Genomic DNA, 72089 nt, shown 5'->3' with positions numbered 1-72089 from the left:
CCGACCAGCTGTTACTATTTCTAGAACAAAGAACAAATCTAACTCAATATGTTTAAATTTTGAATGAAGAACTGGATTGGAACACACATCAATGGTTCTTGTATTGTCACACCAAAGAGTCGGTTTGCCATGAAAGGAACACTGCAATTCCTTGAACAAAGACACAAGCCATATGATTTCTGCAGCAGCAGAGGCAACACTGCGATATTCTGCTTCAGTAGTGGACCGAGCAACCACCTGTTGTTTGCGAGAACTCCATGACACTAGATTGCCACCAAAATAGATGCAATATCCTGATATGGTTCGTCTGTCATCCACTTCAGCAGCCCCCCAATTTGCATCAGCAAAGACCACCAATGACAGTCGAGAAGAGAATAAAAACCTCAAGCCATAATCCGAAGTACCCTACAAATACCACAAAATTCTCTTGACTGCCTGGAAATGTAAGTCTCTAGGAGCTTGCATAAACTGGCAGACAAGATTAACAACATAGACAATGTCTGGCCTAGTGATCACCACATACTGGAGAACACCAATAATGCACTTCATCAATGAGTGTTCCACTAGCAGCAGAAAGCTTGCACTGTGTTACCATGGGAGTTTGAAGCTCCTTAGCTGTTGCAAATCCACTCTTTTGTAACAAATCAAGTACGTACTTTTGTTGGTTCAACACTAAACCATTTGATTCATAGTAGACTTCGATGCCCAGGAAAAACTTAAGAAGCCCAAGGTCTTTCAAAGTAAACTTTGCATGAAGCTTGTTTATAACACATTGGACTTCACTTGAACAACTTCTTGTGAGAATAATGTCATCTACATAGATCAATAGATAAGTCACACCAGTATACGTTCTACGAATAAACAAGGAGGCATTTGATCGTGACAAGCTAAAACCTTCTGAGATCAAATACCCTTTGAGACTTTCAAACCATGCACGGGGTGTCTGCTTCAGACCATAGATTACTTTGTTCAGTTTGCACACCATATTACCATCACCTTGTTCATAACCTGGAGGCTGCAACATGTATACTTCTTCAGACAAGTGTCTATTTAAAAATGCATTGTTGATGTTTACCTACCTGAGGGACCATCCTTTGGCTAATGCAAGGGAAAGTATGACTCGAACAGTAACCAGCTTTACCACAGTTATTAAAATCAATCTCGGGTTGTTGAAGAAATCCCTTGGCCACGAGACGAGCTTTGTAACGTGCAATGGAGCCATCTGCATTTCTTTTAACTTTAAAGAGTCGTTTCAACTCACAACTCTCCTATCATAAAGAAGAGGGACTGATGTCCATGTTTCATTACGAGTCAAGGCATCGAATTCTGCCTGTGCAGCAGCCTTCCAATGAGGGTGAAGGAAAGCCTAATTAATTGTTGTAGGTTCTTTGTCACTACAAGAGACATTCAACACCTTTGGTTTTCGTATCCCATTCTTACCACGTGTAACCATGGTGTGAATATTTTGACCAGGGGCAGTTTGATCAATGCAGGTGGTTGGCATAGTATTACTCGAAGAACACGCTTCAAAACCAAGACGATGTACATTACCAGCATCCGAAACCAACTCTTCAGCAATAACCCCAGGTGGTGTAGGATGCATAGGAGCATCTGCCGTGTCTGTAGCAACCTACTCCTCATGAGGCAACATTCTACCAGCGGATGGAGATGTTGTTCCATGCGTATCAACAGAGTCTGGAGCAACCTGTTCAACAGGTGATAACAAACCATCAGTAGATAGAGAATTTATAGTATGTGAGGTGGTACCCTCGTTCACTCCACTCGGTCCAGAAACTGATGTTGTAACAACTAGAAAAAGGCCTTCGGTGACCCCTGGAGAATACGAACTATTTATGGAGATGCTACACCTTTGTTGAAAGGGAAAAACATGTTCATCAAACACCATATGCCGAGAGATGATCACCCTCCCATCATCATCCAAACATCGATAGCCCTTATGAGACAGACTATAACCTAGAAAGATACATTGCCTTGACCTAAATCCAGTTTGTGGTGATTAGCATACCTCATGCATGGAAAGCATACACAACCAAAAACACGTAGGAAGTCATATTTTGGTACCTTGTTAAACAAGATCTTAAATGGGGATTTTTCATCCAAAACTTGAGTGGGCAATCTATTGATAAGATATACTACAGATACAAAGGTATAGCTCTAAAATTTTAGGGGTAGATATGCTTGAGCGAGCATGGTTAACCCTATTTCAAATATATGCTTATGTTTATGCTCAGCTCGACCATTTTGCTCAAAGGTGCCTGGGCATGAGATTCGATGTTCTACACTATTTTTCTACATCCATCCCTTAAGTGATTGATATTCACCAACACCGTCTGTTTGCAAAGCCTTAATTTTGTAGCCGAACTGTACCTCTATTAGCTTGTAAAAGTTAATAAAACATGATTGTACCTCAGATTTTCTTTTAAGAAAATAAACCCAGGTGTATATGCTTGCGATATCAACAAATAAAACATAAAATGAAAATCCATCTGAAGAATTACAAGGAGTAGGACCCCAAACGTCTGAAGCAACTAACTAAAATAGTTCATTATATTGCGAGGTAGAAGAACAAAAAGGAAGTTTGCGAGTCTTCCCTTGCATACAAGCAACACACACATGTGTCAACTTATTCTTATGAAAGGAAACATTACAATGTTTTATAACAGATTTTACTACATCGCTGGAGGCATGACCAAGGCATCAATGCCATATGTCCATAGGATCTGAGATCACAGAAACATGATTTAGCTGAGCATTCGAGCACACCTCAGCACAAGGGAGTAGCTGATAAAGTCATCCATCCATAAGCCTCCCTTGAAGAAGGACCTATCGTGTCTGAGCATCCTACACAATACACTCATATGGGTGAAACTCAAGAAAAACACTGTTATCTCGTGTAAACTGTGAAAAAGAAATCAACTTCTTCTTGATGTTAGGAACATGTAGCATGTTACGCAAAACTAAAGGTTTCATACTAGAATATAAAGAGCTTTGCCCTACATGTGCAATTTTAATTCCATCACCATTGCCCATGTGCAAGGCATTATCACCAGTATACACCATACCTGAGTGGAAAACAGACTGGTCATTAGTCACATGGTGAGTCGCACCAGTGTCATCATTTGTGGGCTTCAAAAAAGACTAGACACCCGAGGATAGAAGCATTGAAACAAAAGTTGTAGGTGTTGGGGGTAGTAATAATGGATTCTGACCTACTGCAGAAGAACTTGAAACATCATTAGAGGAACCAACTGAAGCTCCAGAAGATGGATAGTAGCCAAAGGCTATTGGGGAACAAAATGAAGCACCAAGAACTATGGAACTGACTGGATATAGATAAGGGGAAGATGCAGGAACAAAACCAGGATATGACACCGTATTCACTGCATGATTATATCCTCGTGTAGAGGGTTGATGCTGATCAACACCTGAACTATTCGACCGTTTTAAATAATTCCCAGCTAATGTACCAGATTCACAAATACCAGCGTAATTACAATCGAAACGATGATAACATTTCTGGACTACATGTCCAAACTTACCACAACAATTGACACTGTGGCCTGTTGGAGTTATAACTCCGTCCACGACCTCGTCCTCGATAACCACCTCCCTGCTGATCACGCACTTGAGAGGAATGATCATTAGTAGAATCTTTAATAGTTAATTCACCATCAAGCTTCAGCTGAACAACATTGGCCGAGAATCCTTCACCTAAGAACATCTTCTGCCAAGCCTCACAGTCAAACAACATTTCGGTGAGAGTTTCCAACGATACCTCTTCCCTGGAAGTAGGGGTAAGAATAGGCCAGGCTTTAAAAGGCCTGAGCCTGGCTTATGATGAATTTTTTAGGCCTAAGCCTGGCCTATAGCCTATCAATGGTTTTTATTTTGGCTCGGCCTGGCCTTTTTAAAAGCCTGGCCTGATAACCTTTTTAAAAGCCTGTGTATTGCCGACTAGGGTATATTTTATTCAGTTTGTGTATTGCTTTTAACCAGCTGAAGCCACATGTGAGAGGGGGAGACAGACAACTCTGTAATCTATATAAGTGTAATAAAGCTGGCAGATGGAGGAAGAAAGTGCACTCTTTTTTATAATCAACAAAATTTCTCAAACTTGCAATGTTCAGTTGACAAAAGCACTCAGCCTTACATGCACGGCAAGGCCCCACGCCATTTTTATAGGTTATTCAATTCCTTAATCAACTCTCTCGAGTATACTCAATTCTTTTTATTTTGCTATTAATTAATTATCAAGTTGCATGTTGATTCTATGATTATGGCCAGCATTTATCAAACTCATTTCTGGATTGCCGACTAGTTTCAAAAAAATATTAATTATAGAAATGGAAGTTATGGAGCAGTAGTGTGTAATCAAAGTCTGCTAGTTTCAAAAAAAAAATTAATTATACCGTGTGTTCTGTTCAATGCAATGACACATATATATTTGTACCCAAAAAAAAAATATAAGTATATATACTTATGTATAGGTCGGCCTATCAGGCTTATAAGGTTTTTTAATAAGCCTAAGGCTAGTCTATTTAATTTAATAGGCTTTTAAAAAAGCTCGAGCCTAGCCTTTTTATTAAATAGGTTAGACCAAGCCAGGCTTTATGTAGGCCAGGTCGTAGGCCCTTGTAGGCCGGCCTGACCTATTCCCACCCCTACTTGCAAGCTATAGCAATTACAAATTCAAATTCCTTAATTAGTCCTGCTAAAATGACACTAACATGTTCTTGCTCAGTTACAATACTTTCAGAATCATTTAACAAATCACAAACATCTTTGACTTTTGCTAAAAATTCATGAATAGACAAGCCAAACTTCTTTTGCGAGTGCAAAGTATGGCGAAGCGATGAGATTTTCGCACTAGATCGTCCACAAAATAAACGTGTCACATCATTCCAAATAGCAGCTGCAGATGTAAGACCAGTAAGGTGAGGCAGAATCTCCATGCTTACAGTAGTTAACAACCAGGAGGCAAGCAACTTATCTTGTTGCCTAAATACTAGGAATTCTGAATTCTCTTCAAGTTGCCCAGTATCATTGGTAACAAATTCATTTGGAACAACTATATTAAGAGAAATGAACTTCAAAAAACCATAACCATCAATGATTAACGATACTTGATGTTTCCACAATAAATACGTATTTCCAGTGAGTTTAACTGTATCGTGTTTAGGTATATGTTGAATGGAGCTTACACAAGTAGCAGTGCAGCTCATCGGGGAGTTAATCTGTGAACCATTCTCTTCACGGGTCAGATCAGCCATAAGGTCAACCATATTGAACAGGACTTAGATAGGAACACAGACCTGAACTTTAAGAAAATACGTACCAAACCAAGAAGCAAGGAACAATGAAGCAAGGAACAATGAAGCAAGGAAGGCAGAAGACGAACACATGAGCTTCATGAATGGCAGCAAGAAGTCACACCACAACAGCACCAGGAATTAGAGACTGATACCATGTTATGATATAAACCTAGCTACTATGTATAGAAGAAACAGAAGAGAGAATAGAAGAAGAAACTCTGCATTTCATTTAATGAATCTTGCTTACACAATTGGAGGCTTGGCAGCTCATTTATATCAGCTGATTAACTATAACAGCTGATTAACCACTTCCCTTAACTAACTAGTAACATCACTTAACCAATTCTTAACAACTTTAGTTACAACTAACTTTGCACTAACATTTATACACTAACAAATCATTTACTCCAAAATGAAGGATGCCAAACTTGATTCATCTAGCAGACAAGGACTTGGACTTGGAACCGGGAACTTTGAGTCGGAAAATGTGAAAAATCCTCCAATTCCTACGGGTGAACATGTTGAGGAAAAGATAATCAGTGACTTTAAAATGAAGGATGTCAGATCTGATTTATCAAGAGGAAAAAGACTTCGTTTTGGAACTAGGGAATTTGGAGAGCGGCATGTGAAAAATCCTCCGGTTCCTACGTATGAAGATGCTAAGGGAAAGACGATCAGTGCCTTTAAAATGAAGGATGCCAAACCTGTCATCAAGAAGACAAAGACTTGGACTAGTAACTGAGAAATTCAAAGAGTCAGAGCATGGGAAAAATTGTCTCGTTCCTATGGAAGATAATCGTCGCTTGAGTGGAGATGCTGAGGGAGATGCAGAAGACAATGATCAAGACTTGAGAACGATAACACGTGACTTCAAAATGAAGGATATCGAACCTGAGTGTGAGAAAAGTAGTCAAGTTTATAAGCAAGAAGGTTGTTGCTCTAGAGGAGAAGATGTCTCACCGCAAGAACATGCTGCTAAATTGAAAGTGAACTTGGCATCACTAGGAACAGATTCATTGATAAGATGTATAGAGCACTTCAAAATTGAGGAAACCAATCCTCGTTCATCAAGGGAAACAATACTCAATTCCGTCCAGTGGCACTTTGCCTCACAGCCACAACTGGATGAGCAACAAGTGATTCCTGAATTTGTCAATGCAATGAGGAAAATTAAGGGTAGACCTATAGATTGAGGGAGCTGTTGGTGATTTTACAGAAATAGAGACCTTTTATAGCTAATGCATAGAGTAGCTTTAGTACAGTGAGGTAATAACTCAAACTTATTTTACAATTTCTGTCTGATGCTGCCATATAAAACTATACATGGATTGCAAATTTGTTCTTAAAAACTATTGTTTGCAGCTTATGAAGTTGTATCATATGATTCCTATGTATCATTTGCCTACGTGACACTATATCCTTGCTGCAATTAGCTTGCAGAGACAATTGGGTAATCAAACTTGCTGAACTCCTTTCACATGAGATTTAGTCTTCAATTGTAACTTTTGCATTGTAAAACTCTGGGTTTTTTTTTTGCACAAAATAACCATGTTTTTCTTTCTTTCAAGCATTCAATCTGACAAGTTCATCGGCTACTTGGTGCAACATGAGATCCAAGTATTTGGTCCTCAAACTCCATACAAATATCTTCAAAGTCTTGAAACGTGAACACTTTCTTGGTTATCCAGTTTGAGAATTTTATATCTTCGTCTGTCAATTTGCAAGGCCTACCCACCAACTCCATGTGAAACACATTCCTCTCTAACTTCACTTCCAATGCCTTTGAATCTTCTGTAGCAACAAAAAATCAAGTTAGATGGCAATGACAATATGAAATTATCGTTCATTTACAATTTTGAAACTCTATGAATTCTGCAAGTGCTAGTTTCAAGAACCTGAAATGCAATTTTCTTGGTGTGCAGCAAAATCATTGACGTTGAGGATAGAAATTGGACTTGACCTTGAACCCTCTGAGCTATTCTCAGAGTACTCAACTTTCTTAACTTCACATTGATTCTTATTCTTATTCTTCGTCTCAACAGGTACTTCAATCAATGGAGTTTTTACCCTTGATTTCGCTCGACGATTGATCTGAACATTGTTGGTTACACCAATGTACTTACTGGACTTCAAAAATTTCTTACCATAAATTCTCATTGGCTCATTTTTAAGCTTAGATATCTTCCTGTTTTTCTCTTGATGGTCCTTCAAATTCTCCTTTTGCTTACTACTCGATCCATCTCCTCTCTGGGATTTCAATTTCCTTGGCTCAAACCCAATTTTCTTATCTTCATCCATCACGACTCTGATTGTGCTGCTGCATAGATGCGGACCTTGTGGAAGTACCACACGAAACGACGACGATTTTTCACCCGGCGATGTCCGGCTCGTGTTAAATCAAAATCCAACATATAATCTACGAAATTGACCAACCTGCTCCATGTAACTTGACCTGGAGTTTTACCATCCGAAACCCAGTTTTTCTCCGGCAATGAGTCCAGCCCCATTAGTCTCGTCACTATCCTGGGACCACTTTCGGATGTTTGGACTCGAACCTCAGCCCTGTTATTGACGGCGGTTGACTCCATAATCATGCCCGATGAATGTGTTTGAGGAGTCCCCGAACAGAGAAAACGGCGGAATACGACGGAGAAACGGCCGGAACTGGAACGCTTTGAGTTACTCATGGTTTCAATGGGAGAAAAAAAGAAGTAGCGAAAACAGCAATGAAGTTAGTGATGATGGAGACTGGTTCAAAATATAGTCAGCGAAAACAACTAGCCCTGGGAAAATAAAAAAACCGATGCGAGCTCCGCGTTTGAATCGTACAAATCAGAATAACTATTTGGTTAAATTTTGTTTTTGGTCCCTTAGTTATGTCCAAGTTGGGATTCCATTTTTAAAAAAAAAATTAATATGATTTGGTTCTTTGACGTTAGTTTGTTTATATAATTAATATCCTTTTAACACAATAGGAGTTTATTTTAAGAACTTATTGATTGACCTCGTTAGTTTAAGAGAAAATTGTTCTTTGAGATATTTTGTTATAATAATTGTATTTATAGGATGTGCGTTGTAAATAATTAAGAAAAATTATGAACATATACTACCTTAATACATTGTAATCGTCCTAACTAAAAAAAATCATTTCAACATGATGAAATAAAATTTTAGAAAATATTTAATCTAAAAATTAAATTATATCGTTTGAGGAAGTGAGATGTGAATTCGTTTTTTATTAGTTTATAAGAACATTTGAATATTTATACAAAAGAATGCTATTATAAAAGAATAAATAAAATTATGTCAATTTAAAATTATTAAACCAGAGGGACTAATATCAATATTGACCCTTTTTATTGATTCGTAGGGAGGGGGAGATATGTCGGTCGGTCTATAATCTATATAGGACAGATAGTAGGGGTGGTAATCGGTGGAGAAAAATCGAAAATTGTAGGGTTCAAATCGACGAGATGAGAAATAATCGAAATCTTCATCCACGGGGTGAGAATGGAGAAGTTTTATTCTCAAAGCTCAAATGAGGATGGGGATGAGGATGTGGATTATTATATCCGAAACCGTAGGGATAATCGAATCGTATTCGTATGAATAACTGTGGGGAGCCTCAAAAAATAATTGTAAGGATCCTCCATATTTTATAAAAATAACTGTTTGGATTTTCGAAAAATAGATGTGAGATTACATGTTTTCATTGTTATATTTCCAATGAACTAAAATTGAATTTTATATATTTTCTCATTTAATATACATTGATTTGTTGAGATTTAAAATGGCTAAGATTGTACATACACATTGAGTGTTAAATAAATATTAACGTTTGAAATTTTCATATTATAAATAGAGATCAATTTGAGACAATATAATATATCTTACCAGTGCATTGATTTCAAAAATATTTATTTATTTTTTGAAATGAAAATTAACTGAAACTCGCATAAAACCGTACGCGCTATGGGGAATAATATATTATTATTATTATTATTTTGAAAATGGGAATAATATATAGTATTAGACTGCTTAGAGGAGGGACCCACCGAAGGCGGCCTAATTGCTGACTTTTAATGCAAAATGTTGACGCAGTGTTGACTTCTGGTAGCGCGTGATTTGACAACAACCGACGGTCGTTGTTGCTGTGGGGACACCTTCCACCAAGTTTCTCTGTTCACAGTTCTTTTTTGTTTGGTTCTAATTTATTTAAATTGTTATCTATACAATGTGTTTCACATTACTAGTAGAGAAAACAAGGGTATATTATACTGGTAATTATTTGGTTATAAATTTTTTTGTTTGATGGTTACTTTTTTTAATTTATTGATTAAATTATTTAATTATTTAAATAATTTCAATTAAATTATATATAGTTAATATTTGACGAAAGAGTTAATACGATAATTAATAAATTAATATAATTGTCTATTATATGAAATTTGTCCTAGTTATAATATAATTCAATAAATTTAATATTATAAAAATTTAAGATTCAAATTATAAATTTATCTTATTTTTGAATTATGTTCTTAAATTTAAAATCTTTTATTTTAGACGTTCTATTAATTACAATTTAATATGTATATATATAATCTATTTATTTATAAACTAAAAAATATTATATATATGAGATTGATGTTCTATGTGATAATCGGTTTGGTTATGCGTAATTGGATATATATATATATATATATATATATATATATATATATATATATGATAATTATTTAGTACTGTAACACCCTAATTTAGGGGTTAAAATTAAGAGATTATAAAGTGGTGGATTTAATTGGTATTTTGAAAGAAACAGTGGGTTAAATTGTAAAATTTTAAAGTTGACAGATCGTTTTATGAAGTACAGGAAGTTCAGTGACTAAACTATTGGTTTAACCATTTTTATTTATGAGATGATATATACCCCATTTCGTATGTTTTCTGGAAAAAAAATTCCAGATTTTCCTCTTCATCAACCCCACTTTGAACTCTGATCTACTCGCCGTCCGACCTCCGATCGACGAGCCGAAATCACCATCGTGTTCGTTGTCAACCGAGAAACAAAACCCCTCAAACCTTTCGTCGTGAATCATCGCCGTTCGTCGTTAATTTCAGTCGGAAGTATCGTCGGTAATAACTCGATTTTAGTTGGTTTTTCATTGATTCACGACGATCGGGTCATCCGTTTACGACACCTCCCGCACCATCGTGTTCGTTGCATCGTTCCGAGTTCGCCGGTGTCATCCTTGGTCTCCGTCGACGGCGGCGCGTGAGGAGGTGAAGCGGTCAAAGTTTCTGATTCGTTGAAATCGAGCTCTCCGCCGTTCAAAATTTTGAACCGAGCTTTATAAGTATCTCGAAATCGCTTAAAATAATTTTTAGGAATTTTTCCGGGAATTTTCCGATATCAGGGTACTGTTCACGCGGCGCCACTGCACGTGGGGAAAACAAAAGTGACCGGTTTGACCGGTTTTGGCGCATAGTTGACCGGTTTGACCGGTCATAACCCGACCCGACCCGTTGACCCGACACTGACCACTGTTGACCAAAACTTTGACTGGCTTTGACCGGGAATTAAACGACCTTTGACTTTGACCGATTATATCTATCATGACATTTTTCGACGTTCCAAATCCGATTTCGCCGTCCGTTTTTCGAAATTCGAACCCGAAGGCCCCGTAATTGCCGGTCAAACCCGTTGACTTTGATTTTGACCGAAAATTCCAAATTTTCGAAAAGTCATATTTTATGCTTTCGACGTCCTGAATCCGAATCCGAAGTCCGTTTCGCCAAATTCGAAACCGGTAAGTTGGTTTTAACTAATTTATCATCCGATTCGATCTGTTTATCTCAATTAAGCTCCGTTTATGATATAATTTATGTTGATATGTATCTGAGGAATTATTGGAAGTTGAATTGAAGATCAAAGGCGTTCGAATGGAATTTTTATGGTCGATCAGTATTACACGGAAATCGAGGTAATACTTTAGTACCTCTTTATGCTTTATAGAATATGTTGGTATTGGTAAATGCATGAATGAAAATGTTTGGTCTCATATGTGTAATTAATGAAGATCTACACTAGATACGAATACGGTAGAAAATAGATAACTGAATATGGCTTAGATGACTATTATAAGAAATTGGAGGACAGTTGGAATTAAATTACAACTTCTGGAATTAAGTGATAAAAGAATCAACCATGGATTGTAGATTATAATTTATCTCATTAAAGGTACTTAGAGGATTAATTATGAGAATATTTCGATTAGGTAAAATTACGAAATTACCCTTATGTTGGAAAATGACAAGAATTATCTCTGGAAGTGGATTAATAAATCTGAAAAGAATTATTGATCTGCTAAAACTATTGATCTGCATAAGAAATGTTAGTTTTACTTGGAAATTATGGATAACCGGTTTTTAACCCAAGAAGGTTTATGCTAGATACTAGAAGTCTTTTAAGTAATCATTTCAAGATCAAAGAATGTTCGAGGAAGCAATTAATCATAGGATCTCTATATTATATTATTTTCGTTAAGAGCTAATATCGAAATTATCTGGTTAAGAAATTACGAAAATTCCCTTGATAGATAAAATAGTCTGAATTGACCCTGAATGAGAAAGTACTTTGAGGATTTGTACTTAACTCGATTAAGTACGAATTTAATTGTTAAGATCCTGTCTTTGTACAGAAAAATTCATGATATTTCGTTTGTAACATCTGAGAAGACACTTGACCCGAAAATATTCGAATAATGAGTAAATACTTGAAGAGTAATTTATCGGGGGTATTCTGCTATCAGAATTGTTCGAAAAGACTGAAGTAAATGATAAGATTGAATTAAATAATAAGATCAGATGGCAGGAAAAGATTGAAATACCGTAGATCTGTAAAATGACCAAAATACCCCTGTAATGGAAATGACCCAAGAATATCACCAAGCTCAGGAATGATTGGATATCCTCGAGCTCTGAAATGAATGGAATAAAACTGAACACCAAAATTTCCAAAATACCCTCATGACCTATACCAAGTAAATGCCTTGGATTAATTAAGGAATCCAAATAAGCATAGGTATTGGCCTACCTTTAAAAGTAATGGAACACAATTTAAGTGAGTAGATCAACCCTAAAGCTATGTCAATACCTGAATGGCATAGATATTACTGGAATGCGTGTTCGTCTTCTTAAGTTTGTCTCGATGATAAATTTTGGAAGTATTCAACTTAGTTCAACTATGGATCGCATTCAGTACTAAGAATTGGACGTTTGTTCGACAAATCAACCATGAAGACCAAATTGAATGGAACGGAAGTGCAGCATGTGTCTGAAAATCAGGAACGCTTGAATTACTCTGAAAAATCCCGAAGTATCTGGAATGGACTTGAATGCTAAATAAATTAAGTAACCAAAAGGACTGAGGATTGAATAAGTGAGTTGGATGAATCTGGAAATGTTAAGGAACATATATGATGTAATGTTCTTATAGATTATGAATTACAAAATCAAGTACGTCAGTATTTCATGATATGGTGAAAGCGTGAACATGAAATAAAGACATTGGAAGATTTATTCAACGTTAATTTCGAAAATGATATATGAACAAGAATTTGTGGTATTAAAGAGTAAATACCCTGGAAGGAAAATGAATTGACCAGTCGACATAGATTGTTAAGGTTCTGAATCTTAGTTCTCAAGTTGTTCGATTATCCGATCAATTGACATGGATGCAAAGGATTCTGAATACCCTTCTGATTACGTACAACTTCTGAAAACTGTCCGAATAAGATATGATCCTGATAATTCACATTCTGAATAACTGATGATTCTGTCAGTTAATGAACTCTTTCAATAGTGATTCTAAATTCCGATATCCTATCGGTATACTGAAGATTCATGTTTTCTCTACCTGTTAAGATTATCCAATACCTCTGAATAATATCTGTAAACTCTGGTGTGTTCCCTAATCATATAAATATTTTATCTGATTTCCGACTTGAATTCTGTTCTGACACATTACCTGAATTCTGTTCTGATTTCTGATCTGGATTCTGTTATGATATCTGATCTGAATTATGTTTTGATTTCTGATATCTCCGTTTATTGACGGAGAAATGTTTTATCTGGGGGGTTTATTGTTAGAGGAAGATTATCTGCAGGCTTCTCGGCTGTGTGCTCAGGGCCTTACTGGTTGTGCGGGGTGTATAGTTCCGGGGAACCTACACAAACAGATTGTGAAAGGATGGGTGTATATATATATGTTTAAAAAAAAACTATACTGGTTTTACGGGAACACACTAGAAAACCTATTCTGAACTCAGTCATTCGAAATATTTATCTGAACTGAAAGCTCATTGTCCGTTAGCACATGCAATATCAGTAGGATCTCTGCTCAGTATAAAAATCTGTAAATATTCGGAAACAATAAGGAAATATATATTTATCTGCATCTGCACGTTCATCAGCATCATCTGGTAGTTCTGTATTACTGAGCTTTTCGAAGCTCACTCTATTACTCACATTTTCAGGTTAAAAGAATTGTATCAGTGCATCTATCGACTTCAGTAAGAGAGTTCTTCCGGTGTGGTTGCAGAGTATGGTACTTGTGATTAGGGGGCATGTAACTGTATTTTGTTTTATATGTGAGTCTGAAAATCTGTTTTAATTTTTCATACCGATTAAGGATTTTATGAATTTATGTGCTTTGATAAAAAGTTTTTAATTTTTCGCTATTTTTACAGTGGGTCGCTCCGGTGGCCCTAATGTGACTTCCCGAATCGGATCGGATTACCCACATCGGTATGGGGTTACAAGTACACCTTTAATGAAAGAACAAATAGTTCCACAAATAATTTAAAATGATAAGAAATACTTTTAAAATTTAAAAAAGAATTATTCTTTACTACTATATATATATGTATATAAGTTACCATATATTATAAAAATATATTTTAAAAAATAAACCACATTAATTTAAAAATGATTTCAATATTTAAAATACGCATTTTAAATATAGAAAAATAAGCAAAATTATAGCAGAAAAGTAAACCCTTCAAACACACGAGGTGAAAAATGACCTTAGACAGAATTTGACCATTCCAAGAGAGCTTAGTTAATATGTGGGGATGTCTTAATATACGGTTAAAGAAAGATATTACTGAAAATATTAATATTTTTTAATATTTTTGCTAAAATACTACCTAAAATATTATTTTTCTTACCGGAAATGTTAATATCAGACGCTACCTAAAATGTTATTTTTTCATCCGATTTTTCTAACGGAAATTAGATAGCAAAATTATTATTTCCAATAGAAAAATAATGTTTTAAGTAACGCTTTATTGAAAATGTTAAAAAAATATTAACTTTTCTGATAACATCTTTCTTTAACCGTATATTAAGCTATCGTACGGTAGAACTACCCGTGATTAGTGGGTTCTTGTTTACCATAATTATGGGTTTGGGGGCAAAAAAGTCAATAAACGCATTTCTTCCATTTTAGGAAAAGAAAGCAATAAATTTTCATTTCCTTTCAAAAGAATAAAAATATACATTCTCCTTTACTAGTAGAATGCCGATAATACCCTAATCCCCTCCATAGAAAATAAGGTTAAAAAATGAAAGCCCCCAAATTGCCCTCCTACTTTTCGACTTGAATATGATGTTTACATATTCATGGCAATGAGAGCTCAATGTAGTTCTGGGTCAGTTTGGTAGTAAACAACATCTCCATTGTCACTAACAAAGTGATCCTTCTTCAAGCTTGTTATCAAGTTTCCAACCAGGTGGAAAGGTAAAGGACCTGATCGTTCCGGCTCCCGATAGTATTTTCCGAGAACCGGCTTTACTGCCTCCGTCTATGACAACATTATAACAACATAACAATTAGATGCATATCGATGTAGAGAGATATACCATATAGGTACGACGTACTAACCGCCTCTATTAAATGGTAGTGTGGGATCTGAGGGAACAGATGGTGTATGACATGAGTTCCGATATCATGGTGGATGTTATTGATCCATCCGTAATCACGGTCGAGCGTCGTAAGACCTCCCCTCAAGTAACTCCATTCCTGTCCAAATATTAGTTTATTCGTAAGTCGTAGATTGAATTCCCTATGAATCTCCAAGGTCAAAATAGACCGAGTTTCATACCTTCCGGCGGTACCAAGGGAGCTTCTCTTCATGTCCATGGTGGTGCAAGTATGTAACTAAGTCCAGCCACATTACGAAAATCTAACATCGAAAGTAAGCGATATACGAGTCTATTTCAGTTTTCTTTATCGAAAAAGGGATAAGTACGATTTTTTTTCATTTAGGAAGATGAAACCTACCACGTATGGGATTCCATATAGTTTAAGCAACTGCATAGGACCCATCGTGAAACCCAAGCCAACAAGGATAGCAGCCATGGCTGTCCAGCAAATGGTGGAAGTAATCACATCTTTTCGTTCGCTCGGGATAAACAAATCACTGTTGGGATCAAAGTGTGAACCAGTCTTCCCCGGACTTCTGTTCCACTGCGATCGATAGAAGTCGAACACCCATTAATATCTCAACATATGTGAATATGATCATCATCATCAAATTCATTCAATCAAAGCTTTACAACAAAACTTACAAGGTAGAAAGGGTAAGCAAGCATGGGAAACGGTAACACGAACCGCAACGTTCGTGTTACATTATCCAAACTCCTGTATATCTTCTCAGATAACTGCAATTGAATCAACAGAAGTGTTCACAGTTTAGACTATGTTCCATGATTGAATCGTTCTCAATCAGAACAATAAAAACAGAGAATAAACCAAACCGGGTGCCATGATTCATCATTCTCGACATGACCATGGTTTTGATGGTGAGTCCTATGGCTAATTCTCCTGTAAAAAGTTAATCATAATCGAAATGAGTTTAATTAGAACTAATTACATACACAAATTGAGAAGAGACAAATTATCAAACACTAGGCGTACCATCCATGATAAGGCACGAGGATTGAAGAATGCAAGATATGCCCCACCACACTGTTCAACTTGGGATTGTTTGAAAAGCTCCCATGGCCGCTGAAACAATGAAAATGAAAAAGGGTTATTAAGCAACAAAATTCAGAGAACATTAAAAAAAGATCTAATAACATAAGGTTAAAATTTTTGTGAATGCATTTGTGAAATTCACCAGTCATGGCCAAGAACAAAAAGAGCCCAAACATGGTCCCTTGAGCAGCCCAGTAAAGGGGCCAAACAAGCCAATTATTAACAAAAACCGCAGCAGCCGCCAGGCCAAACACCACGGCAACGTCCCTCACGACGTAGCTCATAGATTTCAATGGATCCTTCACCCAACAATGCTTCGGGATGGCAGCTCTTATATCGGCCAGGTTAAACGGCGGCGGCGCACCGGGGTCGAACCCCGCCTCTTCTTTTTCTTCTCCAAATCGACTAACACCATGATTTCTCTCTTTTCCTGCTTCATCTTCTTCTACAGATGCAACTCTCAGAGGAGCGCTCACGTTCAGAGCCCAGTTCCTAGACATCCCAGACGAGAATTTGATTCGATTCTTCCTTTCTAGATCCGGGTAATTCTTGTTTTTAACTAAAAAACTGGGTTTTGAAGAGTTCCTCGAAACAACGGGTCTATAGTGGATAAAAGGGAGAGGCTTTAAACCAGATAGAACGAAACCCGCCATTGAAAACCCAGGAAAAGCTCAATGAAAACAGGAAATGAATGAGTTGTAAACAGAGATTTCACAACAAGACGCAATGCGAGGAGTGTAGGAAAGATTCTCCCTTATTGTTTGTTCCCTCTCCTCGAAGAATAACACAACGGAAGAGAAAATGTTGGCGAGTTTTTTGAGAATATTTTTGAAGTAATAGTGAGAGAGGGATTGGCCAATTTGCCGAAAGAGGGAGAGAGGTTCCTTCGGCTGATTGCTTGGTTTTAGACCCAATTGAGGGGCGTTTTTATAGTATAGCTATGGTTCCCCGGCTGCCCTATCATATTCACAGTTTGATTTGTCTCACTTTTATTTTGTTTCCATCTAAATTTAAAATTAGTACCAACTAAAAATTTAAATGATTTTAGTAGTGAAAACATTTATTTGTTCAATTCAATTTAAAATTTCTAAAAAACACGTATCAAGGGATCTCGATTTTTAAGATATTTATTATTATCTCTTGAGGTTTTAGATTCGAACATCTTTTATTCTAAAAATATAAGTATTTAGAATCAAGCGATTGTGAGTCTTGAACTTATACTCACTCACCCCATGTTTATCAAAAAATAAAAACTTTTAAGGAACAAAGCTCTATTTTTTATCATTCGATGAATTCTTATATGCTTGCCCATTTGCCATCCATTACAAATATTTTAGAGTTATTGAATTCGAGTGTATGTGTTTACAGAATATATGTGTATTATTAATAATTAAAAAAATTCTAAACAAACTTTATATTATAATCCATTTAAATATTTTTTTTTAAAAATCTCTGATAAAAAGAGAATTTTTTTTTTTACTGAAATATGTTTTTATTAGAGGCATAGGACTTGGACCTCTTCTAGCTATGGACGGAGCTCCCTTTCATAACTTTCATTTGTTTTAGCACGAGTTTCTTAAGGCCGGTGTCCCAAAAAATGCACTCACAAAGTGCTGCCGCCATCATTTCTTTTTCACGTGTTACAGATTGTTGTCCAATAAAATATTATTTTAAAGCAGTAATTTTTCTTAAATTGAATTCATCTTGTGTGCGAACTTAGTGATAAAAGATAGTAATTTTTTCTTAAAAAATTTAAGTTCGAGCAGTTACGTTTTTTTTAAGATGACATTTATTTATTATTATATTGATATTTTTTATTTTAGACTTTCAAATTAGATTTGGATATACGGTTTGCGTCTGTGGATGGTATTTTCATGTCGTTAGATTCTTATTTACGGTTTGTCAGTGGTCTCTTACTAGCTTCATATCCTTTTGTTCGAGTTTATTTGATTATGTTTTTTTTAACTTTTTCTTTATATGATAATTGTGTGATCTTAAGTGACTAGTTTTCTTGTGGTTATTATAATGTCTTTGGTGATTATAATGTAGTACATGTTCTAAATATTCTCAATCATTTAATAATGAACGTTCAATCATCCTACTGAAGTCGCTGATGCTCGAACTCGTGACATTTGAGAATAACAACGGTTCCTTTAATCTATGTTCATCCAAAAAGAATGATTGGTTAAAGTTATTAAGATTTTAATTAGTTACTCAACTAATAATCTAAATTGTTTTGTTGGGTATTCTATATAATCATTATTCTGTGGATGATCTATAATTTCTATGTAAATCAATTGAGTCTTAGATATGCATTGCTCATGAACTTGAGAAGCCATCCTTGACCTATTTTTTTTAAAAAAACTCGTAACTTTTTATTAAGATCACATATTTTCATACTCACATTTCATTTATTTGAATTAAAGTGTATACTTTTTTAATTAATCAATAGAATATAAATATTTAATATAAAAATAAGTGTCTAAATTATACTCAGTTAATTTTTCGTTTAAAATAAGTGTTTAACGTTATCTCCTTTATACTTTTAGGTGTATGCCGTTGAAAAAAAGTTAAATAATATGTGTCACGTTTAGATTTAAAAAAATGTTTTTAAATACTATTTTATTTTTTAAACAATAAAAAAAATATAAACGTGACATATGTCGCTAAAAGGTTTTTTTAATAACACCCACCTAAAAGTGTAAGAGGGAGAAACCTTTAGACATCTATATTTAAAAAAAAATTCTTTAGACACTAAAATTTAATTTTAGGTATAGTTTGAAACATTTACTTTTATATTAAACCTAATTTAAACGCTTAATATATTAAACATAATTATTAATATATTTATATATAGAATATAAATACAAAAGGTTAATATCACAATTATTATTAACACTTAGTATTATTAAACACAATTATTATTACAATATAAAGTATTTAACGCTCCTAAAATAATAAAAATTGAGGATACATCACTCTAAAAGTTATAACTTTTTTAATAAATATATAATAAAAAATATTTTGATCTATAAAATAAAAAGTATATAACTTATTTTGTTAAATAATAAAATTAGTTAATATTTCAAACATTAATGTATTAATTATTATATACATATTTGACTGTGGACGAAAAATACACGTTTTTTTTTTTTGCAAAAGATGGACGGCAAATGTTATTTCAAAGTGAGAATAATTTTGTATTTGACCTTTTTCTCCTCCTTAAACCCTTCAAACGATAAGTCCTCACAAAATAAGCCAACCGACCAAGTCAGCAGGAAATGAGCTAAAGAGACCTTGACCATGCCCAATGGGATCAGGGAATTAATTAATTAATTACTTCCTATTGTGAAAAAGATAAAGTATTTTTATTATTTTTTTAATTAATCACTGATATCCGATTTATTGACTGACTAATCGAGATCGGATACTGCAGAGGTGAGGGCGACCCTCCCAACCCAGTTTGCTCCATTCTTAAATGCCAGGATTTGAACCCCTGACCTTGCTTAAGAGACCTAATGACTCATCATACTAGACCAACTGGTTGTTGTTAAAGATAAAATATTTTAAATCTAGAATATTATAAGTATCTTTAAAATTATATAAAAATTATTGACCTTTTGATTTTTTTTTATTTTTTTTAAATTACGAAAAAGATTGAAACTTTATTAAAGTATAAAAAGTATGGAATAAAACTATTTTATATAAATAAAAAGTTAATAAAAAAATTAACTTAAAAAACCGAGCAAACCAAACCAAATTAAATTATTATAGACAGATAAATGAAAAAAACATTTAACTAAATCGAACTAAATATTATTTGTGAAAAATATTTAGATAAGCATTTAGTACATAAACTATCACTTTAGAACTTAAAAAATTGAATGGATGACTTGATAAAAAGTTCATAGATATCCTTAGTTTAAAAATGTGCTTAACGATATATAAACATTATTTGTGAAAATATTTGGGTAAATTATGCTATGCATTTAGTATCTAAGCTATCAGTTTTAGTATATTTTAGTACCTAAGCTTTTAATTTTTCAAAACCATACTTAATGTTTAGTTTTTGTTTCATTTTAGTACATGTTATTAAAAACTTAACGCGTTTAGTAAATAAACTATCAGTTTTAATTAATTTTAATACCTAAACTTTCATTTTTTAAAACTTACCATTAAATTTTGAACATGGGTACTAAAATGAAACAAAACTGAACTTTAGGTATGATTTTGAAAAAATTGAAAGTTTAGGTACTAAATGTGTAATTTACCTAAGGTATTTTTCACTAATAGTGCGTAAAATGATAACAAAATTTTCATTATCTTTATTAAAGTTTTTAAATTTATTATAATAACATTTTTCAGGATTCTATTAATTTTTTCCACATTAAGCTTTGAATGCGAAGGAAAATAATCTGAACCCAACAAAGATACAGGCAGCCATGGCATGGTCATCCCTTGGAATTGAAAAATCAATACTTTATCACCAATATGGGTGCTTTGATTGTTCCAAAGTAAGAATTTTACAACCTCATATTTGATCAACATCAACCCTTTTACATTCTATAATCTCCATGCACTGCATGGAAATAAATATAATATTATGAAATTCAAACCCAGATTTATTCTATCAGAATGAATCATATTTAAGCAGTTGACATGTTGACTGATGTTAATTTACATCACATACAAAACAACTCTCAAACCCTATTGTCTGTTGAAACTTCAACCCAGAAATTTCCAGGCAGATACATATGGTTTTGTAGGAAGTTTTAGCTGTGGAACGGTAATGGCCACGTCGAAGCTCGAAAGTGATCGACTAACATGGTGCTTGAAGAAATAATCTCAAAAGACATGATTAAATTCCAAATTTGTTTCACCTTATACCTGCCACCATTTTCGATTTTCCATTGCCTTGACAAGTTCATCTGCTAACGATGCAAAGTTTTCAGCCCCGCTTTGCAGCTCTTCGGTGCGCCTGCTGATTCTCTGATATAATCATAAGCAACCACAGGGAAGCATGGTTAGACTTGGAGATTGGCCAGAATCCGTTGTATTGACAACTTTTAGTATATCAACTGCAGTAAAATGTTCATTTTATGGATTTAATGGGAGATCCTTTTTACCTGCAGCTTTTCCCCCCTCTCTGCCAGTTTATCTCTTGCATGTGATGCTGCAGAAGAAGCATCCTGCAATATCAAATAATGGAATCTCCTTAGAAAGCTATCACTGAGAAATAGACGGATCGGTAAAAGCAAAATGTGTCTAAATTCGTTACCCCAGTTTTTCTATATTTCGCAATAATTTCTTGGGCGGTTCGAACTCTGGGTGTTGAATCATCTTGTGCACCTAGTAATTTTTCTCGGTCTGTTTCCTTTCCTGCAAGGTAAAGTGAATATTTGGCAATTTCATTTTAGAAGTTCAGCAGTAAAGAAACGCAAGTTGGAAAGTCAGGTTTACCTCCTTTCGATTTAACGGCTTCATGAGACGAGGAGCTAGTCACAGGTAGAGTTTCATCTATGTCGATGTCATCTGGTGCCAAAAGAAACATGTTTCGTTAGAGAAAAACAATGACTTAAGAAAGAGTATTGAGGTAACCGTGGACCGAACCTATGTCAAGCTCAATATCTTCCTGCTTATTAACTTTCTGCATTGCATCTATGAATGGAGTCTTTAAAAATTTGCTCTCTAGAAGAGAAAAATCAGATTCGGGTGTTGCAGATGTATTTACTTTTCCTCCTTTAAAGCCTTTGACCATACCACCAAGAATCCCCGATGCCATAACCTGTGTTAATATGGTAAAATGATAAGCAGTTTTGTCGGAAACTGAGCCTAGAAGAGAGATTTCTATGGACCTGTTTCTTCTTTTGATTTGAAGAGAAATTAATGGCAGCATCGGCAGCTGCTGCAAGAACCCGATCATGGAGACAAGGCAGCGCTTCGGGGATCCTAGAAACAACGATACAGCAAGTTCTCAGAATCATTTTCTTAATTAGATTCAAAATTTTCTCAACAGCACCGGTTAGTTAAATGGTGGTGGTACCTGAAATCATTTGAACCGGCCAAGAGAGAAATGAAGGCCACTTCGCATCCACTCGTCTATTTAAGCCAAAAATATCATCAGATGAATTGAGAATACAAATATACGGACCATACAAAGGGGTTTTTAGTATTAGTAGTCATTTTAATTTTGTTAGCATAATAGCATCATTAGTGTATGTTCTTAAATCGATATTTAAATAGTCCGGTAAACAATGAAACGGCTTTCCAAAGAAAAAAAGATTCCAAGAGAATGTACCAGTGTAAGTTGAGCATCATCAGAAGTCATCAACTTATCCATGTTTGCCTTGTAGTTCCACCGTAGGATCGACTTTATGGAGCTTTCTTTAACCAATTCCAAGTCCGGCAAGGATCTGCATGGAGATAGGTACTAACATTCAGTCATTTGATAAACATTGATACTGATAATGATTCTCAAAGGAACATAATCTCTCTTTAAAACATAATAATTGAGTGATATGATAAGGGAATCTTACCCTAGTTAAGGACACAATATATATAAAAAATTTACCTGATCTCGAGATCCCCTGTTTGAAACAGCAAGAGCAGTCCGCAAACTCTTCCGTCTTTCATAAAAGTAGTGGTCCAACAGCAAGGTTTCGTATGATTTACCTTATGAATTGTTTTATCCTTCCCCTATAGAAAGCAAATCTCTTTAGCACACAAATGGAGGCACAACAATGTTCGGAAGTAAAACACAGCAAAGGCAATAAAGGCACCTGAATCAAGGACTTCATGGAGAACAACCGCAATGAATTTTGACAACAAAGCAAAAAGAGCATATCAAGTGAGCGATCCAGAGTGGAAGCAGTTTCCGATGAGGAGGGATGTTCGGTCTCAGTTGAAGAAGCATCAAGCTCAGCCTCACCCTTGACAGTGATATCCTTGCTGGATTCCTCCAGATGCTTCTCACGGTTTAATACTGGAAAACTGCTCGCTGGAGTTCGAAATAATATTAGAATTGCATTATTGTACTAACCACAACGGAAGTGCTAGCTATAAGCATCCATCTTTCTTATGGTACTTGCCTATAATGTACATGGAGAGTGCAGTTTCTTCCTTTTTCAAGTTCCATGGATGAGGTTGTATCATCTCACCATTGGCACCGTCAATAGAGAAAATTTTTGCATCCTTGGTTAAGATAAATATTATTTCCTCTTCAGGTTTGACTGCAATCTCTGTTTCTGATTGCTCTGTGCTTTTTACATGGCTATGAGCATTTTTAAACTCTAACCAAGACAATGAAATGATCGGAGATGACGAGCTAGAAACACAGTCAGTAACAAACAAACTTGCTGGCAAACTCACATCAAGCATCGCAACCTGTGGTGGAAGCACAAAGAAATGATTCCAGAAATAGAAAGCTAAAATAGCAAAATGACCTACCTTTTTAGACAAATGAAGAGAATGTATCAATCAAAGAGAAGAAAGATGAAATTTACACGACCAAATCCGAATCCAACAGCTAGCTTGGCTCCACAATTCCCGAACTGCAGGGCTTGAACAGGTGATTTGAGAAGGGAAAATACAGCTTTACACTCAGGTCCTTTTCCTCGTGCACAACTCTGAACTGCAAGGCAAATTGAATGATATTAATTTGAGGAAATAACAGCTCCAACGAACGCATCATTAGATGAAAGCTTACCTTCACATTTGGTCTCAGTGACATAGTGAAAGCTTGTTGTATTGGAGTTGCCAAGGTTATAAACGCGTACCTATACAAGACAGAATGTTGAAAACATATATATGAAGTACTTGCTTAACGCATAACCTTGAAACATTAAAAGAGGAAGAGACAAAGTGAAGAAATAGTGCTGACCACACCGCATTCATTTCCAACAGCCAAATTTAAGGTCTGCCAACAAAAGTCCAGGGTTGTCACTGGAGCATCGGAACCAGCCACATCCGTACCTTGCACCTGCCATTAAATAGAAGTTATTCGGTGCAAACAAAGCTGCATTGAAAGAAATATTGCTGGAACTCACTTCTCCTTCTAGGACAAAGAGAAGTGTCAGTATAGGATAAGATGCATCCCATATCCGAACCGATCCATCCCGGTAGCCGGCAATGTACAATCGGTCAATACTGTTATCTTTAGAGACAGATAGTTGAGTGGGTACACCCCCTGTCAAGGGCCACTTTGTACTGGCAGTTGTATTTGGTGTTAAGCCTGGTTTCATTATTGATGCAAGCTGGTGGAACAGGAGGGAAATGTTAGACAAGAAAAACTTAAGGGAATGTAATGACATCAAATAATGAACATATTTATGAAAAAAATACAATACCTCTGAAAGAGATTTTGACGAGTTTCCACCAGTTGGTAGCACACTGAACTTTCCAACGGTCTTTGGTGGGTCAGCTGTTCGTATTACCATCGGAAATTCCACAGGACGGGCAAATTGTTTCCTCTCTTTCTTAGATAGCAAGGTAGACAAGTTCGTACCATCGTAAAGATGCAATTGTCCAGGGTTTGTCAACACAAAAAGGTCAGCTTTGTAATTGCCTCCCGTTGGCCCAGGAGTTGGCAATAAGATCATGTCAGCAAAAGAGCCAGTCAATGTAAGATCCACACGACCAACACATCTAACATTGTCCATCCCAGATGACCATTCAAGACTCAAAACCTGTACCAGACACATTAAGCTCTAATATCTATAATAATTTTGCAATACATTCCAAATTAACTTAATACAAATCAATGCTCAACAAAGTTTAATTGTCCACCATCAGAAAGAAAGAAAAAAATAATTTGACTACTACTATCATCATAAAAAATGCAGTTCCAATAACAAACAAAGGCATAACGTACTGTCAAGACTTCTTCAGATCCTATTTCATCACCACCATAGATGAAAAGTAGGTTATCATAATCATTGCGTGAACTATTGTTTGAGGACCATTGCAAGACAATGACAGGAAGTCTCCTCTCAGCAGATGACAGTTGCAGCTTAACAACATTTTTGTTTTGTCCATTCCGTTCTCCTTTAGAAGAGGCAACACTTGTATTCCAAAACAAGATATCCCCATCTATGTAACCCACAGCGAGAATGGATCCATCAGAAGATGCCCAACAAATAGCACTTATTTCCTTTTCTTGGAGATGATGCTCAGATGTATCATCTTGGACATCTGAATCCACTGCATCCTTTAACTGAAGATCCTTTCCTCCTCCAATAAAGGGACTTTGAGATTTAGAAACATCCCAAAGAATTATCAAACCATTTCCATATGCAATTAAGACTCTGCAAAAGAATATGGTTCAAAAGTAATAAGAAGATGCTAAACCAACCTTGATTGTTTTTTCCTTATTGTCTATAGTAATCAGGTTCTAACTTTAGACGATAGTTTCATCCCAGTAATGCAGTTGCCATATCAAGATGCAGGTGGAATGAATGACTAGGTCCAATTTAAACCTTAATGTAAAATATGTTAGTTCACAGTAATCCATCGAACCGCCCCAGTTCCTTTCACATATAGCATTCATGTAAAAGTAGCGGTGAAGGATCAAATTCAAACATTCTGGACAAACTGATTTGATATTAAATTGAGCCTCAGTCTTTATCAATTCCGAAGGCTGAGCTAGCAAGAGCAATTGCACCATACCTATCTCCAGAAGAATGGGGTTGAGGAAGAATCCCAACAATAGGTTGGTCATCAGGAACTGAAAGTTCAGATGCTTCTGTGAGATGGTATAAAATGGTCCATTAAAAGAATTTTCTGAATCAGTTGAAATTATTTATCAACCATTAGAAAAGAACGAAGAAACTACCACTCAAAGAATTTGCTGATATATTGTAGGGTAAGTGCGAAAGTTTTCCATCTTCACCATCGAACTTAACCACCGAGAGCAAACCATACTCATTTCCAATATACCTGTGAGAAAAGATGAACAACAATATAGTAAGCATTGCCAAATACCACTTCCATAACTACCAAACTCACATCTGAATTTATAAATATATCATTAGATCATTATTCTGCAATCATATATACATGAAATGTGAGCCACCAATGAGACAGAAGGCAGTAATGTTGGATTCCCACGGTAAACAACATGCTAGACACCTGTCCTCCAGATTCCAAACCTGTACAAAATCAGGAAGTTGTTGAACATACAGGTACGATGCTTTATGCTTATGATCTAATCATTGCACAGGTTATAAAGAATACCTGAATATCATTGTCATTTGAGATGCCGATTAAAAAGCCTTGGTTTTGTATGAACTGCCATGAAAATACTAAAGTTTAGTTTCACATATATATATAAAAGAAAATGCATCTGAATGTTAAATGCTAGAGTTTCAATCTTCAATATCTCTCTATTTTGCAACGAATTCCGAATGCAGTACCAAAGATGAAAAACCAAATGTATCTCAATAGAGAAGACTTCATCTAGAAGTTCCTTCAAGAAATTTCTGAGGACTAAAGAAATGGCAAAATATCAAAGTCAGCCTTAAGAAAATATTTGAGCTGAACAAATTCAAACCTCTAAATATTTGTAAGGCAATTGCTTGGGAGATATGAGAAGTCCCTCAATTCCATCACCACCAATAACTTTAATCCGTCCATCTCTACAATAAATAGAAACCAAAATATAATGAAAAAGGAAAGTGTAGTAGGTGAAGCAATTCTTCAAGATGCTTAAATGCTCAAAATTTGAAGCATTCTTATCTAAGACAATTGAAGGATGGATATAATTTCTTAAATACTTAAGTAGTTAAAGATTAAAACTTGAAACTCACAAAGTCCCGATAGCCAAGAGGCGCTGAATAGGATCAAAAGCAAGAACAGATGAAGTAGAGGGGATCCCATAGTGGATAGCAACTCGCAAATCCAAATCTTCTGATTTCAAATCCCCACGCTGCACATTTTTCTGAAATCCCATCAGATTAATTACTAACAAAAAAAGGGGAAATCTAATACTAAAACTAAAAGCCAGGAATTTCATTCTTTTGTACCTGAGGATGGTGATCCGCTTTCTGAAGCAAGCGTTTAGCAAACATGGCAATAACCAGATTGAGGTGAAACGAAATCACAGGAAAATTTTTATCTTTTTTTATTCAAAGTTTCTGGGGATGTTTGGTTTGGATCATAGACCCCTTTTTTCTTCTTTGCGTTGGTTAGTTGCTGTGATAAACCCAATGAGAAGACGTAAAAATTGAGACTTTGTCAAACTTCTAGTCAAGAAAGAACATAGCTTGTTTTATCAAAATAAGTAAAAATAAAAAAGCTTGTTTTGCTTTGCTATCCTATGCTGCTGCTGTTGGGTGACTTGTCGTGGCCTTCCTGGGTGTTTATCTTCCGCAATTAGTCTTCTAGTTAATCCAAAACTCTGCAGTTCAAACTTGTGAAAGTAATGACTTTATTGGACAGCTGTCAGGATGTGATTGCAGTAACTTTCAGATAAACTCGTTGCATAATTCATGACACTCTTTTGTCCACTTTAGAATTTTGGATTCGTTGACTTGTGTTAATTTTGTTTAGTTAATATATGTTGTTTTGAATTTGGCCTTTCAACGGGGGATGTAGCTCAGATGGTAGAGCGCTCGCTTAGCATGCGAGAGGTACGGGGATCGATACCCCGCATCTCCATCTTTTTTTTTACTTTATTTTACTAGTGCTTCAATTTTTAAGATGAATCCAGGGAAAAACATCTGCAAAGGTTAAATGGATATCATTTTTGCTTGATGAGGACAGTTTACAATAAACTCTTTGAACTTAATAATTGATTGGTATTTTGTTTCCAATCAGTGGGTAGGAATTTACAGTGATATAAATATTACATGGTGCTGTATATTATGCATTATCCATGAAAATATGACTTGCCACCATGAGAAAGCATGCAGGCACTAGCTGGTTCCTTGGTAATGTTTCAAGAATGGGTTCAAGTGCCAAAAATGGCAGAGCCACTGCTCAAAATTTTGTCATGTGAGAAGCAGACACAGGTAAATAATGTGGATTTTGTTTCTTCAGTTGAAGCACCCCCCCACCCCAACCCAAATATTTGCCTCTTGCATTTTATATTTGCTTAATCATCATATAAATCCATCATAAACATATGGGACTATTGTTTTTATCAGTCGAATTTCAATTTGTTGAGCATGGAATCTGCTCCATATTTTCCTCGAGCAGGTCGGCTTTGCTGAGTATTAGCTAGAAGGAAGTTCTTTTTTCTCAAAGGTTGGAAAGATTTCATTGATAACCCTCAAGGATTATAAGACCTTAACAATGCAGCAGAAAACAAGAATGCTGCTGCCTGAACAAAGTTGCAAATCACAGAAACATATACTTCAATCTTACACCATAAGCATTCGGACATTAATCAAGCTGTCTACGTCACTCGGATTCTGTGGAAGTCCTCATCGTCTTGTTTCGAATAAAGAGCGAGCATGACATTCATCCTCGGCCGAACGAAGCGCCTCCACTCGGGGCCGCTGATGCAGTACAAGTTGTCCCCTTCACTCTTGCCTTCGAACCTCCACCTCGCTTCATGGTGTGCTGCAACATTAACTTCCCCGATCGCCGCCATGTTCTTCATCTCCACCGATACAACTTTTTTTTCTTCTCGAAAGTAACAACTCAGGAGAGAGTAAATGTGATTGCAATGCTCAAGCAACTCATAATTCTGTATTTTTACAGCAGAACCAGCTGTGCGCTTACTCGAGAAAAGAAAGAAAAGAATGTATGTAATTTGGTTTTAAATATGGATATCGTAGCGAGAACATGCAAAAATCTTACGACATCGTTCCGAGTATAATGTTCTACACAACGTTTCATGCATATACATTTTGGTCACGGCTATAGATGCATATACAATATTGTAGACACGATTGTAGTATCGCGATGATCGTAGAAACAGTTATAACTATTATGCTCAACGTTTAGAGTATTCAGGCATCACCGTTTGGTAGAGTGACTGCGCAACTCTGCCCGAGTTCTTCATTTATTTTCATCGAACAAGAGTTGGTTGTTCGATGGAAAGATCTTGCGACAGTGACGGTTTACAGTTACAATTACAATTACGTAGTCTGCTCGCTCATTGGAATGATTTGACCACTGAATCCCACCACATTTATCAGTTAGAGATAAAGCGGTATCTAGTCCTTCAACTTGATAACTTCTTTCAATTTGGTCCATGAACTTTGTGTTTCTCCACATTTATCAGGGAATTAGGGAACTTTCTTTCCAACTTGATCGGTGGCATAGTTGAGCAGGGTGGCATAGTTGAGCAGGGGGTCACAGGATGATTGTATAGCAGCTGAGCATTGTAGCAAGTTTTTTTTTTTTCGTTGGATGAAACAAAAATGCTACATAAAGAGATAATTATGAATAATGATTGATCGTAAATTAAAATATATATATATATGTAAAAAATCATTAATAAGAAACCTACAGAAAGAGAAGAAAACTTACAGTTTAGTTTGTTCTTTTGTTTACTTTAAACCCAAAAAATACGAAGAATGTTCTACAATTTTGAAAAATAGTATTTTTATTTTTTAGATCAAAATGCTTCAATTGGGGATGTAGCTCAGATGGTAGAGCGCTCGCTTAGCATGCGAGAGGTACGGGGATCGATACCCCGCATCTCCATTTAATTTCCCTATTTTTTCTCTTTTAACTTTATTTTTTACTACTGCTTCAACTTTTAAGATGAATCAAGGGAAAAAGACACCAGCAAAAGTTAAATAGATAGTTCTCTTAAAAGAAATTCTTTTTTATTCAGACTTCGTTCTTGATGAGGACAGTTTACAGCAAACTCTTTGAACTTGCTAATTGATTTGATATTTAGTTTCCAATCAGCGGGTAGAAAAATTTGTAGTGATATTACTATTACATGGTGCTGTATATTATGCATTATCCATGAAAATATGAATTGCCACCATGGGAAAGCACGCAGGCACCAGCTGGTTCTCATTCTCGGCACTGTTTCAAGCATTTGCGTGCCTAAGTATTTAACACTTAACAGCTTTTCATATGATATTGGACTCATGATGATCGATGATCGAGTATTACTAACCCAAAGAATAGAAACATCACTATTTGCTCTCTCCTGTCATTGTAGTGTGTTCTTCTGTTTACTTTAACCCAAAGGTTACGGATACTTGTAATGGATTGCTGCATGCAGTTGTTGTTATGGTGATTATGGAACCATTCGCATCGAGTGAGATGATTCTGCTCGATGTTTTCCTCGGGCAGGTCGACTTTGTCGAGGATTACAAGACCTTAACAATGTAGCAGAAAACAATAATGCTGCCGCCTGAGCAAAGTTGCAAATCACAGAAACAAATACTTCAATCTTACACCATCAGCACTCACAAATTCATTATTTATAGCAGAATGTTTCATTTATACAACCTTTTCCCTAGCATGGATAAGCTAAATGTTTAATTTCCTCTTGTAATCAGAAGAAAATATTTCTAATGTTGCGGATGTCATGGTGTGATCTATTTTTGATGTTTCATTTACAAGAGCTTCTTTGGCTAGCTTGTTTGTTATTGCTATGTTGAGTCCTTTGCTCCAGGCAACGTGTGCATGTAAAGATGGAGAAATTTCAGAAGCCTGGATCATTTTATTCTGCAAATGATAAAACTTTGATCCTGGCACCTCTTTGCTTATTTGGTTGGGTTTTGAGATTGTTAGCATCTTCATTTAACCAATAAAAATCATGGGGCACAAATGGTGGCAAGCACAAAGGGTAGAGGATTTTGGTTCAAAAATACTTAAATGTTTTGGACAATAAGCTTTTTAACTTTGGAAGATAATGTTTAAACATTTTAAATGGGGATGTAGCTCGAATGGTAGAGTGCTCGTTTAGCATGTGAGAGGTACGGGGATTGATACCCCGCATCTCCTCATTCTCATATTTTTCTTTTTGTTACATTCTGCTTCAGTTTTCATGCGCGGAAGTTAAACTGGTGCATCATAGGACAATTTCTTACAAACTCATCGAGCTTAGCATTCCTTGTAACACCCCAACCCGTACCCGACCCGGATACGAGTCCGAGATGTCACATTGACTTTTTAAAACAATTTTTTTACAAAGTAATAAATATTTGAACTTATATTAAGAAAATACGATAATATATCGGTGAATTATGTTTCATTATAAAAAATTAAGGCAAAAACGTATTTATAAACAGTACTATATGGTATGAATATTATCGTGAACAGTACCATGAACAGTGTTACAGTATACCGATGCACAAAAATATCGAATATAAATTGTGTATCGATGCACTACTACAGTAACTTTCGTAAAATGTACATAAAACTCGTAAAAATCTAACCGTTCATTACTATACATTTACCATTTACATATATATGTTTAAAACATTACAAAAGTCGGTCAGAGCATACATACTAAACGACTCTATTTACATGCCAACACATATATCATATAAACATACATACTGTGTAAGGTTCTTCTGATCTGATCTTCAAATGATGATATGTTGCTTTGTTGCTCTTAAGATCGATCTTCTTGTTTTCTGTGCCTACGTGTAAATCACTTACACGCTAAGTCATAGATTTAGTGAGGCATAAACTTATAATGATAATGCATTTCTTATGAATATGAACATGCAACATAGTAATCAAAATTTCATATCATTTCCTATGATTCATATATATATATATATATATATATATATATATATATATATATATATATATATATATATATATATACAATACTAATACTATAACATATAAGGCAATACACATTTTTCATATGATTTATAGGCCCATGTATATACTGAGAACATAAGGTATTCGAGTACATAGAGAAATTGTACATCTGCTGTCACCACAGCTCGTATAAGTCCCACTGAGTGGTGAAGACACTAGTTTTTTTATTTCATTTGTTTTATTTATTATTATTATTTTGTTTTAATAATATTATTATATATTATTATTATTAAATAAATAATTTATTATTATTACATTTTTACAAGCCCAATTACAAATCAACTCAGCCCAGGCCCAATCAGATACAAGCCCAACCCGGATCTAACTAAACCCTAAACTAAATTTAGGGTTTATATCATCTCAGTCAGCCGCCAGCTCTTTTCAGCTGTTGAATCTGGCCTTGATCCAATGGCCCAGATGACTCCAGCAAAGAAAACCATAGGGTATCATAACCCTAGGGCCATGTTCAGCCGCCGCCTCGCCAGAAACCTCCAGCCGCCTTGCCGACGCTTCAGTGCCACGATGACGCCAACAGAATATTCCAGAAGCTCTGCTGTAACGATAACAGCCGCCCACGTCAAGCTCTATGGTGAGTCACCACCATAGCTATGGTGACTCACCGAACTCGACCCTTTATTATCCGGTCCGAGGAGTACACTGTGGTGGCTATAAAAGCCACCACCGAACCTGCAAAGAAGGAGGAGGAAGACAGAAACCAACAGAGAGGAAGAAAGGAGACAGAAACCATAAAAAAGGAGACAAGCAACCACGACAGAAAACAAGCAACAACAACACCCAACAACAGCCAAATAAAGAAGAAGAGGAAAGGAGACTTACCAAGGAACTGCTATCATCGGAGCCTCCCTACGTCTTTGAAACCGAAAGGTCGAAGGTAAAGAACCTTAGATCTACACGTTTTGGTAGTGATCTAAGCTAAAATATCCTCGAATTTGGCTTTAGGGAATTTCGGGCTTCAATTTGAGGTAGATATGTAATTTTTCGGCCACCATTGACCGTGGCCGGCGGCGGTAGTCGATGCCGGATACAGACCGGCCGCCTTCTGATTTCCCTCCGATGAGGGAAAATAAGAGAGAGTTGAGAGAGCTTATAAGCTCTCTCAGTTAAAGAGAGAAGAGAGAAAGGAAGAAATGAGAGAATGGCCCGTAGGGCCAGCCATATTCGGGTATAAATACCCCTTCCCAAACAACGTCGTTTTGGGAGGGGTATATCTGTAATTTCGCGCATGGCCAAACCATACGCGCAGTCATCCAAGTTTGTAATCTTTTCAATTTAGTCACTAGAATTATTTTTCTGGATATTTTAATTTTGTCTTCCAATATTATTTTATTATGTTTTAGTCCTTTCCAGTGTTTATATATATTAGGATAAATACTCATTTTAGTCCCCTATAGTTTTAATTAATTATATTTTAGCCCTGAATAAATAATTAAGGCTAAATGACACTGTTAATTATTATATTTCATAATATTACGAATTAGACCATTTAATCTTAACAAGTTATAATTCAATCCCTAATTTTAGTTTATCGTTTTTTTTTATATTTTAATACCCTAGTTTTAATTTTATTTATTTCAATCATTACTTATTTTAATTTTATATGTTTATTTTTAAATATCTTTAATTAATTATTATTATTATTATTATTTAGTCATATACATATATATAATAAATAATATTTGTTTATTTATTTTTATTTGTTTTTTTTAAATAAAAATCCTATTTATAAATTTAATTTTATAAATTACGTTTAAGAAAAATAATCATATTTTGATATATTTTTTTAATATCGAAGAAAAGAGCTGTCTTAAAGCACCTAGAAGCCCTTTTATGATATTTCTAAATAAGTAAATATCTCCTATATTTTATATATTAATATATTTTTGTAAAATTATAAATTTGAAAAACAGAATTATAAATTAAATATATCTTTGAATTTTTAAATTTCTAATAATAGAGACAATTTATAATTAATAAGTACCAATTTTGGGCGTTGTAGGGGTGCTAATCCTTCCCTAAACGTAACCGACCACGAATCCCTTTTTATTATTAAACAAAATAAATTTTTGGTTAAAACGCAGATCAATTTATCTTTTAACTGATGTTTTCTTAAAATCTCTTTTAAAAGATAATTTTTAGGTATTCGACCTACCTAACCCAAAAGGTCGATGGCGACTCCCAAAACATTTTAAAAATCATTTATTCACATCACTTTTCCCGCCGAGTAAAAAATTCGTGCCCGAACGAAAACCGGTTACGACAAGTGGCATATGAAATTTTGTCCTGAAGGACCTGTGAATATGTCCCAAAGGACCTAAGAGTTGTCCCGAAGGACCTATGAAACCCTCGACTCTTGGCATGCCAACTATACCTAGAGCTCTCATATTACAAAATATGGGCATTAAGATTATAATTCATATAAACATGTACTTATATCATTTCTATTGTAATCACATATATCTTTTATTCTATCACATTTCACCTGTGCATATAACCATCCATCTCATTTTCTGTAATACAAATATTTGAATACATTCATATGGTTCATATAATATGTAGTGAATCATATGTATACATATATGATTTGTACATATGTAAATAAAGACTATAATGTATCCATGTTCATAACTATTATACTATGAAATTAACCTAGGAAATATACTCATCGCAAGTCTTATTTCCATTAGATTATCCCTATATTATGCACTCACATTGGCCTTGCTTGCGTTGATTCAATCCTATCTCTTCGATTGTTTCGTAACTCGTTTAGGCTCGATATATACATAACGTAAATTTTGAGATGATTTTCAGAATCATAAACCTTATAACTTGGTATTAATAATTTAGGCTAATTTAATGAACCAAAAATTCACTTTTCCTTTAGGAGTGTACCGATGCATCCACCCAAAATAACTTCGAAATTTCCATGCATCGATGCACCCCTTAATGCATTGATGCACCTTCAAAATTGTCTTAGTGCATCAGTACCCATTCATAGTGTATCGATGCACCTGTCCAAGATAGGCTACTTTCACCCGAAATTCATCAATACTTCACCACAATTTTCATGTATAAAATCCTTATTATGCTACTAAACTCATCTATAACAACTTTAATTTATTTCTATCATTCCAACACTTTATAATCTCCCATATTTCATCCAAATTCTTAAGGCTAAGAATCATACCAAATTTTCCATGTTATCCAAACTTAATTCTAACACTTATAACTTCTTATTCTCATAGATGACAAGTCAAATTCAATCTCCAAATTCATTTAAACCCTCTCATTCAAAATTTCACTTATCCACTTCCTATTTTTAATCCTTCATAACTTACAAATCTTTTAAGTTTCTATGATCTTTTTCATCTCCATCATCTTTCCTAAAGCTTCATGAATCAAAATCATGCTTTAATTTTAAGAATTAACCAAAAGAAATCAAACTCACCTTGGACTTGGGTGCTTCACGTTTAGGAGAAGAAGAAGATGAAGAAAGAAGAAAGAAGAAAGAAGAAAGAAGAAAGAAGAAAGAAGAAAGGAGAGAAATCTGGAAACATTTGTTTCCTACGCATGCCCCACGTGGATTATAAATATCCATAAATAATATTTAATCATTTTCCTTATTTAATGACCCATTTGCCCTTTGACTCTTCCTTCATTTATTAATTCATCCTTCACCCACATCTTTCAATTAATTCTTTCTCTTTTCAATTTATTTAATTTGATCATCGAATTTTAAAATCTTACACTTTAATTACTAACCCGGTATTGAGGATGTTACATTCCTCGCTTTGAATCAAGTACCAGCTTAATCGACATCGATGTCGTAAATGGTCAGAAATGCTTGATGACATTGATATCGTCCTGCTCTGTCTCGTTCGCCGACTATGGTGAGTTTTCATTAGACGGTAATGGAGTTGTCACAAACAAAATGTTGACAAGCATGCAACTGTTTGGAAGTACAGAAGAGCATCCTTCCATAATGAGCAAAATTGCATTCAAATACTCCAAGCCACATCACATGAGGGGAAAAATGGTCAAACTGATTCAAGATCCTTATTTCATAGTGTACAATGAGAATTAGAGACTGAAATCACCTTTGGGGCAATCCCAGAAGCCAAACTGTCTTTGTCTAATTGATCCCATATGACTTGACCTAAGACAGTTGGTTCACATAGAGATTTGACATAATATAGATCATGGGCGTTTGCACAAAGTTCCATAGATGGAAATATTTAGTCCTCAAAAGAGTGTCATACTCTAAAAGTATTTGGGCAGTCAAAATTAACCCCAAATGGTCATTTTAATTTTGATCCTATTCTTTTTTTTTTAGTATTTTAGCCCCAATATTTTTTTTACATGGGGTGTTTCACATGCAGGAATGGATCGAGTTTACCTTACCTGAATAACCCGAGTTATATTTTCTTTTTATTTAATCATTCGACTTGATTCGATTCCATCTAAATTTAGAGAATAGCTATTCAATTTGAATATGTGATTATTGTGTATAAAATGTGTGTAGATATTCTAAACAAATACTTGCAAACGATATTAGCATACAATAATTATATACGAAGTATATCTATATATCTATATATCTATCTATCTATATTCCTCTCAAAACCATTTCATTCCCTTTCTTACCACCTCTTTGCAACCCCAAATTCCTGAGCTCAAGGAATAACCGTGTCGCCGCCGTCAAAAACCTCACATTCTGCTCCGGTTTCAGTATCTCCGCCACCTTCAACGTGGTACTCATCCTTAACAAATCAGCTCCGACCACAACTTCCTCCAACGCCTTCCTCAACGTGGCCAGCCCAGCCGCCTCCTCTCCTCCACCCTCCGCCGCATCCATCCTCCGTACTCGTTTTCTAACTATCTCGAACAACGGAGGAGCCGCCAAGGTCTCTTGAATCCTAGCCAACTCGTCATTAAGCACCCTCTCTTCAACCCTCGTCTCCTCCATCAGCAGAGTCAACCTCTCGCTCTGCTCTAATGACAGGTCTCGAACCGAGTCAAACACGAGCCTCAACGCGAACCCGGGCTTGAAACCCGATATCCAAAGAGTGGCGCGCTCCAAGGAAGTGAACCATGCCGTAGAAAAAACGAGGAAAACATTGCGTTGAGCTAAACGAGCTTTTTCCTCGAAGTACTGTTGGTAGTGGGAGAGCGCTCGTTTTATAAGGTCCTTGAGATCATCTTCTCGTGATTCATTACGCTGTTGAACTGAGAGTAACTCTTCCAGGTAATGCTCATGGCGGACCATCCAACCCTCGAAGAATGCATTAAACGATCCACCACCGTCGTCGTCTCCGCCGCCGCAGGTTCCGGCTGAACCTGAACTCATTATCAACAAAAAAAGAGGGGGAAAACAAATGTCAGTGGAGGTGATGGGTTCAGGGTTTGAGAAAAGGAAGTTTCATGGGAGACGTATGAAAATTTGGCGTGAAATACAGATAAAGGGAATGCTTTACCTTATATAATTACTGTTTATCTTGAAGTTTGTAAGAGAAAGAAGCAAAGGGGGATGAATAGGGGCCATTTTTTGTGTTAAAAAGGACAACCGACTGATCAGCAGACAAAATGAGAGAGGGGGACATGCATGCACGGATTGAGAATTGGGTGGGGGAAAAGACAGGTTTCGGTGAGTTTTGTTGCGTAGTGATGGGTTCTTGAAAAACACGTTTAGCACATGTCGAAATTTGAATCCATGAGAAAGAAAGAAAAGCAGCTTGGGAAAACAATTTAGAATTATGAAAATGGAGGATTAGGTTGTAGGTGGAGGAAGACACGTTTGTGGAAAGGTGGGAGGTGGAGGGACAAGAAGGAGACAAGTAAGAAGTTGATGCCAACTCATTATTAGGCTTATATTAATTGTTTCAGTTTCTTAATTGTGGACCAAGGAGGGGTTTGCTTGGGTTCTCAGGGTTTAATGGTAGATGGAACAATACAGCGGCGATTTGAGATGAATGCGGCTTGTGTTATTTTATCAGTTACGTCGCCGATCTTGCTGGTCGATGACGTTCACGGTAAGCAGCCGTGGCGTTCACTGTAACACCTCTTTGAATGGTCCTGATACGGGTTTTGGTTTTAATAGGTTCGAAACTGTGTCTTGATCGTAAGAGAAGTACACTGTACACTATCTTTTTATTGTGAATTAAACTATGATTATATTCGTTTACAGTTTATATTTACTTTTATAATGTCATTTGAATTATTTTATTAAATTGTCTAAAAAATATATTATATAACCGATCAGAGAGATAACAATTGTGTATTCTTCCTTGAATAATAATTTTTAAATATTTTATTTAAATAATATAAAAAACAGAATTCTCATCGTCATTTTAAAGGATTTTTTGTTTTTTGACTCGGGATATTTTAAGGGGTAATTTTTTTTAATAGAATAAGAGATTATAAGATGGTAGAACTTACCTATATAATTTCTTAAATCTAATAGTTAGGTGGTATTTGGTTGGATGGAATTGTAAGGAATTGGAATTCAATTCCACCACTTTCTCATGTTTGGTTCAAGTTTTCCAAGGGATTTGGAATCCCTCATGGCTTCAACTTTCCATCAAATGAGAGAAAGTGAATTCAATTCCCTTGTTGGAGGGAATTGAAATTTGATCATACTACCCTCATCAATCTTTTGGTAACTTATTCATATATTGAATAAAAATATTTTTTTATTATTTCGGGTCAGGTTTCTAATTCATATATTCGGGTCGGGTCTGGTGAAACTTTATTTTGATCGGGTCGGGTCGGTTTTTTTAAGTATGATATTCGGGTCGGGTCGAGTTCGGGATTAGGGTGAAAAATACCCGACTCGAAAATATATATAATTTTACCTTATATATTTAGGAATACTTACAATAATACCCCTCTATATATATTTTTTCAATTAAGTCACTGTATTATTGAAAAAAAAATATTTTTTTTATTATTTCGGGTCGGGTCGGGTCGGATTTATAATTCATATATTCGGGTCGGGTAGGGTGAAACTTTATTTTGTTCGGGTTTAGAGTGAAAAAAACCAGACAGACCCAAAAAAATATATAATTTTACCTTATATATTTAGGAATAATTACAATAATACCCCTCTATATATAATTTTTTCCAATTAAGTCAATGTTTTTATTGAATAAAAATAATTTTTTTATTATTTTGTGTCGTGTCGGGTCGGGTTTCTAATTCATATATTGAATAAAAATGGTTTTTGGTATATTTTTTGATAACTAATTAGCATACTCCGATTGGAATGTATCGAAATATTGTTTTATCTTTTGGTAACTTATTAATATATTTTGATTGCGATGATTTTAACTTATGATATAACATGATTTTTCTAATTTATTGAAATGAATAATCAATCAATAAAATGAAAATTTAATATTTTTTTTATTTTTTATAATATATTATTACATGTAAGTTGTAAAATAAACTAAAATAAAGCAAAAAAACAAAAAGGGTAATTCTGTCATTTTACATTACTGAAATCAAATTTATCTAACATGTCCGCGAACCAAACAGAATATGAAATTGGATTCCAATTCCATTTCCTGCCAACCAAACAGAATATGGAATTGGATTCCAATTCCTGACAGATTCCAATTCCTTTACATATTCCAATTCTCTCATAAACATTCTAGCGAACCAAACGCCACCTTAAGGAAATGATCACGTGCGGCTGCCTTAATATACGTCTAGAAAAGGTGTTATCGATTTTGTTATTATTTAAATAACAAAACCAATAAAATATTATCGGAAACATTATTATTTCTACAGATTTTATTATTTTTTCTACCGATTTTATTATTATTAGGCATTTTACTGGAAATGTTAAAAACATTGATGTTTGGGTAAAAATTTTTTATCCATTTTGTTGTTTAAATAATAACAAAATCAATAACGTTTTTTTAGTTGTATATTAAGGGTGTCGCACTGTAGAACTTCCCCTTATATTGATTCAAACATTCCCCATAAAGATTTAAAAGTAATAGAGAAAGACTTTATCGTTAGTTAATATATCTTAATAAATATGCTATTGTTTTTAGGGATGTGCATGAGAACTGAACCCGACAGGTTCCGACTTAACCCAATCGGGTTAGATTTTTTAAAAAAATTAGGTTCGGGTCGGGTCATATTTTTTAAATGTGATGTTCGGGTCGAGTTCAGGTTTAGGGTGAAAAATACTTGACCCAACCCGAAAAAATATAATTTTACCTTATATATTTAGGAATAATTACAATAATACCCCTCTATATATATTTTCAATTAAGTCTATGTTTTTATTGAATTTTTTTTTATTTCGGGTCGGGTCGGATTTCTAATTCATATATTCGGGTCGGGTCGGGTGAAACTTTATTTTGTTCGGGTCGGGTTTTTTAAGTGTGATATTCGGGTCGTGTCGAATTCGGGTTTAGGGTGAAAAACACCGGACCGACCCGAAAAAAATATATAATTTTACCTTATATATTTAGGAATAATTACAATAATACCCCTCTATATATAATTTTTTCCAATTAAGTCAATGTTTTTATTGAATAAAAATAAATTTTTTATTATTTTGTGTCGTGTCGGGTTGGGTTTCTAATTCATATATTGAATAAAAATAGTTTTGGTATATTTTTTGGTAACTAATTAACATAATTCGATTGGAATGTATCGAAATATTGTTTTATCTTTTGGTAACTTATTAACATATTTTGATTGCGATGATTTTAACTTATGATGCTTATTAGCATGATTTTTCTAATTTATTGAAATGAATAATCAATCAATAAAATGAAAATTTCATATTTTTTTAATTTTTTATAATATATTATTACATGTAAGTTGTAAAACAAACTAAAATAAAGAAAAAAAAAACAAGAATGACAATTCTGTCATTTTACATTATTGAAATCAAATTCATCTGATATGTCTGCGAACCAAACAGAATATGGAATTATATTCCAATTCCATTTCCTGCCAACCAAACAGAATATCCAATTCCATTTCTTGCCAACCAAACAGAATATGAAATTGGATTCCAATTCCTGACAAATTTCAATTCCTGACAGATTCTAATTCCTTCGCATATTCCAATTTTCTCATAAACATTCCAGCGAACCAAACGCCACCTTAGGGAAATGATCACTTGCGACTGCCTTAATATACGTCTAGAAAAGGTATTGTCGGTTTTGTTATTATTTAAATAACAAAACCAATAAAATATTATCGGAAACATTATTATTTCTACCTATTTTATTATTTTTTCTACCGGTTTTATTATTATTTGGCACTTTGCTGGAAATGTTAAAAAACATTAATTTTTTAGGTAATTTTTTATCGATTTTGTTATTTAAATAATAATAAAATCAATAACATCTTTTTTAGTTGTATATTAAGGGTGTCGCACTGTAGAACTTCCCCTTATATGGATACAAACATTCCCCATAAAGATTTAAAAGTAATAGAGGAAGACTTTATCGTTAGTTAATATATCTTCATAAATATGCTATTGTTTTTAGGGATGGGCATGGGACCTGAATCCGATAGGTTCCGACTTGATCCAATCGGGTCAGATTTTAAAAAAAAATCAGGTTCGGGTCGGGTCATATTTTTTAAATGTGGTGTTCGGGTCGAGTTCGGGTTTAGGGTGAAAAATACTTGACCCAACCTGAAAAAATATAATTTTACCTTATATATTTAAGAATAATTATAATAATACCCCTATATATATATTTTCAATTAAGTCACTGTTTTTATTGAAAAAAAATATTTTTTTATTATTTCGGGTCGGGTCGGGTCGGATTTCTAATTCATATATTCAGGTCGGGTCGGGTGAAACTTTATTTTGTTTGGGTCGGGGTTTTTAAGTGTGATATTCGGGTTGAGTCGGGTCGAGTTTTTTTAAGTGTGATATTCGGGTCGGGTCGGGTCGGGTTTTTTTAAGTGTGATATTCGGGTCGGGTCGGGTTCGGGTTTAGGGTGAAAAAAACTGGACCGACCCGAAAAAATATATAATTTTACCTTATATATTTAGGAATAATTACAATAATACCCCTCTATATATAATTTTTCCAATTAAGTCAATATTTTTATTGAATAAAAATAATTATTTTATTATTTTGTGTCGTGTCGGGTCGGGTTTCTAATTCATATATTGAATAAAAATAGTTTTGGTATATTTTTTAGTAACTAATTAACATACTCCGATTGGAATGTATCGAAATATTGTTTTATCTTTTGGTAACTTATTAACATATTTTGATTGCGATGATTTTAACTTATGATACTTATTAGCATGATTTTCCTACTTTATTGAAATAAATAATTAATCAATAAAATGAAAATTTAATATTTTTTTAATTTTACCTTATATATTTAGAAATAATTACAATAATATCACCTATATATTATTTTTTTCAATTAAATTACTATTTTTATTGAATAAAAATAATATTTTTATTATTATTTCGGGTCGGGTAAAATCTTGTTTCATACGGGTCGGGTTAGATCTCGGGTGGAGGAGTCATTATTCTCGGATTGGGTAAACCAAAAATCTGACTCATGTCCATCCCTAATTGTTTTATTACAAAAAGTATTTTAAGGTTTTTCTAAGGAAGATATGTTATCTGTATATATATTTTAATTAGAATAATTTTATTTTTATAATTATTTCGATAACTTTATTGTGTTAAAGAGTTGAGAAGGATCTTAATTAAAACAGTGATGCAAACCATATAATACTATAAGCATAAAAGGGTTAAATTATATTAATTTAAGTTCAAAATCAAAATCTTAAATTTGAATTCTAAGGTAAAACCACGAAGGGACTAAAATCTCAATTTGAAGCACAATGGTAGTTTACACCAGGCGACACGAGCGAGGCCTAGAACAAAACTGCCTTCCATTAGCTCTGACTAAAGCCATCACCCCAGCAGTAACTCCAGCCAGCACAACAGATGTGACATAATGCTGTGCGTTTCGACCCGCTGCAGTTACAGTTTTAACAATTTTAGCAAACAGAATCGTTAAAAAATTGGGTAAATTTATATCTCGGTACTTAAATTTGGCTTAAAATGTAAATTTTGGTCCCTGAACTTCACTGTTATCAATTTTTTGGGGGGGTTCAATTACTACTTGAATTGGCAAAAAAGGAACTTAGAAAGAAGGGATACCTTGCTGGATTGAGAAGGTTGTCAGTGTCAAACCACCTATCACCAAAGCTGATGCCACTGGAAGATACTGTAATTTTCAATTAATCCAAGGCCTTATATTAGGTCGATGTAATGATAAGTAACCATCCAAGAAGCAATCCTATGAAATAAAAGAGATTCTTTTACATGACTATTTTACCAAGGGGAAACGATGAACTTACAGAGAAAGATTCGAAACTATTAAGCTGGAATGGCGAAGGATTACTTTTGCTGACAGTATAACGACCACTTACAAGATCCAATGCATCCTGAAAATCTCAATAGAATTTTCATCAATTTTATTATTTATCATAACACGGGTCTATTTCATTTCATAGATTGAGGAAGATGAAAGAGGCGGCATGCCTGCCGAGTTCCATCGTGAAAATTGTTCATGTAGTATCTTGATAATGCACTCATCCCATCCTTTATAAGTCCACCTACTGTCTGTTTGCCATATCTGCAGGGATACAAAAACGTACAGAAATGTTAAAAATGGGGCACTAATTCTTTGCAAACAGGGATTTCAAATTCCATGTATACCTAACAAGATCCCCTTTCAGAGCATGAGTTCCAGCATATTCAAGACTTATCTCATCACCTTGCTCAGCCCACACTAACAATAAAAAAGGGAAGCATTTACGATGAATAGAAATACATCAAGGCTTTGCTTGGTAAGTTGGTATGAAGGATGGAAATGAGGAAGAATTGAAAATTTGATAATCACGTGGTTATGATTTAAAACCACTTTCTTACTCTGATTCTTATGAATCTTAACTATTTGATTAACAAATTTTCCATCCTTCATACCAAACAAAGCCTTGATCCTAAATACGATGGAAAGTTAAATAACATACGTGCTCTGAACTTTAAATAATCTTCCGGGAACATAGAAATGGACTCATTAGAAGTAAATACTCCTAGCCTTTGCAATTGGATATTTAAAGACTTCTAAGCAAAATAGTTCTGTTCAACAGAACAAATAAGCAAAGCTTGTTACAAGTATAATAAAAAGTTTGCTGGTCAACATGGATATAGCTTGTTATAAGTATAACAAAAAGTTTGCTGGTCAACATGGATATTTCTTCTTCACGCAATATATGCAACAACAAACCTGGGTCACATTTGTTCGATCAAGGCAATCAATGCAGTTAGATCTGATAATTCCTTTCTGCTCCTCCAGGATCCTGCCATTAGTGTCTACGAGGAAGTATCTGCTCAGCTGGAATAGTGATAGTTAAACACGGTAATCTGGATAGTTAGTACCATGATCATGGCATACATTTCGTTCTTCTTACCCTTGCTTTTCATATTCCTTGGAGATTTGATCATATAGAACTTGCAGGTTATCAAAGTTTGAGCTCCCACAAACATGATGAAAGTCAAATGATACATACCTGCAGGATAAACATGTCAAAGATTAAGTTGTAACTTTTAACAAAAGATCAAAAAGAGGCAAGTTTCAGAAAGAAGCAAAAGATCTTAGCTTAGGAAACACGTTCACTACTTTCCACAGAAATGCTGTTGATATCAAGGACAGAAAGAAGTTGCCTAAAGGGGGGGGGGGGTTTACCAAGCTATGTACTATTATGGAGTAATAGTAACTAGGTACTATCAAAAGTGTGTCAAGTGAAAGAATATTCAAAACCAAAAATAGGCAAACAGATATTTGGAATAATCAATGGTTATTATTCGTGGATAATCATGGAAAGAAAGACCAAAAAGAGAGCCAACATTTATTTGGAAACAGCAAGTAGACAACTACTAAAACCTTTGTAGCAAATTTATATATTTATTAAACATTTAAGAATGTAGAATGTCACCTCACATTTGGAAGCTTTTGCATTTCAGCTGCATATGCAGCACTTAGTTGACCTTCATCACCATGCTACAATATTGAAATCAATGAAGGATGAAACATATGCTTAATTAGAAGTATAAAAAAGACTAAGTTTTGTATAAAAAGAGTCAAAGCTTGTTTACATAATGACGTTAATGCTAAAAGCTTTCTATCGTTCTATACATTTGAATCAGCCAGGCGAATAAGTAATAATTACTATTTTTGCAGAACATGGATTAGTTTGTAAAATGTAATTATGTGTAGCAGATCTTGACAATCATTTTCCAAATGACACGCAAAATCAAATTGCATGCTATGTTTTTGCTTGATTCCAAAGGTAAGGAAGAATGGAAACATACTTTATCAGTCAGATCCAGTGCTATAATTTCTCCATATCTTCAAAAACGATCATTGAAATGGCGCTCCACAACTTGTGGCTGGAGTGAGAGTTGAAAGTGCAGAAACACTAAAATGTTAGCACCATTTTCAGTGAAAATGAAGAAAAAATAATAATTGCTGCATTTTCAAACAAAAGTTTACCGTCTGCTCATGATTAATAATTCTAAGCTGTGGTTTGTAGCTTAAATCAACAATCTGCTCCCAAAGCAGTGGAATAGAGCCTCGTATCTGAGATGCACAAAGGAAAATAGCTTCAAAAAGGACAGAAATTACTTCTCCTCTTTTGTTTAGAAAATTAAATTTAATCTACATATGAAGTTAAAAACGGATGTAATTTATTGTAAACATAAACCAGATCGTGCTAATTATTGATGTAAGCACAAGAAGTATGGATCAGAAAGTTTAACAGAACATCCAGAAAGGTAAAGTTGTATGATACTTCTTTGACAAATAAAATAACCATGAAGCTAAGATAGATCAGTGTATCCAAGATACTTTATAAGGAAAAAAAGAATTTGAAAATTAGTAATTGATCAGCTTTCTGATGTCACATGCGAGATTGTAGACACACCTGCAATGATGAACACCTGAAACCCTCAAACTCCAACAACTGTTCTGTTTCAATGAAGTTAGCAGTCTCTCCTTCAAGGTTAGCTCCCCTTCTCCACATCCGCGTTCCTGTAAAACCATATTTTTAAAGCTTCTTATATATAGAAACATTATTAATGAAAAGAATAAGTCATCCACAAACATTTTACATAGACGTCTTGTACACCTCCTTGAAAGTAAAGCAAATGTGGCAGGTGAATTCTTCAACTTTAGCTGAGCGACTTGGAAACTTAAACCTAGGTTAAGTGAAACACCAAAATATATTTTCCAAGAAAATATAAAATAAAATGTACAAGAAAGTTCTCTTGAATATTCATGATAAGTATAAATGGTGATCTGTTCATGCATATAAATGCACATGAACAAGCCACACACATGCAGATGAGTTCAAAAGTATGAGGAGCAAGACTTTAAGGATATTCCCTTGTAGAAGAGGAATAATGAACTGATCAAGCTGCGAAAGAAAATGCAATTAGTCAAAAAGGTTGTGGAAAGAAAGAAATAAAGCAATTTTATGATTCTATTTGGAAAGTCATTTCTTAATATTTAGGAGTTCTTAGAACAAAAGTAGAAAGCATTTTGGTATGGCTAACAAGGAATTTCTAAATGCATACCAAAGCTGATAATTTTATAATGTAGATGGGAAATAACTAACCTTGTACTCAATAAGTTCCTCCAAAAGATGTCTGTTCCAAACAAATCGAGGATCAGCCTGAAAGATACAGAAAATTGAAGTTAAAAATTGTTTGCGAGCACTGACTAGCCAGAGATTGTACTATATTTCACATACAATGTGGACTTCCATGCAGCTGACATGAAGCCTCTCCAGTAAGCAAATATATTAATCTTTTATCAGAAAGGGAAACTCGTTTAGGAATCACAAAATAACAATGGGCAAGTAAAGACTTATGTATAACATATATAAGGAAAAAAATAAAGGATTCCGATTTTTAACCTCCTGAACTAGTTCAGAAGAGAGAAAATACATAAAAACGAGATTATTAAGGTACTTTGAGTGTTTGACTTCAAATGCAAAGAATCTCCAGAAACTACTAGTTAGAAAACCTAAGCATATGAACCACATTTGCATATTAAAACATCAAGAGCTCACTTCGCAAGATTAAGGAACCAACATTCACATCCAAAAGTTTTGTGAAAACACCAGAACTAGATTTTTTTTTTCAATTAAAAAAGTTTAACAAGCTTTCCATGATGATCCAAGTATTGAAACTAACCTGCTTCCACAATGGTTTGCTCATCCACCCTTCCATCAACTTAAATCTTCTCTGCAAACTGGTATATGCAATCAAATGCATCTTAAACTTTATAATCAAGAAATTTATATAAGCAGAAAGCAGACTGCACAGTAATTTTTTTTTACTTTACTGTTATATCTGTTTCATATGAATAGTACAATCCAGGAGTTGCTTCAACTGTTTTCAAGAGAGTCATGAAGAAAGCCTCGTCTCTTTTCTGCTCAGAATAAGGTAAAACATAATTTTATAAGAAGTGGTAATTATTAAGCATCACATTAGATGTCTATATAAACATTTTAAAGACAAGAATAAGAATGTTACTTCTTGAGAATTGGAAAACTTCAAAGCCTCATTGCAAGCCAGGAATTTCATAGATTCAACCAGGAAGACAGGGAAACCTAGAAAACTCCCAACTTCCTTTCTTGAAGTTATTACAAATACATATGTTCCTACATAAACAAATGAAGAATTAAAAGAAAACTGACTTCAGTTTTATATGACACAAACACAAAAAACAGTAAATGATTTATTTAATTTAATAATTTTGAACCTGCAAGCAATCTAATTGTTCCAGCCACGCCATAAATGGTTGAGGTTTTGGATGGTTTTCCAGAAGAAGATGCCTCTGCAAAAAGCCAAATATATATATATATATATATATATTAACTCTCAATCGAAGTCTTGAAAAATAAAATTACAAAGCAAATACCGCATTTTTTTTTTTTTGCCATCCCTAGTGATAAAATCTTCGCTATTGGTAATTAATATCATAAAAACAAACAAAACAAAATATGGCGCGATCAGGAATCTTAAAATACAAGTCGTTCCGATTTCCAAACAAAGCTTAAGAATCAAGCAATGGAAACAAAACAAGAAAAGGAAGAGTGAAAGGACTTGCCAGATAGCGGCGCGATATTTCCTTGACGGCGGCATATAGAGAAGCCTTCGCCGGGAGATTCGAGGGATTTGACCACCTAAGTGGGACGGATACGGGGACGGATACAGGGACGGAAAACGGTAATTTTTAAAATTATAAGGTACGGAGACGGCAAGAATACGACATATAAAATAATTTTAAAATTATAAAAAATATATAAAAATCATAAATAAAATCAAATATTAAGACTCAAACCATAATATTAAGTTTAGAACAATAAAAACCATAAACAAACCACAATATTAAAATGTTAAATTTCAAAATTTAAACTACAATATTAACTCTATAAAATAAAATCCATAATCAAATCATAATATTAAAGTATCAAATCGACTCAAACCATAATATTCAGTTTAAAAAAATATTAAAGTCAAATCAAACATTGTTAACATCCTAATTTAACTCTAATTAAAATCCTAACATTTGAGTATTTTTTTAAAATTATAAAATTGGTGTAACACCCTAATTTAAATATATTTAAAAATACTAACATTTGAGAATTTTAAAGTCCTTGTTGAAAACGAAATAAAAGTTCGATGATTGTATTGTAAGTTTTAAAAGTTAAATGATCAAAATGTAAGTATCCTAAAAATTTAGGGATTATTTATATAATTTACCCTAAAATTATTAATAAATAAGTGATCATTTATATAATTTATTAAAAATTAATACAATATTCCTCGAAATTATCACCCTTAAAGATAAGAAATTTTTATAATTGAAAAGTCGGTCTTGTAATCGTGTTGGAAGCTAGTGCAGGAGTGGCCTTCACGATCTTTCCATCTCTCTCACTCTCTTTTTTTCATATTCTTGAGTGTTTTGATCTTTCATATTTCAGATTTTCAGTTCTTTTTTCCCCTCGTCTTTTTCAGTTTCAATTTCAGTTCTTTTTTCCTCTAGTCGTTTTAGTGCTTATTATCTTTCTTTCCTTTGAATTTGAGGGTTCAGGATGACGGCCGCCGAAGATTTTCGCAGTGGTGGAGAAGAGTAGAAGACAAGGTGCACACGGGGACGTATGTGCTAGTCACATGCCGTCTCCGAAACGTCCCCAGCAAGTATCAAAACGTCTCTCGTATCGTTCGGCCGTACCCTGGCACCATGAGATGTCTCCGATACGTACCCCGACCGTCCCCGTACCGTCCCCATGCCAGGGACGTTTCAGGTACTTGAAACGTCCTTCCTATACCGTTCCTAGTCAACATAGTTGACCACTAACCTATCATCATATTCCGACAATTCTAGTCGATCGTGGAGCTTGAAGTTACCGGAAGAAGATCCAGTTTCCATCTTCAACAAGTATTTGATTAATTATTCTTGAAGCCTGCTATCGTTGAATTCCTTGTATATTGTTCTTCATGTTTTCTCTTTATAATTTTGGACGTGTCTTACTTTTTTGTCTATATGCAGATATTTTTACGCAGATGTGTATTTGCAGGGATTACTTCCCATTACAAACGTGCATATGAAGATTGTCCAACTACATATTTTATTTATTTATTTAAACATACATTGTATTTTATCTTTATTTTTAATTTTTTGACTGTCGGAGGTCTTCCACGGAAACTGCTCTCAACCTGACGTTTGGGGACAGCCTACTACCCTACCTCTCCTTGCCCCATTACATATGGGAATAGAATTTTGTTGTTGTTGTTGTATGAGTTAACGAACCGGTCAACCCAAAGAATCAACAAACACAGCTGCTTAATTAAGGCACATAATAGGACATTAATAACCCCAAACGATCGTAATAAATGTTATCTCGCGTTGGACTTCCTAATAATTCAATGTAATAATAACTAATTTGTTTAATTATGACCCCAAACTCTGCAGTCCTTTAACTATTGAAATTTAGTGTTTTATTTGTCTAATTTGAAAATAAAAATCCAATTGACATAAATATTCAAAGTTTTGATTTGAAAATTACAATAAATAGAAGTTTTTGAATGGCTTTAAATTTTAATGATACAAAAGGTTATTATTCTCCCTAGAAAACTCGAGTTCGAGTAACTGTATTTGCATACTGTTATCAATAAATTAAGAAAAAATATAAACATATATTACCTTATTATAACATCATATTATTAAAAAATAAATAAATTTTAAAAAAGTCAATTAAAAATCTTACATAAATAGAGGGATTAAATTCATAGAATTAAAAATACATATATTAACTAGTTGGTATAATGAGAAGAAGTGTTAGATCTCTTAAACAACGTTCAAATTTTAAATATCGATATTATGAATTAAATTGAACTAAGATGATCTATCTCATAATAGATCTTTATAAATATTTAATCTGAATTAGTCGATTAGCAAGTTGAATATCATTGATTAAATAAAATATATATTGATTAACTTTCAAAACTCTTAAGAGTACTGGGACTGAGGGAACAATTAGACCTAAACTTTTACAATAAAATATAATATTTCGGATAAATTTATTTGTTACTTGTATGATCTTATCTTATAAGATCTTTGTCTTCACGTGGGGGCAATAATAAAGTAGTCCCGGCTCTAAGAGGAACAACTTACAATAATACACCTGCAATTTATTAAAATGACATATCTCGCCCCCTTTCAGGGCAGTAATAAAATTTTGGTAGCAAAATTCAGTGGCTTAACTTATTTTTGCAGTAAATTACAATAACGTCCAACTCCAAATACAATTACCACATACTCAAAAATAGTTTCCTTTAGTTTAATTATAGTTTTTTATGTTTGATATAAATTTAATATTTAATATGTTTGATCGAAATTTAATACAAGTTTAAATGAATTATCGTCTCCTAAAATATTTCATTTATATCGAGTTGTATTCTAAAATATTTTTCAGGATATTCTGTCCCCTTAAATTTAAATCGTTTCCCCGTTTATCCAAAAACGTTAAGTACGTTAAAAAATTGAGAAAATAACCTCAGTGACCAAAATGCCTTATAATATACGATTTTAACCAACTTTTTTTGGATTTGCCAAAATGACCAACTAAATCGCAATGCGATCGATAATTCGCAACGCGATCTCCGGTATCGCAAATCAGTTTCCAAATTCGCAACGCGATTCTGACTATCGTATTGCGATTTTCCAAATTCGCGTTGCGATTTTCCTAAATCGCAATGCGAATACGTAAATCGCAATGCGAATACGTAAATCGCAATGCAAATACGTAAATCGCAATGCGAATCTGACTATCGCAATGCGAATATGTAAATCACAATGCGAATCTGACTATCGCAACGAGATTCTGACTATCGCAACGCGATTCTGACTATCGCAATACTGAATTTCAAATTCGCAACTCGATTTCTGAATTCGCAACAGGTTTTAGTTTCGCAACACAAATGTTTTGGGTATATAACTACGCAGCAGCATCAACTCATAATCTAAATCCCTAAATCGCAACTCATTCCATCTCTATCTATCACTCTTTCCGGCGACATCCGTTCCTATATCCAACAACATCCTTCCCCATCCGGCAACAGGTTTTAGTTTCGCAACTCGTTTGTTTAGTAAATTAATTTACAATAATGAAATCATCTAATGTTGATCATGTTTGGATAGATTTGTGTTTTGGAGGGTCATGGGAGAGTGTTCATGTTGTTTTATAATATATGCCTTTACCCATGAATCTTCAACTAAAACTGTCATTAAAAAAGTTAACTTATGAAACTCTAATGTTACGTGTTGCAAATAAATTGAATTTAGAGCCCCTAAGTGGATTTAGGCTATCTTATCAGAGAAATGGTAAAGTTTATTTGTTAACCGACAATGAAGATGTTGAACGATTCATTGCTTACATTAGTGTTTCAAGTGATGATGTTACATTGTATGTTGTTGAACCTAGAAGTAGTGAAGTTGGGTCAGTAGTGGGTAGTAATCAACTAAGTTTTTCAACCCCAGTTTATGGTGCTCAAAATTTAATGGTTCCACAACAATTTCATCACCAAGCAAATATTGTTTCACCACATTTCCAATACCAAACACAATCTCAAAACCCACAACCTTTCCCTAATCCAAATCCCAATCAACTTTCAGCACCAAATTCTGGTTTTCGTATTGACTAGTTATACGATGATGAGCCAACAGAAAAAATTGTGAGTACTAGTCAGTATTCGAAATTTGATCTTGGTCAATACCCGGACTTTGATCTTGGTCAATACTCAGATTTTGATGATTTTTCAGAAGAAGAAACAGACCATGCGTGTAATGATTTTGATATTGGCCAATACCCAAATTTTGATGATGAAACAGCCGTTGCCGAGGAAGATGTTGTTGATGATAATGAGGAGGAAGTTACGACTGTAAATGAACATGTTGAACATCCATTCTGTAATTCATATAACCCTGAAGAAGAAGAAGAAGAAGAAGAAGAAGAAATCCCCAAAGAAAAGTCCCCGAAGAAAATGCCACGGGGAGTATAACTGGAATATGCCAGAATTACTTCAGATACCGGAAGAATAGTTGGTAAAGATAGCAGTTGATTGTTACACAAAAATTATTCGTATCAAGAAAGATGATTGTTTTGATACAAATGAAGACTTGAAGATAGCTTTGTATACAAAATGTGTGGAAGATGACTATCAACTAAAAGTTAACAAATCAAGCAAAGATCGTTTCGAAACAAGGTGTATGATTGACAAAAACTGTATGTGGCGTATGATTGTAAAGAGGATAAAAGATTGCGAAATGTTTCAATTTAGGACTTTTATTGATAAACATACATGTTCAAGAACCCAAATATTTCCTCACCATAGACAGGCAAACAAAAAGGTGTTGGGTGGTTTTCTGGCTGAGCTAATGTTTTTGAATGGCAGGGTATATCGGGGACATGAAATTATGACTGACTTGAATGCTCGGTTCAATATTAGTATCTCATATTCTCAAGCTTGGAGAGTCAAATGTTATGCCTTGGAATTGTTGAGGGGGTCGCCAGAAGCATCGTTTGCCCAACTGCCGGCTTATTGTCAAAAATTTAAAGCTGAAAAATCTTGGGTCGGTAACTCATATCAAAACAGATAGAGATGGACGCTTTGAGTTGCTGTTTATCGCCATTGGTGCTGCGGTTAGTAAATCAATATAATTTTGTTGACTCGTTTTTGTTAGTTACATGCATTTCACATTTAAATGATTATATTTCTTGTGTATATGATTTTGTAGATTCGTTCGTTTATTACTTGCATGCGCCCAGTTATTATAGTTGATGGAGCACATTTAAAAGGTCAATACCTTGGAGTAAACTTATTAGCAGTAGCCATGGACGCTAACAATGGGATACTTCCAATAGCTTACGGGGTTGGCAAATATGAAACCTCTGATTTATGGACATGGTTTATGGGGCATCTTAGGGATTACAAAGGTCCTATTAGCAATCTGACAATCATATCCGATAGGGCAAACTCAATTGACAACGCTGTTAGAAGGTGTTTCCCAGAAGCTTTTCATGGACTTTGTGGTGTTCATATGTATAGAAATCTAAAATCAAGGTCTGTTGGTATAAAAAATCACAAATGGACATACTGGAATGCTGTAAAAGCTTATCGGGAAGTGGATTTTAATAAGCATATAAACTGTTTAAGACGTGTTTTTCCTCAGTGTGCTCAAACACTAGAAGATGTCGGGTTTGAAAGATGGTCAAGAGTACATCAACTTGGAGCAAGATATGGTTTCATGACGTCTAATAGTGCAGAATCAATCAACGCTCTAAGTCGTCATTTCTGGAAATTACCCATTACTATGTCAATGGAGTTTTTTCGAGCCTCTATTCAACAGTGGTACTACAAGAAAAGAAACCATGCAGGTATTATTTCTTTAAATTCGTAACTTATCATATATTTTACTAAGTATTATTTATTTAAATTTACAGGAACATTAGAACATCGTGTTACACTATGGACTGAAAAAAGATAACGAAACGTGTTGTGAAGTCACGTCATGGAGAGTTGAACCATGTTCAAACACTTTGTTTGAAGTACTGGATAATAACTTAAATGGGCTTGTCGATCTAAATGCAAAGACGTGTAGTTGTATGAAATGACAAACATCTGGTTATCCGTGTGGCCATGTTATAAAAGTTGCTCTTCATCTAAACCAAGATGATTCAAGCGCATACGCTATGGATTGCTACACTACAGAAGTATATCGACAGACTTATGTCGAGATTGTCTACCCTATTCCACATCCTTCTGAGTGGTACATATCATATGACTTACAAAACAGTTTTGCCACCAGCCATGGACAGAAGGCTACCTGGCCGACCAAAAAGTCACGATCGTATACCGTATAAGGGTGAAGAGAAGAAGAGATCGACATGTAGTTGGTGCAAGGAAAGTGGCCATACAAGGTTGACATGTGGATCACCAGTGCCATCACAATCATCTTTTCCTCTACCAAAATATGGATCCTCATCAAAATCCCAATCACAACCGGCTTCACCTTTTGGGACTGTTAACTTAGGTGATTTTTAAATGCAAACGTTGTATTATGTGTATATTATGTGTGAACTTTTAACATTTTCAGTTAGGCATGTATTAGTAACTTGAGTTTGAACATTGCTATGATATGTTCAGTTGTTATCACTTATTAGACATTCATTTGACTATCGCAACGCGAATATGACTATCGCAACACGGAAATGACTATCGCAACGCGGAAATGACTATCGCAACGTGGAAATGACTATCGCAACGAGAGAATCGCAATGCGAAATGAAAAGCGCAACGAGAGAATCGCAATGCGAAAATGAAAATCGCAACGCGAAACTAAATCTGCATTATGTTGAATGCAAAACAAACTATCGCAACGTGGAAATGACTATTGCAACGATTTCGCGTTGCGATTTTCATTTTCGCATTGCGATTCTCTCGTTGCGATTTTCATTTCGCATTGCGATTCTCTCGTTGCGATAGTCATTTCCGCGTTGCGATAGTCTGTTTTGCATTCAACATAATGCAGATTGAAATCAACAAATCAACTATTACATTTCAATCAATTAAACAAGCACAAATAATAATTATGTACACATCAATTAAACAAATCAACATTTACAAATCATCTTTTACAAATCAATTAAACAATAAAAAAATAATAATAAGAATTATTTCCTCATCAATTATTAAATCAACTTTTGCACGCATACATCCATTTCACGCAGCTCACTTCAGGATTAACCTGTAGAAACCAAACATTGAATCAACAACACTTTCTACACATCTAAAACCTACAAACAACAAATTATTGAATTCTAGCTACTTAACCAAACATTTTCAAACCAAAAAGTGTATATATGTTTAACAACACTTGCATTTGACTTACAAATTGTTTATGGACACTTTCATAATGCGGATGCAGGTAGGCAGTGTCTCGCATACGCTCTAGCCATAAATTGCCGAAACCACAAGCCTACTGCACCTCTATCTCTATCGGTGGGAGGTAGAAACTGTGTACTTCCTGTCATCAAACGCTCCAAGCACATGCATACGAGAGGACCACAATCCCCTCTAGCTTCCTTCGTTTGTTGTGGAGCAGTCTCGTCTCTGATAACTGTAACATTGAACTTCTTTGGTTTATTGTTTCCAGAATTAGTCCAATAATTAATTGCATCCAAGAATTTAGCCAAATGAGAGCTCTATCCCTTAATAATATCTCTCAAATCAGACAATGATATGTATTTTATCATGCTGTCATATACTATTGTCTTTAGGGATGGGAGCTGAAGCTCGACGAGAAGCCAATGAGTACGTTCCAAAACAGGGATAAACACCTGCATCGAAATGTAATAATTCAAATTGCGCACTTATTTATGAACACCTTTAAAATATTTAAACAAATAAATACTAACCTTATCGACCTCCCACCATGCAGGATAGAGTTTAGCTTGTCCATTAGCCAACACATATGATTCATGTCGTTGATTCTTCAAGTGAACTACGTGAAAAGACGTCGGCATAATTGTATATCGCGTTTTTTTATATTTTTCTTCAATTTCCTTACAATTAGAAGACGTGTCACCCATGCATCAATATGCTGTTTTACAAAAAAAGACATATATTAGTGAATTACATAAATTTAAAAAAAATTAATCAAACTGAAATATAAGAAGAAATATAAGACTTACCCCCCATCGAAATAGCCGTTGTCTTCAACCCCTAATAATACACCCCACCAAGACCGTTCAATCAATAAATGCATATCATCGTTGAGTTTGTATATGTCAGCGTAACACCCTTGGCTCCGCTCATGTAGATAAAAATCAACTGCAGTCTTAGCCCAAAGGGTATTATCCAGAATTGTTTCCGGTAGTTGTTTCCTCTCCACTTCATCTGCCGGAATGGTACTGGCCGGTAACTTATACGAAAGCCAACAGTCATCCATCATGTCCGGCACGTGAGGGGGCTTCTCAATAATTCGATATATTACGCCGTGTGAATCGGGCTCTAGAATGTTGGGAGGGACCTCTTCAACGATGACAGTGGCCTCTTGAACGGTGGGAAGGGACTCTTGAGGGATGATAGGGGCCTCTTGAACGATGACAGGTGAGTCGGGCTTTTTCTTACGGATTCTTCGCACTATTGGGGTGAACAGAGAAGTAATGGCACGTGCACGCCGTCTGATGCGTGAACTCCATCTTGCAAGAAAAACCCGACATAGAGCATCCACCTTAGCGGGCCGCTAAAAATAAATTAATACATAAATCAGTAAATAAACAGACATGATATTAAACAGTGAAAACAAAAAACAATATTTCAACTTGCACGTATTCTCCAAGTCATTATTATATCATTGTTCACAAAATGCATCAGATAACATTCCAGAAGTAAGCACTTATATAAACATTTAAAAGGATAACATATAGGGTTAGTGCAGGTTCAATGACAACATAAAGAGTAGTAGTTTATTCTTGAAACTTAAATTTTTAACACTGTGAAGTTAGTATTTGTCTTTTGGTTGAAGTAATACAATTCATTCAAGTTTCAATTTGCAGAAGAAGAATAGAATCAGAAACTTAAAATCGCAATGCGAAAATGACTATCGCAACACGGAAATGACTATCGCAACGCGGAAATGACTATCGCAATGCGGAAATGACTATCGCAATGCGAATTTGACTATCGCAACAAGAGAATCGCAATGCGCGAAAATGACTATCGCAACGCGAAAATGACTATCGCAATGCGAATTTGACTATCGCAACGAGAGAATCGCAATGCGCGAAAATGACTATCGCAACGCGAAAATGACTATCACAACGCGAAAATGACTATCGCAATGCGAATTTGACTATCGCAACGAGAGAATCGCAATGCGATTTTCATTTCGCATTGCGATTCTTTCGTTGCGATAGTCATTTTCGCATTGCGATAGTCATTTTCGCGTTGCGATTTTGTTGTTGCGATTTTCTCGTTGCGATAGTCATTTTCGCGTTGCGATAGTCATTTTTCGCATTGCGATAGTAAACTATTCTTCTTCTGCAAATTGAAACTTGAATGGATTGCATTACTTTAACCAAAGACAACCAAAAACAAATACTACTTCACAGGGTTAAAGAATAAACAGTTAAACGTATTGGTAGCAACCGAATGAATTTACTAAGCAATCTAAGTGAAATTACGAGTAAATTTATCATCAAGTTAAATATGAAAAATATTAAACTTACCTCGTTGCGTAGAGTATGAACCTCGTTCTACAACGATGCTACAATCTCACATAGAGCTGCTACCTCACCACGTAAAGTAGACACATCAACACGCCATGCACCATTATCATCGCATAAAGTACCGACCTCCTCACACAAGCATTGACCCATTACGTAACTCCCCTAACTCATCCCGTGAGGTGGAGGTGAGAACAGGGAGAAAACATCGTGTCATCTTTGTCGGTCGCCTATCATGAGGTGATGGTGGAGAAGAGGCACGATGAGTGACAGAATAGGTGATGACTCTCGTTGTGGAGGTGTATATTCGGTCGATCAGGTGATGGCTCTGGGTAGGTGATGGCTCTCGAAGTGGTGGCTGCTCATCATCCGCCACCAATCAGTGGCAAGCTCAGCTTCCGTGGGTGTCAGCCTCTGTAATGGAGTGTTGGCCTCCTAACAATATAAAAGCTCAAACAAAGTTAAACGTGTACTATTAATAACTTGTTTATAAACATATGGTAGTATTTGTGTTAACTTACATTATTTATTGCAGTATACGTTAGTAAATCTTCCCATTGCTGCAAGGACCGTTTCCTCTTCCAGGAAATAGCCCTAGGAATATCATTAGAAGTTTTTAATGCATATGTCTGCATGGCGGGAAAGGCCTCAAATATCCAAATCTATAAACAATATAATAACAAACATTAGTAATTGTTAAAGAATTAATTATAATTTTGGAAACATTATATAAAAATTATTACCTTAAAGGCCCAAATAAAGCCTGACAAAGTGTATTTGGAACCATCGCCACGCAAACTTTTTCGATCATCAAAGGCAGACGACAACTTATTCCATGTAGCTTTCCATAGATACGAACCCCACGGAAACAGGTTTCATGCATTTAGGTCATCTACCAATTTAATTAGATCATTAGGAATAGGTTGTCGGGCCTCTCTGCCTAAAAAGCCGGCTTGCAAAAGTATTAGAAGGCATACTCGGACAACATCGACGTCATCTATCCGAGTAAAACCATCTTTCTTATTCAATAATCTCGTCAAGTCTTCTACGTGTAAATTCGACAGCTCAGGAAAAACCCGGGAAAAAACAATAAAAGCTCAAACAAAGTTAAACGTGTACTAGATAACTTGTTTATAAACTATGGTATATTTGTGTTAACTTATATTATTTATTACAGTATACGTAGTAAATCTTCCCATTGCTGTAAGGACCGTTTCCTCTTCCAGGAAATAGCCCTAGAATATCATTAGAAGTTTTTAATGCATATGTCTACATGGCGGGAAAGGCCTCAAATATCCAAATCTACAAACAATATAATAACACCATTAGTAATTGTTAAAGAATTAATTATATTTTGGAAACATTATATAAAAATTATTACCTTAAGGCCCAAATAAAGCCTGACAAAGTGTATTTTGGAACCATCGCCACGCAAACTTTTCCGATCATCAAAGGCAGACGACAACTTATTCCATGTACTTTCCATAGATACGAACCCCACGGAATAGGTTTCATGCATTTAAGTCATCTACCAATTTAATTAGATCATTAGGAATAGGTTTGTCGGCCTCTCTGCCTAAAACCGGCTTGCAAAAGTATTATAAGCATACTCGGACACATCGACGTCATCTATCCGAGTAAAACCATCTTTCTTATTCAATAATCGTCAAGTCTTCTACGTGTAAGTCGACAGCTCAGGAAAAACCCGGGAAACCATGATAGGCGGGTAATATGTCTATGTACCGATCTGCATCATCGGATCCGAAGCGTAGACCGTGATTAAGCAAACTCCTCCCGCCCAAACACGTATACGCCGGTGGAAAATCAAACCATATCTCTTCATCACGACGTTGTATAGTCTCTGGTAGATCGCTAGTCATGGTTTGAAGAAACAGATGGGTCACATAGCATCTCCACCTGAATGTTGCACTTTCATGCCATGGCCCGAAGCAAGACCTCAATATTTTTCTTGTGTAGGTGAAAGCTTCGACCCAATTGTTTTGGCCAGGCTTACTTTATTTCTTAAGGTCAATTGAGCCGAATAAGCTCTGCAAAAACATAAACATACCAAGTTATATACCAAAAACTACAATGTGAAGATATACAGAACAATAAACATAAAGAGTAGTAGTTATTCTTCAACTTAAATTTGCAACACTGTGAATTTAGTATTGTCTTTGTTTTTTGGTTGAAGTAATGAAATTCATTCAAGTTTCATTTTGCAGAAGAGAATAGTTTCTGAAACTTAAAATCGCAACACGAAAATGAAATCGCAACACGAAAATGACTATCGCAACACGAATTTGACTATCACAACGCAAGAATCGCAACGCGAAATGAAAATCGCAACACGAAAATGACTATCGCAACGCGAATTTGACTATCGCAACGCAGAATCACAACGCGAAATGAAAATCACAACGACAGAATCGCATTGCGATAGTCATTATCGGTTTCAATACTAAAATTGAAAGAAACTTGAATGGATTGCATTACTTTCAACCAAAAGACAAAAAAAGACAATACTACTTCACATGGTTAAAGACTAACAATTTAGCAGTATTGGCAGCAATCGAATGAATTTAATAAGCAATCTAAGTGAAATGGTTAATCTATTATTGAAAACACCAGTAAACTTATCATCAATTTCAATATGAAAACCTAATAATAATGTAAAATTTTCAAAATAAAAATAATTAAATAACTAACCCTCGGTGGTTGATTTGGGTTGATTTTCCATTTCTGACCGTGAATGATTTCGCCGGAGATGGAGATTGATATCGTCGGAGATGGGACTGATTTCGTCGGAGATGGGGATTGATTTCGTCGATGGGACGGATGTTGCCTTAGAGAGTGAGAGATAGAGATGAGACTGAGTTGTGATTTAGGGTTTTAGGTTATGTTGCGATTACGGGATATACTGTGGACGGTTCAGTGTTCCGATATATTAATATATTCGTGTTTGGAATTTGAAAAAAAATACTTGTTGGTCATTTGGCAAATCCAAAAAAATTGGTTAAAACGTATATTATAAGGCATTTTTGGTCATGAGGTTATTTTTCTCTAAAAATTCAATGATCAATCTTAACACACCACGTTATCCTTTATTTTTATTTTTTATCTAAATAAATAAAAAATAATTAAAAATAAAATAAATAGAAAACCCTAAAATACCCCTCTTCCCCCACACGTCTCATACCCTCTTCTTTCCCAACATCCCTCTTTTTTCTTCACTCTGTAACTTAGTCTCTCCCTCCGCCGTTCACTTTGTACAGATTCAATAGCCCTGTTTTCTTTTCAATCTTATATTTCTCACAATTAAATCAAAGAACATATTCGAAAAACAATATAGGTATAATTAAAACAAAAGTGGATTCATATTTTAGATTAGATCCAATATATATATATAAACCTGGGATAAAGGTTGTTCTTCACAGCTTTTTATCATACTTTCTCCATCTATTGAAGGTTGCCACCAAAAAACCGAAGGACGCCAAGCAATCAACCGATAAGCGATACTCATCAGAAGCTTGACCCATCTACGACTCACGGGGTGACTCAGTTCTTCGATTTGACTCCAGGCGAGTTCGGAAGGTGTTTTGGGACTAAGGAGATTGAGATTGCCTAAAGACGCGACCGAGACATCAATTTTATCTACCGATAATTTGCCTAAAGATTTTGACTGAAGAGAAAATGAGTTGTTGCACTCGTCAAAAACCAGATTCTTTCTTTTTTTCCTAAGAATTTCAAGTTTCTAAGTTCTGATTTCATGTAACTTATTTATGCATTTTATACTATTTTGTGATTAGGGTTCATACGGATCATGCTGGTCTTTTAGTACAAAAGGAGCCTTGGAAGGTGTTAGCTTTTTGACAACTAAAACACTTGTGAGCTTCAGCGAGTAACAGCTCGTCGATTGCGATCATGAGGTTCGATTTCAATCCCATTTTTTTCTATTTTAATATATGTCATAACTACTTAAGCTGTCGAAAACGAAAGAATCAATGAACATGATGAGAGAAAAATCAAATATAATTTCAATTGTTTTAGTTTGTAGTGTGATCCAGAAGAGTAAGGTTCATGTGATTCACGATGCAATGGTGTGCTAATGAATAGTGCTTTTGAGTATAACCTCAAAACTGATGGAATGAGTGATGTAAAGATAAAGGAAGCCGAAGAGAGATGGAGTGGGAAATGAAGAGAGGGAAACAGAAGTAGTGGATCAAGGAAGGATTATGAAGTTCCAAAAAGAGGGGAAGGAAAATAGGGGTAATTTTGGTATATTAATATTTTGTTTTTAATTATTTTTTAAGCTTAAGGGTCACAGATGCCCTGTAGATTAAAATTATAAATTACGTCTCTATCGTATTTTCACATTAATTTAGCCATTGAAATTGTTTAATTTAATCAATTTCTACCTTTGACTGTATTGACTAACCAAAACTGATTGACTAATAGAACCGTTAGTTTATGATGATGTGGTCGTCAGCCGTTTTAACATAGGAAATCTTTGTTGATGTATAAACGGTTGACATGAAAAAAAAGTAAAGATTAACACGGTTATAAAGTTAACCCTAAACTAATCCCCCTCCATCGTGATAATCTCCATTTCTTCATCGTCATCTACAGACAGGTAAGGGCCATTGATGATTTTTTTTGCTTCTTTTTTTATTTTTTTTTATTTCAAAAAAGCTTTAATTACTTAAATTTTTTGTATGATTTGAAAATATATTTTTAAATCAAAACTCTAAATTGCATTCCTTCACCATTGTTTTCATTTTTTAACAACAACATTGTTGTTGTTTATTGAATATGTTGTGCTCGTCATCGTGCATATAATATGGCATCATCATCACGCTCATCGTGTGGAGGTTGTTGGAGTAACTCGTCGTCTGGAGGTCGTAGGAGTAAAGTGTGTTTGTTAACAAATTGTGGGAACGATTGTGAAGATATCTTGTGTCAGTGTGGTTTGAAATGCTCGATGACTGCTTGGAAGAATAATAAGAATGTAGGAAGAAGATTTTGAGCTACCCAAATTTTAAGACAATGATTGTGGGTTTTTTCGATGGTGTAATGAACCACTCTCACAAAGAGTTAGACTTGTCATTTATGAGTTGAAAAAAAAGAATGATGCATTGAAAAGGTTTGAATGGAAAGATGAAGATGATTCAGTTGAAGCAAGTTTAATCGAAACAAAAGAAATGCAAAAACAAATTGAGATGATGAAAATAGATATGTACTTCAAAGGGATGATAGCATATTGGATAATATGTGTTGTTGGTAATAGTATTATGTTTCACTGAAAATTAATAAAATGGTATTATCTACATGTTTGTTTTAACTGAATATTATTTGAACAAATAACACAATATATATGCAACAGTTAGATAAAGCTTAAAAAACTAAAAAACATTCATCCATTGATTGAAATGTCAATTGTAAACAAAATATTTCCATTGTTTTGACCAATAATCAATATTAGTGTTTGACAGTAACAAAATATAAGTTGGCCAATAAGTTCAAAATAAAATAATCAACTTCGGGTTAAATACATGTTGAAGCTTCATCCCAAATGAAGTTTTGTTGTTTCCCTTTGCTTTTGTTTCTTTTGCCTAAGTTCATCATATTTGTTGCTTCAGTTGTGTTGTAGTCATTGCTTGCTTCCCCTTCCATTTCAAGCCAGGTCATTTCCAAACATGTTGGTATTGAGAAGTTGATGACCCAATCTTTCTTAAAGAGCTACGTGTAAACACTCTTTCATTTGGTAAACCAGGCTATAAATTCAATGTTAACCATCATATGTAGTTATTGTATGCAAATATGAAACATAGCGAATGAAGTAACTTACATTTAAAATTTCTTCTCCAGTTCTAAAGTTTGTGATATGATCTCGATTATTAGTTTCGAATCATATATAATTTCCCGATTGTGATTCTAGTAAGAAATTGATTTGCTTGCTTTGAACGGAAGATGATGGAAGTTGTAGTTTGGATGTAATGAAAGTATGACGAAGGTATAGGTTGGTAATGGCGTGGAATATGAAAGATGGATTGAAAATAAAATGGATTGTGGCCCTCTAACTATATGGAGTTAGGAACCAACAATATAAATAGATGGAATCGAAGTGGAAGTAGATGGAATCGAAGTGGAAGTAGATGGAACGTGACCCACTAGCTATAGATGAGCTAGGAACCAACGCTATAACAACAAGGAAATGAATGAAGACAACAAGACTATCTTGAAGCCGATAAAGTTCTATAAGAGAACAAAAATGAAAGCAACCTCTCAAAGATGTTTTATATATTCAAATGTGTATCTACAAATTATCCCAAATGTGACTATTTATAGTGTTTCTAAGAAGCATATGAAAGACTCAAAAGATGAAAACATTCTCATCAATTTAGCAATAAATGCACTTGAATGCTTTGTCTTCTTATCTTCAAGGTTGGCTGAATATTCTAGATTATTTTGGGATGAATCTAGACAATTTGAAGCTGAATTTGACCTTAATTTCGTCCAAGGGTGAAAGACTCTTGCTATTCCATGCTGAAAATTGTCTTAACAAGTGAATAAATCACCCTTCATTGCATGATCCCTTGAAGAATATGAACAGCCCTTGAACTTAGATGATAACAATCAGTTTTGAATGCCTTGAATGAGTGAATTAAGAGTCCTTCAATGGCTTGTCACTTGGCTCAAGTTGAAAAGACTCTCCCTTGGCTCAAGTTGAAAAGACTATCCCTTGGTTCAAACTCATATTAATTAAATAAATATAAAAATGACCAAATATTATATTTTTTGAATTCAATAAAAAATGTACAAGATTTAAAAAGTAATCAATAAATATTATAATTACACTTAATAAAAATATATTTTAATTTAATAAATTCTCTTGTAAAGTTTAAAAATACATTGTTAACATTAGGTTATAATAAATCCAACCAGATAATGCACAAAAAATATTTAGAAAATCCAAGAGAGTTTGAGGTCTTTTTCGTTGGCAAAATTCGCCCAATAAGTTAAATGAGTAGAAAAAATTAGTCTATTAGATTACTTCCGATTTTAATTTTAAATTTACGATAAATATTATAATGTATGATAAATTCGTCACACTCACATAACGAGTTTACTCAAATAATACTTTTTTATTAGAATTTATAACATTGATACGATATTAAGATAATATTGAGATGACATTCAAATCTATATAATAGATATTGTAAACCTCAAATTAATTTAGAAAATTATTTAATGGACTAATGATTTTATCCGCTTAACCTATTGAGTCAATTTTGCGGTATTTGGTTTAGGCAATAAAGTTTTCTAGCTCGTTAAACAAAAGTCGTCGGTCCATCTAAGGCTCAGGACACCAAAAATGAAACCGGACACTCGTGTGGTCCTGTATTTCTGCGCCTGCGATTATTTGGATAACTGTCAATAATAAAATTTGCTTATATTTTCATACAAGAATGTACTATTAATTGGGACCACCAATTTGCAACATTTCACAGCATTAATGCACTGTGGGTAGGTCCAAAAAATATAATAGAATTGGCATCGATCTCGAACCACTCAATCATTCTCCTATGCAAGAATGTACCAACAATTTGAACTACCTATTTGCAGTATTTCACAACATTAATGTATTGTGGGTAAGTCCAAAAAACACAATAGAATTGACATCGATCTCGAACCACTTGATCATTCTCCTATGCATAGCGAGTTTCGAACTCAACTATTGTCCCCGTATTTGGCCTTTCCATTACTTTAAACCAACTGGGTAGCTCGTTGTAGGATGAATCCCACTCGCCATAAAGTTTTTTTATGACATTCTGTTTTGCCTTCCTTGTTTTTCTATAGGAGACGATGTACCCATATTGTGATTGTATAATAGAAATCAGTATTGCAATAGCTATGTGAGAGCTTGATTTGACTATTGTCATGATGACTTGACAAATAATGTTAGAGTCTATGTTTGGATGATCATGGTTAATTCCTCTTGCACAACATGTATGAAGATCATTGTATTTTATTAGTTACCATATGTTGTTCTTCATTTTTCTCTTTGATACACAAACCATCCAATTGTATCCTTTATCATGTTGGATAGAGTGACAACCATACTTTTTGATGGTGGATCGATTGACTCTAGAGTGAATTGAATCATGAATATTGTAGTTCTTAATTACAATCATTGCTTTGTCTTTGGATGTTAACTCAATTCCAATTTATAACTCACCATCATTGACTGATGAGTTAAATCCACAATCTCCAACGTTAGGCATATCCGAAAATTCTGACTCGTATATTGAATCATAGTTATCTTCATAAATGTGTGCTAGAGGTTCAATTTGTGTCGTATTTATGGGAACTTTATCCACATTATCATCGAAGTCGATGTTAAATTGCAGTGATTCGGGTTCAACGAATAATTCTATCTCGGCACCATCTGCAATTGGCTCACAAAGCGTTGTTCTGGTGGAGATGAGAGTTCCTTTGTCAATTCAATGATCAGGTCAACAAGTTGACAAATGATTGCCTTTCCTTAATAATAACGAGAAAACAAATGGCTCATTCATGATCAGACATAAAAAAGGCCTATGATACAACGCCCAAGATTAGAGAAGAATGAGACAACCGTCAATAGTAGTTTTACGATAATACGTTGCCCGCCACATTTCTCTAAACATGAATCTCAAAACTATAGAGCCCCAACTCAACGTGTTGGCTACTTCAAAAATAAATGAGGTGTTGCAACCACATACAATGGACTTGATTGCAAGATTTTTCGAGCATCAATACTCCTCTTATGATTAGTAAGATGTATGCTCGGGCAAATGCTTTTACCTTATCATCGGAATAATTTTCGTTCAACTCTTCAAAATTGGATTGCAGCCATGATAACATTATTCAACCACCGTTGAACTCTGTCGGGGAAGCTCCAAGTACTCTATGCACGGAGAATGTTAATCACCATCAGCCACACCACAATAATAGTTTCATCTATCGGGAACCCCAAATGCATTAAAACATCCTCCATGATAATGGTGCACTCCACACATGGCATATAGAACGTGTCCCTAGTCTCCACCTTTCGATTAGTGGGGTGGGTTCAAGTTTACAGCCTCCAACAATTTTGGCTATGTAACTAAATCCAACCTAAGATAAATATCGCCAGATATGAAACGGTGTGTTCATTTTGTTGTTACGAATAAAAACATCTAATATAGGATCATGTTCCTAATTAATAAATAATCTACGAATTAAAATTTGAAATAATATTCAGAAAATTATTTAAATAAATAAAATATTCAAAAATTTAAAATAACATAGTTTAATATTTACTATGTCGGTAAAATAACTCAAAATATAATTAGAATCCAATCGCAACATCTCTCCTTCCATTTTATAATTGTATAAAATAACAAAAAAAATTAATATTTACAATTAATTAATAAATATTCAATAAAAAATTAGTATAAAAAAGTATACATTCAAAATTTTTTACTAATAACGAACCGACTTAAAAGAAATTATAAGAGATAAGAAAGATGAGAAAAATATATAAATTTTTTGTGTGATTTGTTAAGAGATTTAATGGGGGGGGCATGAACTGTTGGGTGAGAGGGAAGACGCCCCCTACAACACGCGAAGTCCCTGCGAAGTCCCTTCTATCGTGGCAACCCACATCGGTTGAAATCGCGTTCCCTACAACGTGCTTTATTGCCACTTTAGCTAGGTGTGCTTCATGAAATGTGTCTCTTCTTTATTCTGATAGAAATTGTACTATTTTAGTACATATTCATAAAATAGTGTCAAATCGATGTTTTCTATTTTTAAGTATCACAAATAAACTTACCTCTATGGTTGAAGACTTGTTATTATTCCTACAAGGCACATATATAAATACCAACTACTACAAAATGAATAAATATTTATTATCAAATAATTAAATATTTAAAATATATATTACTTTGTAATCTAAAAATAAATATTTTTTTTTAGATGATTTCAAGGATAAAATTGCCCCCATGCCCGACTCTCAACCATTGCAAAACCCCTGCTCGAATCAATTGTAGGATTTATCAAAAAGTTTGAAGAGTGAAAGAGGAAATATAATACTTTCCATTCAGCCATGGCTACCGCTCTCTGGAGAAACGCAAGTCGTTTACGAAACGTTCATCGGTGTCTTCATGCCCGCAGTCTAAGCCAATTCAGATCCCCTATTCCATCTTCAACCACAATCTCCGATTCTTTTCACGGCCCATCTCTCCTTTCCTTGAGACCGGTTCGTTTTCCTCCTCGTTTCTTACGAAAACAACCACTGCATTCTTTTAATCTATGATGGGTTTCCTTTTTGGTGGTTCACAGGTCATTCCTGTTGGGGCGGAATTCAAATCCTTGGGAATTTATGGAAGGTATTTATCTAATTCTACCACAGCTCCTAGTGAAAATCAAGAGAAATCATCAAAAACCAATTCTGAAGAGACCCAAAACACTGGAGATTCGCAACAGAGCAGTGGTGCTGCAGGCAAACTTGTTCGCGGCGGGGTACCATTTTTTTGTGTTTGGCTTCTTAATGGGTCTCTTTTGAAAATTTTCTTTATTTCGGATTAAAAATTTGGGATCTTGTTTTAATTGGATTGGAATTTGCAGCCTGTTTCTTGATTGAGTTTGCTGCTGCTGCTTGCCACTGGAATCGGCATTATCCTTTATTACGACAATCTAAAGAAACGAAATATTGAAGGTACACTTTTATGGTGAGTTGTATGATAATGTTAAAAGGTTTTGCACTGCTGAGAAGGAGACCATCACATAAACGGCCAAGTAAAAGTTGCAACTTGCAAGTTCGGGTATATGCGTCCCGTAAATGTCATAGTTTCATGGTTCTACAATATGCAGCAGAGTCTTCGAAAGTGTAACTTGCATGTGCGTCATAATTTCATAAATGTCAATAGTTTCATGGTTCTGCAATATGCAGCCGAGTCTTTTAAAAGCTGTAACACTCAAGTTTGGGCATCATAATGTGTTCTTAAGGCTTTATTTAAAAATTAAAAGTTGCATGGTGAAATTTGAAAATAAATTAAATTGTGGCTGGAAAGAGATGTGATGATTCAGCTTGGTGATGAGTGAAATGTTTCTGGTTTTGAATTAGTGACCACTAGTATCATATTGCCTTTACTTTCCGGCATATATTAGTGGAAGACTCGAAGTTTTGCTGCTGCAGAAATAAGTAATGCTTCAAAGGCTGTTAAAGAAGGGCCGTCTGCTGGAAAAGCAGCCATCGGGGCCCCATTCAGTCTTATAAATGATCAAGGCAAACGCGTTACTGTGAAGGACTTTATGGGAAGTGGAGTTTGGTATATTTTGGCTTCACTCACTGTCCAGATATCTGCCCAGATGAGCTGCAAAAGCTAGCTGCTGCTATTGATAAAATAAGTAAGTTGCTAATAGTTTCATTTGGCCAGAAAATAAAATTATGAATTGTGTTTTTTGTTTTGCTACTTAAAAAACTTGCTACTAATCAAAGAAAATATTATGATTTTGAATTTATCAGACTAGAATTACTCTACTGATCTGTTGCATTTATAGTACCTTTAATTTCTATTTGGTTTCTTCTTTGTTTTCACTTCTTAGAGGAAGAGGCAGGGATAGAAGTTGTGCCTTTATTTATCTCTATCGATCCTGAAAGAGATACCGTTGAACAAGTACATGAATACGTGAAAGGTACTCCAAAGTAGTTTTTAAAAGTAAAATGTTTTCGTCCGGTTGCGTATGGTACTTATAATATGGTTCATCAAAATTTTTAGCTCTATTTGTTTTTACATTTTTGCAGAATTTCATCCAAAATTAATAGGGTTAACTGGTAGCCTTGATGAGATAAAGCAAATTGCTCGTGCATATCGAGTTTATTATATGAAGACAACAGAGGAAGATTCAGACTACCTTGTCGATCATTCCATAGTCATGTAAGTATTAGCTTTGTTTGATTTGACCTGCATCTGATGTTTGTATCAGAATGCTGCTCACTGGCAGTTTAAATCTGTAGACTATAGTAGGCATTGGTTTATGTCAACATTGATGAACACAAAATAACAGACCCCAAAATAAATAAATAAATGAAGATGGCATTTTACAGGCAAGAATTGTTTGAATAGGCAATGTGATGAGAGAAGGTTATCAAATTTTCCGAGTGAAGACTTATTGTCTTGGCAATGTGAAAACGCTTTCTCTTGAAGGGAGAGATGTTACTAAATATGGGCTTGTGTGTCACTGCTTTAAAGTTCGTAAACCTATCAACTCGCTTGGTGAAATTACCGAATGATGAAGCATTTTATTCGTGCCATTGGCATTTCATTCATTCACCTATGATTAGTATTTGTTAGCTTGATTCTTGCTTTTGACATGATTGCTTGTAATATAATTTGATTTTTCAGTCTAAATGCTGAACTCTGTAAAATCCGATTAACTCTTTTTTTTTCCGTTCTTCCTTGTGCAGGTACTTGATGGATCCTAAGATGGAATTTGTTAAGTTTTTCGGGAAGAATAATGATATCGATTCACTGACCGATGGTGTAATTAAAGAGATAAAGCAGCACAAAAAATAGAGATGTACTTTTTAAGGTGAAGTTCTTGTTTGTTGGATTTGGATTATTATACTCTGGCATGGAGACTAGCAGTTTTGTCCTTAGTTTCTCATGAAAAGAACACAAGATTTATATTCATGTCGAAAGAATATTTCGTTAAGAGCGAAAGCTTGAGCAATAGATTACAATTGCACTTGAAAATAAAATGCTAATTTGCATGAATGAATGATATTCGATTTTGTTTGAAAATGATATTAATGTGCATCTGAGTTCATGATTTGGAGAAAGCTTGAATCAGCTGAGCATCTTTAAGCATGTTTGAGCTTTCATTCTATATATTATATGGACATAATTATTCTTATAAGTTTCCACATTTCTGAAGGATATTCATTGTTATCCTTAAAATCATGTTTTCTTTAGATGTTTTTTCAATTTTGAATATAATAATACTTGTTTTCCCCTTTAATTTAATAGGTGAAATTATTTGATACACGGTTTGTCTAAAATTTAAACCCCATGATCATATGCTTATTTAAGTGTCATATCTAACATATTCAAATGATCCCAAACCATAAACCCTATCCTCTAAATTTATGGCATTGGATCGTAAACCCCAAACCCATGACCCTAAATCATTAACCCTGAAACTTATTTGAATGTATAATTCAGGTTGTTTTAGATTATGGTAATCAAGTAAATTTGCTATTGAAAAGCATATTTGGTTACTACAATAAATTGGGCATAAATTGTGTAATGCAAATAAAAGATCAGCATTGATTGCAAAAATTATTATAAATAAATAGCATTGAAATTATAATCAAAATTTGTAGTGCGAGAGAAGAGAGCAGACTTCCACTCTTGCTTGACAAACTGGTATAACTGATAGTAGCATACAAATATATTGTACTGTAGCAAAACAGTAAGTGGCATTATATCTAACAGACACTTGAACAAAACCATTTCTAGTTATCATCTGAGAGACGCAATTGTTTGTCAATTGCTTCCTCTGTGTTTGGTAATGGGAATTCCCTGCTCTGCGTACCGTGGCATACAAGAATTGCTTTGCGTTGTCTGAATATAGGGGTTATGTTCCGGGGTCGAACTCGGGAGGCACAAACACTTGAGGTTGGTTTCGCCACCCTCAGATAAATCAAAAGAGAATCAGATGGATACCTCCCAAACATATGTGCGTGAGAATTTGAAGAATGGATTTTGTGCAGTATGTTGCATGTTACTTGTCGATTTCTTCGGGGATAATGGCCTTGCCTAAGTACACCAGCTGCATCTCCTCTCTCCAGATCTGCAGAAAATGGGGCAAGGGAATTGATGTTGTATTCAGGTTATTAAAGTCGCTTTAGGCAAGAAAAACTTCATGCACTATATTTACAGTCGAGCCCCTAACCCTGTAACGGAATTCTATCCGGATATGAGATACATTTGTTCTGTGTATATTGTTTCCGGCAGGCCCTCTCTTGTAGTACTCTGTTCCGATC

The 72089-nt window shown here is 34.7% G+C and overlaps 3 protein-coding genes, 2 non-coding genes and 3 pseudogenes across 6 annotated transcripts; 3 read left to right on the top strand and 5 right to left on the bottom strand.

Annotated features, from left to right (window-relative positions):
- Positions 1-14847: 14847 nt before the first annotated feature.
- Positions 14848-17083, bottom strand: LOC120116026 (omega-3 fatty acid desaturase, chloroplastic-like). The gene is given in 9 exon segments (XM_039136605.1): positions 14848-15196; positions 15277-15414; positions 15497-15577; positions 15676-15861; positions 15963-16055; positions 16152-16218; positions 16312-16401; positions 16514-16544; positions 16547-17083. Coding segments are annotated over 9 exon segments (1332 nt in total). The 5' UTR covers positions 17025-17083; the 3' UTR covers positions 14848-15028.
- A 3831-nt stretch (positions 17084-20914) lies between these two features.
- Positions 20915-27560, bottom strand: LOC120116025. 2 transcript variants are annotated; one of them, XM_039136602.1, is made up of 24 exons: positions 27390-27560; positions 27174-27304; positions 26918-27002; positions 26602-26655; positions 26425-26516; positions 26201-26304; positions 26035-26110; positions 25241-25673; positions 24717-25055; positions 24417-24623; positions 24251-24349; positions 24077-24146; positions 23874-24001; positions 23460-23754; positions 23151-23368; positions 22943-23067; positions 22670-22784; positions 22415-22470; positions 22227-22320; positions 21982-22156; positions 21832-21903; positions 21650-21750; positions 21498-21560; positions 20915-21360 (listed from the first exon to the last, which is right to left on the bottom strand). In XM_039136602.1, exons 1-24 carry the CDS (start codon positions 27432-27434, stop codon positions 21253-21255), a joined length of 3285 nt encoding a protein of 1094 aa, XP_038992533.1. In that variant the 5' UTR covers positions 27435-27560; the 3' UTR covers positions 20915-21252. The 2 variants fall into 2 exon arrangements, with proteins under 2 accessions (XP_038992533.1, XP_038992535.1); XM_039136604.1 differs by having other exon boundaries at positions 27174-27292.
- A 390-nt stretch (positions 27561-27950) lies between these two features.
- TRNAA-AGC lies at positions 27951-28023 on the top strand. The gene has a single exon. It is a non-coding gene; the product is annotated as a tRNA-Ala (tRNA).
- Positions 28024-29948: 1925 nt separating this feature from the next.
- TRNAA-AGC lies at positions 29949-30021 on the top strand. Its single transcript has one exon. It is a non-coding gene; the product is annotated as a tRNA-Ala (tRNA).
- A 6721-nt stretch (positions 30022-36742) lies between these two features.
- Positions 36743-37553, bottom strand: LOC120116041 (protein RESPONSE TO ABA AND SALT 1-like). Its single transcript, XM_039136614.1, has one exon. It carries the CDS (start codon positions 37481-37483, stop codon positions 36743-36745), a length of 741 nt encoding a protein of 246 aa, XP_038992545.1. The 5' UTR covers positions 37484-37553.
- Positions 37554-42948: 5395 nt separating this feature from the next.
- Positions 42949-49681, bottom strand: LOC120116024 (annotated as a pseudogene).
- An 18373-nt stretch (positions 49682-68054) lies between these two features.
- Positions 68055-70765, top strand: LOC120116003 (annotated as a pseudogene).
- Positions 70766-71519: 754 nt separating this feature from the next.
- Positions 71520-72089, bottom strand: part of LOC120116023 — a 6125-nt pseudogene continuing 5555 nt past the window's right edge.

The sequence above is a fragment of the Hibiscus syriacus genome, unplaced genomic scaffold, assembly GCF_006381635.1.
Source record: "Hibiscus syriacus cultivar Baekdansim isolate YM2019G1 unplaced genomic scaffold, ASM638163v2 tig00110280_pilon, whole genome shotgun sequence".
Lineage (NCBI taxonomy): Eukaryota > Viridiplantae > Streptophyta > Magnoliopsida > Malvales > Malvaceae > Hibiscus > Hibiscus syriacus.
The sequence above is the reverse complement of the archived record's forward strand: the minus strand, read 5'-3'. Positions and strand labels throughout refer to the sequence as shown.

What these genes read in the sequence shown, in the direction of transcription:
- LOC120116041 (XM_039136614.1), bottom strand. Translation starts at nt 37,483, where the DNA reads ATGAGTTCAGGTTCAGCCGGAACCTGCGGCGGCGGAGACGACGACGGT.
- LOC120116025 (XM_039136602.1), bottom strand. Translation starts at nt 27,434, where the DNA reads ATGTTTGCTAAACGCTTGCTTCAGAAAGCGGATCACCATCCTCAG. An exon ending in TTGGATTCGGATTTGGTCGT is followed by an intron (nt 23,755 to 23,873) that starts GTAAATTTCATC and finishes CTTCCACCACAG; the next exon opens with GTTGCGATGCTTGATGTGAG. An exon ending in AGCCGTTAAATCGAAAGGAG is followed by an intron (nt 21,751 to 21,831) that starts GTAAACCTGACT and finishes TTTACCTTGCAG; the next exon opens with GAAAGGAAACAGACCGAGAA.